The 63,751-nt window shown below is 35.7% G+C and overlaps 5 protein-coding genes across 5 annotated transcripts; all 5 read left to right on the top strand.

Moving 5' to 3' along the window:
- The first annotated feature begins 24,322 nt into the window (after positions 1-24,322).
- LOC11412606 (disease resistance protein CHL1-like) lies at positions 24,323-25,879 on the top strand. Its single transcript, XM_024781222.2, is given in 3 exon segments — positions 24,323-24,998; positions 25,219-25,474; positions 25,476-25,879. Coding segments are annotated over 3 exon segments (780 nt in total). The 5' UTR covers positions 24,323-24,846; the 3' UTR covers positions 25,848-25,879.
- Positions 25,868-32,231, top strand: LOC112416082 (disease resistance protein RPV1). Its single transcript, XM_024781220.2, has 6 exons — positions 25,868-26,273; positions 26,598-27,052; positions 27,949-29,044; positions 29,260-29,535; positions 30,362-31,153; positions 31,594-32,231. Exons 1-6 carry the CDS (start codon positions 26,019-26,021, stop codon positions 32,122-32,124), a joined length of 3,405 nt encoding a protein of 1,134 aa, XP_024636988.2. The 5' UTR covers positions 25,868-26,018; the 3' UTR covers positions 32,125-32,231.
- Positions 32,232-32,381: 150 nt separating this feature from the next.
- LOC25491558 (disease resistance protein RPV1) lies at positions 32,382-47,336 on the top strand. Its single transcript, XM_024781219.2, has 10 exons — positions 32,382-33,286; positions 34,193-35,224; positions 38,923-39,377; positions 40,191-41,295; positions 42,475-42,750; positions 43,578-44,345; positions 44,625-45,591; positions 45,718-45,894; positions 46,671-46,968; positions 47,107-47,336. Exons 2-7 carry the CDS (start codon positions 35,156-35,158, stop codon positions 45,543-45,545), a joined length of 3,594 nt encoding a protein of 1,197 aa, XP_024636987.2. The 5' UTR covers positions 32,382-33,286; positions 34,193-35,155; the 3' UTR covers positions 45,546-45,591; positions 45,718-45,894; positions 46,671-46,968; positions 47,107-47,336.
- On the top strand, positions 32,766-34,916 carry LOC112421079 (TMV resistance protein N-like). Its single transcript, XM_039832581.1, has 2 exons — positions 32,766-33,286; positions 34,193-34,916. Exons 1-2 carry the CDS (start codon positions 32,766-32,768, stop codon positions 34,914-34,916), a joined length of 1,245 nt encoding a protein of 414 aa, XP_039688515.1.
- Positions 47,337-52,065: 4,729 nt separating the features above from the next.
- On the top strand, positions 52,066-52,641 carry LOC11418194 (protein PHLOEM PROTEIN 2-LIKE A8). The gene has a single exon (XM_024781780.2). The coding sequence runs from the start codon at positions 52,066-52,068 to the stop codon at positions 52,639-52,641; it is 576 nt and encodes a 191-aa protein (XP_024637548.2).
- Positions 52,642-63,751: the final 11,110 nt, after the last annotated feature.

The raw sequence follows: 63,751 nt of genomic DNA, 5'->3' as shown, positions 1-63,751 counted from the left end.
TTCAAAGAAACTTTTTCAATTTTCAAAATGTTTGTTTCAAGCATTATCATTATCAAAATAGAAAGAAAATGTTTTGTATATAGCTTTGAAAGTAAAAAGAAAGCAGAGTTTCAAACAAAAGCACAAGCTCAAATTGATGTATAAGAGTGGTGGTCAGCCGAAGGCGTGACTCCACGGATTTACAAAGCTTGGAAAATGGTAATTTTATTGGTTGGTGGTACATTGAACACAGTAATCATCACATTTCCTAGAAACTTTGAATTTGCAAGCATAGGAGCTTTTGATGAAGATGGTCATTAACAGCTGCAGATGCCCCAAGGGGGACGGTGGTTAGCCAGATATAGTTACTTGCCTTTTGTTTCAATCTCATTTTTGCATGAACCGCCCTTCCGGGTTTTCGGCTCATCGAGACGCTCATTCTTGCCTGAGTTGTGTACAATCTCAGCGAGCTTTTCATATATATTTTTTTTTTGTCCCTTATTTTTGCCTGGACCGCCCTTTCGGGTTTTCGATCCACCGGGAAGCGCATTTTTGCCTAGGCCGCCCTTTCGGGTTTTCGACCTACCACGCTGTTCTTTTCATATTTCTAGGCAAAGTATTTCTTGACTATATCGGCATTCACTGGATTTGGAAGTTCCACACCATCCATGTGTGTAAGGATTAAAGCACCACCGGAGAAGGCCTTCTTGACAACATAAGGACCTTCATAGTTAGGCGTCCACTTGCCCCTTGGGTCGGGTTGCTGGCTTATCCTCCTTTTCAATACAAGTTCCCCTACCTTGAATTCTCGAGGATGGACTTTCTTGTCAAAAGCTGTCTTCATTCTTGCTTGATATGACTGTCCACGAGCCATGGCATCCATACGTTTTTCCTCAATCAAATTCAACTGATCATACCGGCTTTGGCACCATTCAGCCTCGGATAACTTTGCTTCCATGATCACACGGAGAGATGGGATCTCCACTTCCAAAGGAAGAACTGCTTCCATACCATATACAAGAGAGAAAGGGGTTGCCCCTGTTGAACTGCGCACAGTAGTACGGTAGCCATGCAGAGCATAGGGTAACATCTCATGCCAGTCCTTGTAAGTGGTTACCATCTTCTGGACAATTCTCTTGATATTCTTGTTGGCGGCCTCAACTGCACCATTCATCTGAGGTCTATAGGGAGAAGAGTTATGATGCTCAATTTTGAATTCTTCACAAAGAGCTTGCACCACATTGTTGTTCAGGTTGGTACCATTGTCAGTAATAATCTTGCTGGGAACACCATATCGACAGATGATGTTGTTCTTGATGAACTTAGCTACCACTTGCTTGGTCACATTGGTATAAGATGCTGCTTCAACCCATTTGGTGAAGTAGTCAATTGCCACTAAGATGAAACGATGACCATTTGAAGCCTTCGGTTCAATTCTTCCAATCATGTCGATGCCCCACATTGAGAACGGCCACGGGGATGAAATAACATTGAGAGCATGCGGAGGCACATGAATCTTATCAGCATAGATTTGACATTTGTGGCATTTTCTGGCGTACTGGTAGCAATCATGCTCCATGGCCATCCAGTAGTAACCTGCTCGTAACAACTTCCTTGACATAGTATGCCCTGTAGCATGGGTCCCGAAGGTACCGTCATGTACATCATGCATTAACTGCTCCGCCTCATGTTCATCAACACATCTTAACAATACCATGTCATAGTTCCTCTTGTACAGAATATCTCCATCTAACAGGAATCTACTGGCCAATCTTCTCAGGGTCTTCTTATCTTGTTTGGAAGCACCCGGCGGATACTCACGGCTCAGCAAGAACTGTTTGATGTCGTAGTACCAGGGTTTATAGTCAACCCCATTTTCACCAGCCTGATCGATCACGTCCCCAATAGCAAACACATGTGAAGGTCTTTCAAGGCGTTGCACTTTGATTATTGGCACATCATTCCAATGGTTTACTCGAAACATGGAGGATAGAGTAGCAAGAGCATCAGCCATTTGGTTCTCATCACGAGGAATATGGTGCAACTCAACCTTTGTAAAATATGTCAGAAGACGTCTCGCATAATCACGATAAGGAATCAACTTAGCATGGTGTGTCTCCCATTCACCCTTTATCTGATTGATGACGAGCGCAGAATCTCCATAGATGTCGAGGTGTTTGATTCTCATGTCAATTGCTTCCTCGATCCCAAAGATACATGCTTCATACTCAGCCATGTTGTTGGTACATTCGAACAGAATTCGGGCGGTAAAAGGAATGTGATGCCCTTGTGGGGATACAATGACTGCCCCAATCCCTTTACCATAAGCATTGACAGCACCATCAAAGATTAAACCCCACCTGCTATTGGGATCTGGACCTTCATCAATCAACGGTTCTTCGCAATCTTTTGATTTCAAATACATGATCTCTTCATCGGGGAAATCAAATTCAATTGGTTGATAATCATCAAGAGGTTGGTAAGCAAGATGATCGGCAAGAATGCTACCTTTGATTGCCTTTTGAGTTTTGAACACAATATCATATTCAGACAAAAGCATCTGCCAGCGTGCAATCTTTCCAGTAACAGCAGCTTTCTCAAAGATATACTTTATCGGATCCATTCTGGATATCAGCCAAGTTGTATGATTCACCAAATAATGACGCAGGCGTTTGGCAGCCCAAACTAAAGCACAACAAGTCTTCTCAAGCATTGTATACCGAGTTTCACAGTCGGTGAACTTCTTGCTTAGATAGTAGATAGCATGCTCTTTCTTTCCAGTTTCATCTTGTTGACCAAGTACACAACCCATGGATTCATCAAATACTGCCAAATACATAATCAAAGGCCTTCCTTCCACGGGTGGGACAAGGATAGGTGGTTCCAGCAGGTAATTCTTGATGCTATCAAAAGCTTCTTGGCATTCATCATTCCATACAATAGGCTGATTCTTTCTAAGTAGCTTGAAGATCGGCCCGCAGGTTGCGGTCATGTGAGATATGAATCGGGAGATGTAATTCAAACGCCCGAGGAAACCTCTGACTTGCTTCTCTGTCTGTGGAGCTGGCATTTCTCGGATGGCCCGGACTTTATTAGGATCGACTTCAATGCCCTTTTGGCTGACAATGAAGCCTAATAACTTCCCGGATCTGACGCCGAATGTACATTTGTTGGGATTCAATCGAAGCTTGTATTTTCTCAACCTTTCAAACATCTTCGTCAAATACTCAACATGTTGTTCCTCATCTGTTGACTTCACAATCATATCATCCACATATACTTCGACTTCTTTGTGGATCATGTCATGAAACAGGGTAGTCATCCCTCTTTGGTAGGTAGCACCAGCATTAATTAGACCGAATGGCATCACTTTGTAGCAGAAAGTACCCCATGGAGTGATAAAAGACGTCTTTTCTCTATCTTCAGGGGACATTTTGATCTGATTGTAACCGGAGAAACCGTCCATGAAGGAGAACACCTTAGACTGAGCAGTATTATCAACAAGCACATCAATATGAGGTAATGGAAAGTTGTCTTTTGGACTGGCTTTGTTCAGGTCTCTGAAGTCAACACACATCCGGACTTTACCATCCTTCTTTGGCACAGGTACAATATTGGCAACCCATTCAGGGTACTCAACTGTCATGAGGAAACCCGCATCAATCTGTTTTTGAACCTCGCTCTTAATTTTGAGAGCCATATCTGGATGAGTCCTTCTCAATTTCTGCCTGACGGGAGGACATTCAGGCTTGGTGGGGATCCGATGCTCCACAATCATAGGGTCTAGACCCGGCATATCTTCATACGACCATGCAAAAATATCCGGATATTCCCGGAGGAGTTGGATGATCCTCTTTTTAACCCCTTCCTCTAGAGCAGCACCGATCTTGATTTCTCGCTTGTTTTCCTCGGTACCTATGTTAATAAGCTCAATCTCTTCCTGGTGAGGCTGAATGGCTTTCTTTTCTTGCTCAAGTAACCGAGTGATCTCATATGGTATGTCATCACCTTCCCCATCTTCGGCTTCATACACAGGGAATTCAAAATTTGGAGGAACCGTAGGATTACTGTGTTCAACGGGTTTATTATGGTTCAACCTGCATATAATGATTGGATGATTTTAGAAAGAGTTTTTTTTTCATGCAGATTTTTGAAATTAATAAGAAAAAATACAGACGTTTTGGTTTTTTCTGGCATTACCATTGTTTCCAAGGGAAAAAGCACTAAAGAAAAGTAGTCGTGGAAGAAACGACAAAATTTTATTAATCAACGGCAATGCCGAAACAAACATGCCCTTACAGAAAATATCACTTTCGCTTTGGGCAGAGCGAGAGGATTGTTATTTTGAAAAAAACAAGACACTTAAGCAACAAGGTATATTACTCAGAAACATGCATGATTGAGGGAATGTCAATGGCATCCCAATCTCTCGCAACGCCTCCTGGTGTAACGAAAACAGGCCTGAGACCAGATCCAGTTGCTTCTTCAGTGATAGCATTAACAAACCCAGCACTGTGGAAGACTCCCGAGGAAACCCTTGATGACGGGGAGAACCCGAGACCTTCTTTACGCTTGTTCTCACAGAGCTGTATCACCTTGCCCCAACCGGCAGTCTGACCTTCCTGGATAACCTTCTGAGCATCTTTCAATGAAGCCATAGCAGCCCCAGCTTTCTTAGGCTCTGCACCTTCAATGGTCAAACCTTGGAAAGCAGTCCCTTCAGCAGACCCTGCTTCAATACAAGAGAAAGAAGTCAGCTGGCTGACTAAGTATGCTTCTTCTCCATGAACGGTAACAAGCTTTCCATTCCTTATGAACTTCAACTTCTGATGTAAGGTGGAGGTTACCGCACCCGCATCGTGTATCCACGGTCTTCCCAGCAGACAACTGTAGGATGCATTAATGTCCATCACTTGGAAGGTAATCAAGAAATTCTCAGGGCCAATGGTTATCGGCAAGTCTATCTCCCCCAGCACATTCTTTCGAGATCCGTCAAAAGCTTTGACCAAGAAAGTACTTCTCCTCAAAGGGGTCCCTCGGTAGCTCAACTGATCTAGAGTTGTCTTGGGCATTACATTGAGTGAGGAACCGGTATCCACCAACACATTTGATATCATGTCTGATTTACAATTCACCGAGATGTGCAAAGCCAGATTGTGACTCTTTCCCACTTCCGGCAGCTCTTCTTCACTAAACCAAAGGTTGTTACAAGCAGTGATATTTCCCACTATGCCACCGAAACGATCTACCGTAACTTCGTGGTCAACATAAGCCTGCTCCAACACTTTCAACAAGGTATTCCTGTGAGCCTCGGAACTCAAGAGTAATGACAAGACAGATATCTTCGAAGGAGTCTGCAGCAACTGATCAACGATCTTGTAGTCGCTCCTCTTTATTATCCTCAGAATCTCATCTAAATTCGAATCCTCTATAGATTTGCCTGGCTGGTTCACATCTGTAGCAATGGGTGAAACAACGGTTGGAGTTGCTTCTTCAACTGGTGGAATGGTCGGCGTAGCTACCTTCTTCTGAAATAACGGCGGACGGACTTTCCCTCTTCTTAGCGCTGCAGAAGTCCCTTCGGCAATATTGCTTACCGTGGCAAAGGAGGTTAGAGGCACCTCTACTCCATTTTCTATCATAGTAGCATTGTATTTGTATGGAACAGCCTTGTCTGAAACATAAGGAATTGGTCCCGGCAACCTTATCACCAAAGGCTCAGCACACTTCTTCAAAGGTACACTCTTGACAGGCGGATCGTGAAAAACTGGCACAATCACGCAAACATCACTGACAGTCAGAAGATTATCATTCATCAAGCTTTGGATGTCGTCTTGAACAGTATGGCAACCCAAAGGATTACGGAGGCATCCTAGACACTTGGCATAATCATGGCTGAACAGAGAAGCTTTGCACAGCTTGATGTGTAGAGGTACCAGAGGAGTTGCGACGTTGCGGACATCAAGTCTAGGAGCTTCCTCACACACTTCGATCATATTCACAGCGGCATGATTTGGGAGAGGATTGTCGAGGACGTGTGGGACATTATTCTCAAAAGTCAGCTTCCCTTGATCAATGAGCTTCTTCACGATATACTTCAAAGCATAACACCCCTCGACATCATGACCTAAAGCACCTTGATGAAAATCACATTTGAGATCAGACCTGAACCTTGGAGGCAACGGATCAGGTGGGGGCTTACCCTGTCTAGTTGTACAATGCCCTCTCTGGAGTAGAGTTGGAAGAAGTTCTGCATACAACATTGGTATCGGAGGGAAAGTAGGTCTAGCTTGCTGATTTTGTTGTTGCTGTTGAACTGGCATCTGTTGTTTCATCTGTTGGGCAATTGCATTAACGGGTACTTGAGGTTGACCCGGTGGCAGAGGGTACTGATGGTAAAATGGCGGAAAGAAAGGATGCTGAGAATACGGCATATATGGGTATGACGGAGGCATTTGAGTTGCATTGATAGGAGCAACAGTGGCCATTGATTGACCGGCTCCAGCTGACACCATCCCCACTTCCGTTTCTTTCTTCTTGTGGTGTCCATTACCATATCTCTTCGATGCATTCGCAGAGGATTCAGCTTTCTCAAACACAATGATTCCATCCCTGACGGCTTCCTCAAGACGGGTTCCCATGGTGACCATCTCCGAAAAGTTGTTCGGGGCAGCGATGATCATTCTCTCAACATAATCTTTCTTCAAGGTCTTTAAGAATGTCTGGGTCATTTCTTCTTCATCTAAAGCAGGAGTGATACGGGCAGCTGCTCCTCTCCACCTTTGCGCATATTCACGGAAACTTTCCTCCTTTTTCTGAGATAGGGACCTGAGAAACTCCCTATTCGGCTTCAGTCGAGTGTTAAACCCGTAATGACTCTTGAAAGCAGCGGCTAGCTCATCAAAAGTATGGACATCGTCTTTGCTCAGACTAGTATACCACTCTGCAGCATCTTCCATCAGACTGTCTTGGAAGTAATGGATCATAAGGGAATCATTGTCCTTGTAGTTGCCCATCTTCCGGACATATTTGACAATATGATTTTGAGGACAAGTCAGCCCGTTATACTTGTCGAACTCCGGGACTTTGAACTTTTTTGGAACATCTACCTTCGATACTAAGCAGAGGTCCTGGGTTTTAATGGAGTCTCCGCTTCCCCTGTTGGCCTTAATTTCCCGTCGGAGCTCTTTGGCAAGTTCTGCCATTCTCTCTTCCATAGTTCCGGTTGTGGCAATACTCCCGTGGTGCGCATTAACACGAACAAATTGAGGCACCGTATTCACAATGGGCTCGGTAACAGTTGTTGCGGCTTGAGTCAAGGCGGTACTAACAGGAGTTAAGTTTGCCCCTGAGATTGGGCCATTGTTGGTAGTACCAGAGGTCCCTGCCCCTGTATTAGCAGTATAGTACGGCGGAAGTCCGTAAGGATACCCGGATGGCATGACAAAGCGGGGATCAGTTGTCACGGTAGGAGTCACATTTGCAGCTGCAGAAACTATAGGAACTGGTTGTTCCTGAGCAGCCAACAGAGCAGTCATAGCATCATGAGCTTTGGCCAATTCCTCCTTTAAAGATGCCAATTCGGTACGAAGCTGCGTGTTCTCTTCTTCCATAGCCCTTTTCTTTCTTCTGTATTCTCTGGTTCGATCGGTTCTATCAGGTTCGTAGACCCTCTGAGCACGAGCCACTTTTCACACTGAGGCAGAGAAACCAGGAGATAGTGAGCACTTGGAAGCCTTTGTGACCAATGCATGATGCATATGATGCATGATATGCAAATGCAAATGCGAAAGACTTATTATTTTTTTTTCATCGAAGGATTTTTAAACAAATTAGAAATCTTGCAAATAATCAAAACTACATAGCATTTTCAAAAGGAAGACTTTGAAATTTCAACAAGATAAACAAACGAAGCCCTCAAGCATAGGAAGTAGTCGGAAGATCATCGGACTCGGAATCTGAATCACAGTATCTGGCAAAGAAGTCTCGTCGTCCTCTGGCTCTCTTGGAATCCCTCATAAGCAGCTCGTCTTTCTCTTCCAATTCCCTCCGGGCCTTAGCTAGTTCTTTCTTCAACATCAGATTCTCATGAGTCTTCTGCTCATCTCTACCATCCAAAGTCATGATTAGATTCTCAGCTTGATTGTACCGAGCTTTCCACACTTGCTTCTCACGACTCTCCATAGCTAGATGCTCCTGATACATATCCTGAGTCGCGGGGAGTAGAGGTAGAGGCATAGATGGAGTGGATGAAGACACGTATCTCATAGCTGGATAAGGCATACCAATCTCCTCAGCTCGATCTATCACCCACTGAGTATAGGCCTCATGAGCGACACCAGATCTCACACCTAGATGCTTCACACTCTTCCTCCGAACCTTGGACCAAGCATCCATGAAAGCTTTCCTTTGTCCGGTAGGAGCATTCGTGTAGAAGAAGAACTCTGGAGATGTAGCAAGATTGATGGGCTTCGACTTCATAGGAAAACCAAACTGTCTCATAGCAAGCTCGGGATTGTAGTTGATTCCTCCACGGGTACCAAGAAGAGGTACATTGAGAAAGTCTCCACAACCCATAATGATTTCCTTCACTTGAGCGGCAGGAGTGAGCCAGACGACCTCATTAGGAGCGAGAGCCATAATCCGTTGCGAGTAGGACCAGTTCTCCGAGTTATCATGGAAGGAACTCGGAAGGTGCGAAATAAACCACCTATACAAAAGAGATATGCAGCAAAGAATATACCCACGGCCCTTGAGAGTCCTGTCATGAATGGCGTGGTAGGTATCCGCTAGCAAAGTAGGAACCGGGTTCTTGGAATGGAAGACCTCGATAGCATTCATGTCCACGAAGTTGTCGAGGTTCGGAAAGAGAATGAGCCCGTAGATAAGCAAAGCAAGAATAGCCTCGAGTGTATCCTGACGAGTAGTACTGAGATTAGCCTGATCAAGAAGATACTTCGAAGTGAACCCCCGGATGTGAGACTTGGTAATAAGATGGTTGGAGACGTCGGAAGTCCTGAGGTAGAGATCCTTAGCAATAACCAGAGGAGTAAGAGAAGTCCCGGGACCGGTGAAAGGCGTCTTCTCGGCTATAGGTAAACCCACTAGATTGGAGTAAGCCTCGAGGGTAGGAACCAACTGGAAGTCCGGGAAAGTGAAGCAACGGAAGTTTGGATCATAAAATTGCACTAGAGTGTGCACTAGCTTCTCGTCCACATCGGTTCGGAGCAAAGTAAGCAATCCCCCATACCGGAGTCGGAACCCTGTTTGACTCTTGACCTTGAGTGCCAACTCTCTCAAACTAACCAAATCCACTTCCTTGAACTTGTAGCACTTAGTCTTCTTCATACCTGTGATTATTTACAAAAATTCCCATTTGTTTAAGCCCTTCGATGAATGCATGAAAAATGTTTATGCATGAATGCATGTATGCATGATTGTGTTGTTAAATAACAAAGTGGGTTGAGTTTCGAAGTAACGGGGCCACGGATGGACACGGCGTCCGGTGAACTAAGGCTTTGGATAGTAGTAACCAAGGTTCTAACACAGTTCCCAAACTGCAACCTCTCTCACATATATCATGGTAGTACAGGACGACACCCGTTCCATGATTATTTGTGAGAAGGTCTAGTTTGAGTGTAGTATCGCGTGACGACTAAAGTTTGAGACAACACTCAATTTAGCCACCGCACTACGTCCTAAAAAGGCTAGGATGGGTTTGGTAACTACGGTTCATAGCTTCGTCGAACAATTGAAAGTGAAGTGCCTAAGCATGACAACACACGCCGACAATATCACCTTCAAAATGCCTCGGCTATATGAGATTGATCGCATAATCCAATACACGAGGCAACCCCCGGATCGAATTGTCGATTATATCTCTACCTAAACATAAGTTCACTCAGCCCGGGTATAGGACTTTTGATATTCTCACCCCACACGTCAAATGAAAGTAAACAAATATTCACATATGTAAGCAATAAAACAAAGCATAAATATAAACTAAGGAAAACTAGGCGGGACCCGCTAAAAAGATTCCCCAGTGAAGTCGCCATTTCTGTTATCATGGTTTTTGGGTATCAAGCCATTAATCGGACTTGAACCTTTTGACCGTTGACATCTCTCTTTTTTTCTTGGGAAGGGTAAAAGGAGAAAAACCCTTGAGTTTCCGGATTCGGGGGTCGTTTTCGCTACGGGAAGGTGTTAGGCACCCGGAGCGATTATGGTATTCCATAAGAACCGTTCTCCTAAGTTTATTTCTACGCTTTAGTTTTATTGCTTATTTGTAAAAAAGGAAGGTATGATTAGTGAAGAATGGGGGTGAGAAGAAGTAGAATTTGATTTTTATTTCGGCTTGGAGGAGTTTTTGACTCATTGCCTACGTACCCTTTTAAGGGATCAAAACCGTTCGTAGTTCATTCTCAAAAAATGTTTTTTTGTTTTTGTTGGTTGATTTTAAGTTTGAAAAGAGATTTTGAAGAATAGAGATGAGAGGCCTCAAGGGCATGAGATTTGGAAAAAAGTGAGGTGGAGTTAGTTTTTTCAAAATGAAGTCCAAGTATAGTTAAAATTTGTTAGAAATTTTACTTAAGAAAATAAAAGGGAAAAGTTATTGGAGTTTTGACTCCATTTTTCATAAAAATATTTGAAGTGAATTTATTTGCATATTTTTTGGAAAAAATTGGATTTTCTCTAAGTTCGAAACTAAGCGTTCATCTAATCATGCAATCCTAGGCATACATCTATGCATACAATCCTAAGCATACATCTAGGGTGAGTGTGTGCGTGTCGGTGCGTCATAGTGTCCATAGTCCATATTACAAAAATCGCCTAAATACATTCTATGGCCCCTTTGCCAAGCTACAAACCAATGATAACAAATTACACCACTAAATGAATTAAAACTTGCAAAAATAAATGCTAAGCTAAAGAAAGTGGGGGAGGTAGTGAAATGCTATGAAATGTATGGCACGTGAGATGAAATAGTTAGTAAAATAAAGCATAGAGTAAAAGGAGTGCACAAAAAAATTATTAAGAGGAAAGACATAAAAGAAACTAGTAAAGTGACGAAATGTGCATGAGAATGGTCATAAGGCTCTAGCATAGATATGACCCATAATCCCTTCATCATGGCATTTTTAGAAGTCTTGTTTTGTGCCATAATGTGAAAAAAAATGGAACATATTTGATGCTAAAGTTTATAGCACACTTTCAAAATATTGTGGCACTTTATTTACTAGCAAAAATGCATACTAATTGCAAGCCAAGAAGGGAGATGAGATTGAGACATACAAGCAGCAAATCAAACATATAATCAGCAACAAATTTATCACAAGATTGCATTCCAAAAGTTCAAATCACATGTCAACAATTCATGAGGGATATGCTACTAAAAAATGCACAAGTTTATGTCTAAACACACTAATTAACCAAAAAATATCACATGCTTTTTTTTTTATCATTTTAAAACCATTGAGAAATATAAAAAAGTCATGAAAATACATCAAGAAACATGTGATAATTTTTGGAGATTTTTAGAGAAAATTTTAAGCATGCAGGGGTTCAAACAGCAAAGAAATATGGTGCAAATAGCAGGAAAATAAACAAAAACGTAAATGAACAAAGCCCAAACCAAAGGCCCAACACACAAAACTCAGATTGCACAGGAGACGTTGGATTGATCCAGGGTAAGAAACCCTAGATCCAACGGCCAGGAATGAAGGAGGTTGGACCGGTCCTGAACCGGTCCGGTTCACTGGCTTTATAAAGGGGGGAATCCGGTTTTTTTCTCATTCTCTTCCTCTCCTTCTCTCTCTTCTCTCATCCTAGTGAGAGAGGCTCCCACTTCTCTCTTCCCTCTCTCGCCGGAAACCTCAAGGAGGAAGATGAGTCTTCATCTTCTCCGGTGAAGCTTGTTCTTCCGGCGCGGTGGCCGGCCACCCAAGGGTGGCGGCGCCGCCGCCGGAGTTGAACAAACTTCTCCGTTTTCAAAAATTTTCACATTTTTAGATATCCTTTTTGGTCGCAAACACGAATCCGGCACTGGTTTTCTCACACGAGGTCTAAATCTCTGTAGATCTACACTTTTGTTCGCGGTTTTGAAAAGATTTTTCTTGATTCTTTTTAGTGTTTTATTGAATGAAAGTTGCAAATCTATGTTTGATTCGTGTTTGTTACCGTTTCTGAGAAAGAAAGATGAGTTTCACGTGTTTACCTGTGATTTTTGACTGGAGATTTTGAACAAGATCTTCGGAAAACTTGATTGTTGGTGCGGTTTGTTGATTCTCTGGCTTGGATCCGAAAATAAATCGGTTCTTCTCTCTTTCTCTTTGCTGGTCCGAATCGGTTCTTTCCCTCTTCTTCTCAAACTTTCGGATCCTTCGCGATCGTGCTTGGATTCGTTGCTATTGGTGACGGATCCGCACTAGAATTGTGAAGGATTCGGTTCGATGATGATGATTCTCCAATGAATCACTGAGAACTGTGATGAATTTCAATTTTGGAAAATTTTCTAGGGTTTTTGTTCTTGGTGATTTTCTATGATTTTTCTGTTTTGATTTGTAACTGAATGGAGAGAGAAAAGAAATCTGTTTGTGATGAATTTCTGACTTTTTTCTGACTGTGCATTGAATACGCCTTTTATAGGCTGCCACTTGTATTTGAGACCCAATGGGACACTGCCACCTGGAATTGGACTTTGCTGCAAAAAAGAAAAAATAAAGGACTAAACTGCAATTAACAAAAAGGACTTAAAAATGCAATTTTAAAAAGTATTGGACTAAATTGTGATTTAAAAATAAAATTGAACTAAAAAAAGTAATTTTGACAAACGTAAAGTGAAACAAAAAAATAAAATTGACAAAACGGACTAAAACGAATCAATGGCTTAAATGAGGTACTTCAAAGTAACCTCTCTATGCCGAAATTTTGTGCGAAATGACCAAAATGCCCCTAGGGCTAAAATTGACCTAAACAGATTCAAATTGACTTGACACTGACTCAGATGCAAGTTTGAAATAATTTTAACAAGGTTTACTGACGAAAGGTTAAAAAACAATCTGAAAAAGACTCAGAGACAGTCACAAGGATGAAAATGGGTCCCACTGCAGGAAATGACCAAAATACCCTTCTGTATGACTTTTTTGCAAATTTTGAAATAAACTGAGGTAAAAACAATGTGATGATTCAGAGACACTTTTGAATGACTTACAAGACAAGTAAAGACATTTCAAAAGGTTTTATGCAAGAAAAACATAGGTAAAATTGTGATTGAAAATACTGCGAGGCAGAGACAATTTGAACTGTGCAGTTGAAATTTGATAATTGACAAAGTTTGAAATGAAATTAGGCCCAGTATTTTTAGGTCCAAAAACAGGGTATAACATCAATCTTATGGGCGTGGATTCAATCCCTGCTACTAGCGTGATAATCTCTTTACAAGGGATCTCTAGGTAACTTTGTAAGTGTTGATTGAGTCATATGACATGTCTTGACCTTGATGTGTTCTCCAGAGTCTAACTCAACAAAATATTTTATAATAAAAAAAAACACAATTTTGTTTAAATTGTAAATTATAGATTCCGATAGTAGTCGTTGAAAAGCCTCAATCTTTTTATGAAAAATTAAAGTTTGTTCGGCGTATTCTAAATGATTTTTTTTTAAAGAAATAACAATAACAAACACAATATAAAAGGAGAATTGAATGATATCCAAAATTAAATTTTAGCTATAATTCATTCATTTTTCAAATTCAATTTTACAAATTTTCTACAATGTTAATCTTTATATTTTTTTAAATTATGTAATGTCTTTTAATAACAAATGCACATAAGTGTTTTAATACAAAAAAAAAACTATTTAATACATTTACGGCTAATTTTAAAAAAGAAAAATGTACACGAGATATCACTAATAATCATTGCATCATAATGATTCTTGGGGTATAACATTTCTGGTGAGAAAGGTTCATTTTTTCCAATGTAGGAAAGACCTTATACCATCCACATGGAGCACCTATTTTAGGTGCTTAAGTGGGTCATATATATATACACATCATCAATTTTATAATTTTTTTAATATTAAAACTGAATAAACACTCAATCTCGCCAACCGAACACCTCACAAAAAAATGACCAAATTAGTCCCACCAATAACTCTAAATAGTTAAATTTCAACAACTTTTTTTATACAATTTATTTAGGTAGGGCCTCAAAAAAAGTGAAGAGAGAGAGAGGGTGCTTCCATAGCCACATTTCTCTACAAGCATCATATTTATTTGCTCCATAATTGGGTGCTTATTTAGTATGGTGCTAAATAGATGAAGTACCCACCATTGTGGATAATCTTAGAGATAAAAGAGCACTAAAAAATATATTTACCTATCTCCAAGGATACTAAGAGAGCTCGAAACTCTGAATCTCCAAATTCAAAGTTTGTCCTTCTGCTGCTAAACCCTTAAGTTGGAAAATTGTTGTGAACTTGAAAATGGATTTTTATTTCAAATTAATCATGAAAAATGTAATATCCCTTATACTTAAACCATCTCTAATCTTGATTTTTTTTGCTAAAAGAATGTACTTGGTTTAATCATTCATGCTAATTGGGATTGCTCGGTCGAACATATTGTCCGAAAGTTGTTGGTAATTTTATGTTTTTTTAAGGAGTTAAAAAAATGACACCGCATAATGAAACCAAAATCTAAGTGTTTGTTTCAAGGTAAGAAATTAAATTCCTTGAAATGATATTTCTAGGAATAGCATTCCAACTCATGTGTTTGTTAAAAATTTAGATTTCCTGGAAATGTTTTAGAAATTATTTAGTTAAAAAGATAAAAATGAAAATAAATGTGAGTGGTAGTGGGAAGTTATGGCAAGTTGAGTTCTATTCTCATGGGAATGTTAGATTCTCATCCTTTAAGCATGGGAATAACAATAGAAGAAATTATGTGCAAATAACATTCCTGGGAATATAACATTCATGGGAACAAATTTTCAAAACTTGAAACAAACATGGGAATGTTGCATTTCCAATGTCACATTCCCGGGAATCATATTACAAACCTTGAAACAAACACACCCTTAGTCATCAGGTATATTGGTCATCTCACTTATATGTTGTTTAACATCTACTTTTGTATCCAATATGGAACTTTAACTCACATTTGATACATTAGCATCTCTCCCTTAACTGTGAGACTCTTTGGGACCCTGATATAGAGACATAACAATATAATGTTAGACGGATGCACGACATGCTAAAAAAGGTAGGTTGTTGGTGGTTTCATGCAAATGTTTTTTTTTCCCTTTCTTACATGAGAAACAAAGGATTAAGCAAATGAAATCAAAAAAACGAAGAAAACAGTTCATCATAATGTAACAACTTTCGCGGGAGCGTAAAATGAGTTGCATAATCACATTAGACAAATATCAACTACTCAAGCGAGATTAACATCACATCTTCATTCAAATCCTAAAGGCATTGTATTTATGAATCATCTCACTTATATGTTTGTCACTATATTCTCTTGCATCTTATTTGAAAGTTTAACTCATATAAGACATATTAACATCTTTTTAAGTGTGATACTCTCCCCTTCTGTGATTTGGTAACAAAGCCAAATAAAATTAGATGAAGACATATCATGGTAAAGAAAGTGGGTTGGTGGTGATTTAATGGAGGTAGGTTTATGTTCCTTTCTTTCATGAGAAGTTATAAAATAAATTAAAAAATGAGAGAAGATAAAAAAATAATTTGAACATGAGAGAAATGATAAGAAAAATAAGGAGTGTGTGCTTTTCTATGAGCGTGAAAGGAATATAGTGATTTGCCTATAATTTTACGGGTTTGATTAAGGAGTTAGAGATTTTTGAGTAAATATTTAACCAAAAAATTAGACTAACTAAAACAATGCCACGTTATTTTAAAATTTCTAATAAGCATTTATTTTTTAAATTCAATAACACACATATGCTTTTTTCCTTTGTCAAATTTCACCAAAGAATAAAAGTGAAGGAATTTGAAGTGGTTGAGGTTGAATAAAAAAATATAGCATGAAAGAGAATAACATCTAATAACTAAATTTTAAGATAAAAAAATTAACAATTGACAATCGAAAACTAACAAAATAAATTATCATAATGTTGGGATTTCTAGGTGATTTTTCACCGGGTTGGATGATCGTATTAGGTCAATAGCAACCATACAAATGAGATTGACACCACAGCTTCACATGAAACCTTAAGATATTAGATATTTTGGTCATCTGACTTATATGTTGCTCAAAATCTACTCTTCCATCTAATCTATAACGTTAACTCGCATTTGACACATTAACATATCTGTTATACCCTGATTTTGGACCTAAAAATACTCGTTCAAATTTCTTTTTCAACTCTGATATTTGTCAATTTACTGTTGTTTTACTCTGAATCTTTACTCTCTTTTCATCTGCATATATATTTTACTGTTTCCGTCTCGGACTATTTTCAATCATGATTTTGTCTTTGATTTTCTTGCATAAAACTATCCAAAGTGTCTTTCTTGCATTACAAGTCATTAAAAAGGTCTCTCTTAATCATTGCTTTGGTTTCTTGCATTTTAATTCAAATATTTGCAAAAAAATCATACAAGAAGGGTATTTTGGTCATTTCCTGCAGTGGAACCCATTTTAGTCCATGTGATTGTCTCTGAGTCTTTTTAACTTGTCTGTACAAATCATTGTTGAATCTTTGTTTAAAAAATCATTTCAAAAATCGCATTTGAGTCAGTGTAGTCCCTGAAACAGTTTCTAAAATTGCATTTTAGTCCAATACTTTTTAAAATTGCATTTTTAGTCCTTTTTCTTATTTTGCAGTCCAGTCCTTCAATTTTCTTATTTTGCAGAAAGGTCCCCAAGTCCAAATGGTACAAGGCCAAGTTTGTTATGTCCAAATTACAGGTGTCATCACTCCATTGGTCCAGAATCACACATGGCAGCCTATAAAAGGTGCATTCACTGCACAAGTCAGAGGGGGAGAAAAAGATCCACAGAATCAGTGCCACATCACAAACAGAATCACCATTCTCTCTCTCCATTCAGTTAGATCAAAAACTCAGAAAATCACCAAGAACGTGAAGAACAAAACTCAAACCCTAAATTTCCAGAATCACAATTCGATACCAAATTCAGTGAATCTTTCGCAATTCTCAGAGATTCATCACTGAATCTTCAAATCTTCATCATCGAATCGGTTTCCTTCGCAATTCAAGGTGCGAATTCGCCATTGGCAAACTCAAGCACCGATCACGAAGGAATCAGTGAAGACGAAGAAGATTGAACCAGCGAAGAAGAAGAAGAACCGATTTATTTTCGGATTCACGCAACAAATCATCAAACAGAATCAAGTTCAAGTGTTTCCGAAGATCTTCGCTCAAAATCTCCAATCAAATCACAGGTAAAACTCAAACTTCATCTTTCTTTCTCAAGTATCAACAAAGACGAATCAAATGTAGATCTGTGAAGTTCTAAAGCTTTCATTCGAAAAAACTAAAAAAAGAAGGACTAAAAAGATTTCGGAAACCGTAAAAAAAGAATTTCAGATCTACGTTGATTCGAGCTTTGCCTGAAAAATCTAGTGCCATATTCGTGTTCAGGACAAAAAAGGATATCTAAAAATGAAAAAAATTTCGAAATCGGAGAAGTTTGTTCAACTCCGGCGGCGGCGCCACCACCCTTGGGCGGCCGGCTACCACGCCGGAGGAACAAACTTCACCGGAGAAGATGAAGATCATCTTCTTTTCCAGAAATCCGGTGAGAGAGAAGAGGAGAGAAGTGAGAGCTTCTCTCACTAGAATGAGAGAAGAGAGAGAAAGGAGAGGAAGAAAGGAAATAAACCGATCCCCAAGCCTTTTTATAAACAATTGAACCGGTCCGGTTTATTTCTGGTTCTTTCCCTTCATTCTGAGCCTTTAGATCTAGGGTTTGGCTTCCTGGATCAATCCAACGCTCCCTGTGCATCCAGATCCATGGGTTTTGGGCTTGTTTTTTCAGTTTGTTTGTTTCCTGCACTTTCTTGATTTCCTTGCTATGCACACCCTGTTTCTTGCTATGTGAACCTCCTGTTTGTTCTAATTTTCTTGCAAAAATTCCTAAAAATTCCTATGTGTTTCTTGATGTATTTTTGATGCTTCTGTGATATTTTTTTTTACATGTTAAAAATGACAAAAGTATATGTGATATTTTCTTGATTAGATTGTTCTTTTTGGTCTAATTTTGTGAATTTCTTGCCATATTTTTCTTCATAAATTTTGGCACATGTTATGAACAATTAGTATGCAATTTTATGTTAAATGTGATGTTGATTTTATGATTGTGCTACTGTTTTGGTATGATTTGTGTGTTTCTTGCATTTTAAGCAACTTTTCTTCTCATTATGTTTTGGTTATTCTCATCATTTCTTTACCATTTCATTTCATATGCAATTGATTGCTTTTTCCTATCACTCATGTTATATTTTTCATCTTGTCTTGCTAACATTGTTGACTCATGTTTCACTCATCTCATAGCATCTTACCACATCATTCTCATTTCTATTAGATTAGGTTTTATTTCTTGCAATTTTTCTTTTTTTGTATTTCCAATGGTTATGTAATATTTTAGGCTAGTTTAAATTCATCTTTTAAATTCTTGCAAGACCATAGCATGTATTTAGGACTCGATGTAAAGGACTATGGACACTATAAGTGATGTACACCGACACAAGCACCGACACATGCACACACCCCACATGGATATTCTAGATGCATGATTAGGGGATGTATGTTTAGATGTATGCTTAGGTTTTATAACACTTAAACAAAAATCACTTTCCCAAAAAAATGTGAATAACCTCACTTGAAAACCTTTTTCCAAAATAGGAGTCAAAACTCCTCATTTTCCTTTCATTTTCTTAAGTAAAAAAATCTTAATGAATTTTAATCATACTTAGACTTTATTTTGCAAAATAGCTAATTCCACCTCACATTTTCCAAATCTCATGCCCTTGAGGCCTCTCATCTCCATTCTTCAAAATTCCTCTTTTTTTTTTTTTTTTTTTCTTTCTTTTTTTTCAAACTTAAAATCAACCAATAAAAACAAAAAAAACAATTTTTGAGAATGAACTACGTTTGGTTTTGATCCCTTAAAAGGGTACGTAGGCAAGGAGTCAAAACTCCTCCAAGTCAAATAACATAAAATCTCAATCATCTTCTTCCCCCCATTCTTCACTCAAATAAAAATTCTTTTTTCAATAAGTAGGCAATAAAAGTAAAGCGTAGAAATAAAACTAGGAAAAAGGTTCTATAATCATTGCGGGTGCCTAACACCTTCCCGTAGTGAAAACGACCCCCGAACTTAGACTCTAAGGGTTTTTTCTCAATTTTGCCCTTCCCAAGAAAAAATAGAGAATATCAAAGATTGAAAGGTTCAAGCCTAATTAATGACTTGACACCCGAAAATCATTATAACAATATCCTAATCAATTGAGAGTCTGTCTACGTCCGTAATTTCGTTACGTAATCAAATAAGGTCAAAATTAGACACAACATGTTCAAACAAGTTGATTAATGGTGATTTCATGAAGGAAGGTTTATTTTCCTTTCATCTATGAGAATAAAGAAAGGAAACTAGAAAGAAAAATAAAACAAATATGAAAAAAAAAATTAACATGAGAGAAAAATATGTACTGTGTGTTTTGTCCGTGAGAGTACATAAAATAGATTGAATTATCGGTAATTATGTGGTTTTGTTGAAGGAGTAGAAAATTTTTTTGGGTAATTATTACCAAAAAATTAGACTTAATTAAAAAAAACGTATCATTTTAAAATTTCTAATAAACATGTATTTTGTAAACTCATCATAGCACATGTGCAGTTTTCATTGTCACACCCCATCATAGACCATATGTGAAGGAGTTTGAAAAAATAGAGGTTGAATAGAAGAATAGAATAAAAGCGATTGACATCCACAAATGAAGTTTTACCGAAAAATATGGTTAATTAAGTAAATGTTTCCTATAAGTATAAAGATATTTTTTTAGTTTCTTGAAAAAAATTTGCATTTTTTTAATCGTTGTAACTTTTTTATTTGGCATTTTTAGGGACCAAAAAACACGGACTGAAAATTTTACAGGGACTCAGAATGTTGATAAAAAAACTTGACAAAAACCAAAATTGCTGACGAATTGTTTTACAATAACTAAAAAGTGCGATTTGTTTTTGTATAGACTAAAAATGAAATTCTGGATATTTATAGGGACCATTTACTTAATTAACTTTACAAAAAAAAAATGAAATCCAAACACCAGTAAATTAGTTTGTCATAATGTTGGGACTACGGAGGAAACCTACATTGGGTCGGAACATCATATTATGGTAAGAGCAATCACACAAGTGAGATTAACACCACATCTTCACTTGAAATGTCTAATAAGCATGTATTTTGCCAACTCATCATTACACATCTACATTTTTCCATTTTCAGATCACACCAAAGACCAAAAGTGAAGTAATTTAAAATAATAAAGGTTGACTAAAAAAATTGCGTCAAACCAAATGACATTGGAAAACTAAAATTTTAACATGATAAAAAATTAAACAAATGACATCTAAAACTAACAAAACAGTTCATCGTAATGTTGTGACTTCCAGGGGGAGCCTAATCTGAGTTGGATAATCACATTTGGGTAAAAGCACCCATAAAAGTGAAACTAACACCACATCCTCATCCAAATTTTAAGACATTAGTTATTTGTGTCATCTCACTTATATTTTTTTTGACCACCTACTCTTGCATCCAATATGAAACTTTAACTCACATACGACAAATTAACTTCTCTCTTAAAAAATGTGAGACTTTCTACATCTGTAATTTGGTGACACAACCAAATAAAGTAATATTGAGGCACAAAATGGTAGAAAAGATTGGTTGATGGGGGTTTCATGAAGAGATGGTTATATTCATTTATTTCATGAGTGTAGAGAAAATGAACCAGAAAAAGAAATAAATAAAAAAGGAATTTTAACATGAGAGAAATGATAAGGGAAAAATGAGTGTATGCTTTTACCATGAGAGTATATGGAATAATGTGAGTTGCTGGTAATTTTGTGGGATTGTTGAAGAATTAGGAGTTTTGGGGTAATTATTTTACGACAAATTAGACTCAATTAAAGAATCGCAACATCAATTTAAATTTTTTACAACAAATTTGTCAACTCATTAGAACACATATGCATTTTTCCATTGTTAGATTCTACCAAAGACCCAAAGTGAAGGAATTTGAAATAAGGGATGTTGAATAAAAAAAATAGCATGGAAGCGAATGACGTTCAATAATCAAAATTTAGGATAAATTTTTTAAATAAATGAGATATAAAAGCTAACAAAACAATTCATCATAACTTTGGGACTTCCAAGGGATCTTACACTGAGTTTTATCACCATATTAGACTAAGAGATACCATACAATTGAGATTGATATCACATATTCACACAAAACCTTAAGCCAGTAGTATGTATATGAGTCATCTCACTTATATGTTATTCAAAATCTACTCTTCCATCCACTATAGAATTTTAACTCACACTTGACACATTAACATCTCTTATTCAAGTTTGCAACTCTCTGTGTCCATAATTACGTGACATAGTCAAATAATATCAAATGAAGACACCATATATTTAAAAAGGTTAGTTAGTGATGGTTTAATTGAGGGAGGTTTATGTTTCTTTCTCACATGAGAAGAGAGAAAGGAAATTAGAAGTAAGAAAAAGGATACGAAAAAAAGATTTGAATATGAGAGAAGATAATTGGAAAAAAAACTAATCATTGTGTGTTTTGTTTGTGAATGTATAGAAAACAGTGTGAGTTGTATGATAAATCTATGAGTTTACTCAAGGAGTTGGAGATTCTTTGGACAACTATTTTACCAAAAAATTAGATTCAATTAAAAAAACACCACATATTTTTAAATATCTAATAAGCATATATTTATCAACCCAACATAACACATTGACAATTTTTCATTATCATTTGCCACACACGGCCAAAAGTAACTAAATTTGAAATAATTAAGGTTGAATGAAAAATTCACAAGAAAGAGAATGACATTCAAAAATAAAATTTTAAGATTGAAAAGTTAAAGACTTAATTGCAGATTTAGTCCCATATTTTCAGCAACTCATGAATTGGTCCGTTCATTTTAAAATCACTCACCTTCACTGCTAGGAAATGCAAAATTAGTGACGGAAAAAATAAAATCCCTCATAAATTTCTTGGTCGCAAAATTTAGTAACATAATTAGAGAGGGATTTCATGTTATCCCTCACTAATTTTTGTTTTTTTAGTAGTATTTTGGTCCCTTTATGCTATTTTTAGACTAGAAAACAATGATGTGAAATATTTTAGATGACCTTGCATTTAGTCTGATGATGTAGAATGATCAATACCCATGTAATTACATGAAAACTTCTTTAAAATTTTAATTTAAATATGACATATCACCATTTTTAAGTTCAAAAATCTGAAAGAGGCACCAAGACCGTGTAATTTTGAAATGGAAAGACAATTTTCGTGAGTGAGTGAAAATAGAAGAACCAAAACTGTAATTAAGCCAAAATTAAACAAATGACATCCAAAAACTAAAAAAATAGTTCATCATATTGTCGTGAGTTTCGGGGCATCCTACATTGAGTTTGATCATCGCATTAGATTAAAAGAAACCAAACACGTGATTAGACACCACATCTTCACCCTAAAGCTTAAAGTAGTAGGTATATGAGTCATATAACTTATATGTTGTTCAACATCTACTTCAATTTAATATTAAAATTAAATAAATGACATCCAAAAACTAAGAAAACAGTTCATCATAATGTTCAGAGTTCAGTAACAAAAAAAAAAAGTCCAGAGTTCTGATGGGTCTCTACAATGAGTTGGATCATCACATTATGTTAAGGTTAATCATACAATTGACAGCACACCATCATCCAAAATCTTAGTCTATTAGGTATATCGATCATCTCACTTATATGTTTCTTAACATTTACTTTTGCATCTAGGGACAGATCTAGACATTGGATACATGTGAGGCTAAAATAGTCCATCAATGTATTAAAATTTTAAATTGTCTCTGATTGTACACTTCATTAGTCAAAATAGTCTCTAACATTCAAATACTTCATTGATATTGTCTCATTAGTCCTTCAATATACTTATTTATTGTCACTTCAAGGCCTATTATGACTAACATAAACTAACAAAACAATTCATCATAATGTTCAGAGTTCAGTAACAAAAAAAAAGTCCAGAGTTCTGATGGGTCTCTACAATGAGTTGGATCATCACATTATGTTAAGGTTAATCATACAATTGACAACACATCATCATCCAAAATCTTAGTGTATTAGGTATATCGATCATCTCACTTATACGTTTTTTAACATTTACTTTTGCATCCAGGGACAGATCTAGACATTGGATACATGTGAGGCTAAAATAGTCCATCAATGTATTAAAGATTTAAATTGTCTCTGATTGTACACTTCATTAGTCAAAATAGTCCCTAACATTCAAATACTTCATTGATATTGTCACATTAGTCCTTCAATATACTTATTTATTGTCACTTCAAGGCCTATTATGACTAACAAAGTACAAAATCATGGATTATTTTAGAATTTTAATACACTGAGAGATTATTATGATTATTTATTACATATTCACGGACCAAAATAACTATTACAATTTTTATAATATATATAAAAAAAAATAGGGAAGGGCATGTGGGGCTTTAGCCCCACATAGCCCTAACATAGATCCGCCCATGTTTCATACAAAGTGAAATTTTTACAAACACTTGACACAATATCTGTGTTCCACCCACCAAGAACTTCTCCCCTGCAATGTTAAACATAAATAACATACCATCGTTGGACTTTCTGGAGGAGCCAGCACCGGTCGATCGACACATTTGAGAATGAACAACCACACAAGTGAGAATGATACTGCATCTTTATCCAAAAAAAATTATGCTTAAGTATTAGTTTTTTTCTTCCGCTTATTAGTTAATAAACCTCCGTTGTTTTATCTCATGTTTGAATTTAACTGACACTACATACATCATAATATTGTCTCCCTCGACTATGATGAAATTCTAGCGGGTGGTGTACATACTAGTTACTAATATAATGAAAGGATTCTTTCATGTTATTATTACTGTGTTCCATTATTATGTGTTATTATCATGGTATTATGAGAAATGTATAATATAAGTCTATATTAAGTAGACTGTTAGACTAGTAATATAGTTGATGAGACAACTGAGATATAAGGACTTTCTAATCAAAAAGAATTATGCCTCATCATCTTGAATTGAATTCTTCTTCTTGTGAAATTTCATATTCATTGATCGTTTTTTAGAAATTTTCATAAAAATCCGTCCATGTTTTCCTTCACCTTCTCCTCAAAAAGCGACCACAAATTTGAATTCTCGTCTACTAATCCAAAGAGGAAGAGGTTCAATGTGTACTTGAGTTTCTGCGCCAAAGATGCTGGTTCGTTTGCTATGAGTATCTATAAGACTCTTAGCATAAAAGCTGGATTTGTTGTTTTCTGGGAGGAAAAGAGGCTTGGTTATGGAGATCGGATAGTAACACCCTTGGAGCCAGTGCTGAATGTTATAGGAAAGTGCAAAATTGTTGTAATCATATTTTCAAGAAATTAGGCTAATACAAGACGATGTCTACAAGAATTGAAGAAAATAACTGAATGTTGCCGAACAACATCTGGTCTTACTGTTCTGCCTTTGTTCCATGATCATGTCTATCCCTCATGCGGAATTTTAAAGACATGTATGTTTGGAGATTCTTTTCATAATTTTGTGGATAGAATATTGATGCAGGAAACCTCCCATGAGGGGGACAAATTTATAAGTTGGGTTGCAACAATCAGTAAAGCTACTACATATTCAGGACCAATAGATCTTGTACAAATACCCCCAGACAGGTAATTTTGAAGCTGAAATTAGATTACACCTTCTTTATGTGGCCTTTTTAATTGTACATGTTTTGAATCATTTGATTATTATGAGTTTAGGAAATTTAATTTTATTTCAAATAGTTGACATTTTTTAATTTACACCTCTCACCATGTTTATTCCTTCTTTCTTTGGACCTATGGGAGAACTGTTATGCATATAATCGTCTCTTTTTCATATATTATACAGGAACAAAAGTGAATATATTGATAATCTGGTTGAACGTGTTACTCGTGTGATAAGCAATAAGAGAGGGTGGTTAAATTGTTTAAATACAATGAGCATAAATTCTCGTGTGCAAGATGTGATTCAACTATTGAAACAATCAAAATCTCCTCTACTTATAGGGATTTGGGGGATGGCAGGGATTGGTAAAACAACCATTGCCCAAGCCATTTATCATCAAATTGGTCCCTATTTTGCGGACAAGTGCTTTCTCAAAAAACGTCAAGGGAGCTTGGGAACAAGAAAGTGGTCAAGTTTTTTTACAACAGAAACTTATTTTTGACATTGACCAAGGAACTGAAATAAAGATACGTAAAATTGAATCAGGAAAACAAATTTTAAAATATAGATTTCGACACAAAAGGATACTTCTTGTTCTTGACAATGTTGATAAATTGGAGCAGCTAAATGCTTTGTGTGAAAATCCTGAATGGTTTGGTGTAGGAAGCAAAATAATCATCACATCTAGGAATAGACATCTCCTCAAGGAGCATGGATTTGACCATATATATAGAGTCAAAGAATTGGACGGAAGTGAATCGCTTGAGCTTTTTAATTACGGTGCATTCAGGCAAACAACACATCCTCAATAAGATTTTCTTGATCTTTCCAAACAGGTAGTTGCTTATTCTGGGGGATGGCCTCCTGCCCTTAAAGAAGTTGGGAATTTTTTGCATGGAAAGGAATTACATAAGTGGAAGGATGTGTTGAGGAGATACCAAACATTTGACCTTCCATCTCCAGAAATACTAGAAGATCTAGAAATGAGTTTTAATGATTTGAGTGATGAAGAGAAACATATATTCCTTGATATAGCATATTTCTGCATTGGGATGAACCAAAATGATGTACTCCAAACATTGAATAGGTCAACACAATGTGCAGCTCTTCAAATAAATCTCCTCGAAGACAAGAGCTTTTTAACTATTGATAAGAAAAACAACCTTGAAATGCAAGTCGTGCTACAAGCCATGGCAAAAGATATTATTAAGAGTGAAACAAGTCAAATGCATCGTCAGGTGAGTGGTAGTGTGTGTGTGTGTGTGTGTGTGTGTGCGCGCGCGCGCGCGCGCGTGTGCGTGTGTGTGTGTGTGATCACCAATGTATCGTTTTTTGGTTCCAAAATATATAACAGCAAAGTGAAAATTAATGAAATCAGTTTGTTATCATTAGGCTTAACCATCACAATAACATCAGAAGTTAATTAGTATGACTATGGATTGAAAATTATTAACAATAAATAATTGGTAACCTCAAAGTTTATGATGTATCAGTGGCTACAAGAATTACAGCAATCATATATCTAAGCTATATTTTTTCTTTTCTTTTCTTTGATGTTTCAGCCAAAGATGTACGACGTCTTCTTGAGTTTCCGAGGGGAAGATAGTCGTGCGAAATTCATTTCACATCTGCATTCCTCTCTTGAAAATGCAGGGATTCATGTTTTCAAAGACGATTTCAAGATTCAACGAGGAGATCAGATATCAATCTCACTGTTTCGAGCAATTGGACAGTCTAGAATTTGTATCGTTGTTTTGTCTAAAAATTATGCTAATTCTAGATGGTGTATGCTTGAGTTGGAGAACATCATGGAAATTGGTAGAAACAGGGGTCTGGTCGTTGTACCAGTGTTCTATGAGGTGGATCCCTCAGAAGTACGTCATCAAAAAGGTCATTTTGGGAAAGGTTTTGATGATCTTATATCAAAAACCTCAGTTGATGAATCAACAAAGAGTAATTGGAGAAGAGAGCTCTTTGATATTTGTGGCATATCAGGGTTTGTCCTCATAAATTCAAGGTTATTTATTTTATTTTCCTTTACAGTATTGTTGGTGATTCTTTAAAATTCTTAGGCCTTGGTGGTGTAATATTATCTGTGTCCATTTTAAAAATCTCTTTCTTTTCAAAATTATCACTTTATAAAAATTTCAATATGCTAATTTAAGTTTTCGAAAATAATTACAAAATTGGTAATTTGGCTGCAATTGATAGCAATTTCGGAACATGATTCTAATAAGTATGTTAAACCAGAAAAAAAAATGTTAAAAGTATTGTATTTGTGATCATATATGAACTGAATTTTAGATAATATAATTTTCTTTCATCTTATATCTAATTTTTCTCTATGATCGATCACTAGAAATTTCTATATGATCTATTTTTATCTTATATCCAGTTGGCATTTCTAGAATTGTTTCTTTTCTTAAAAGAATTTCTAGAATTGTTGATGAGTTGTTTTTGGAAGCGATGATTCTTTATCTCAAATTTGTCCACGCTTTTATTCTTCACTTTCTTCATTATAAAGATTTGCAGAGGAAATATGTTGGTGGTATATTATTGAGATATGGTGAGCTTATACTAGAGCAAGGGTTCTTATTTCACAACTGATTATATCAGAACATGCATATGAATTTATAAACTAACTAGAGATTCTTAAACTCAGCAATAGAGATTTACACTCAATCCTGCTAAACTTAAATGACTCTACTTCTAATAAATAACAATACATTACTGGTTTACCGATGCTTGGTTTTGTTTCATTTCCCATTCAATGCATTTTTTTCTTTTTAAATTATGATGAATACTTCATTATAACTCTCCCTTTTCTTTTGATAGAATGATATGTTGAAGAATGCTTATACACATAAAATTGATTGTCATTTGTCAATCTTATCATTGGTTCATATTTTATAGGAATGAAAGTGCTGATGTCAACAGTATTGTTAGTCATGTTACTCGTTTGCTAGATAGGACACAGTTATTTGTTGCCGAACATCCAGTGGGAGTAGAATCTCGTGTGCAAGCTGCAACCAAGCTATTAAAGATCCAAAAGTCAGAAGATGTTTTACTTTTAGGGATATGGGGAATGGGCAAAACAACCATAGCCAAATCCATTTATAATGAAATTGGTAGCAAGTTTGACGGAAAGAGCTTCCTTCTGAATATAAGGGAATTTTGGGAGACAGGTACTAATCAAGTTTCACTACAGCAACAAGTACTTTGTGATGTTTACAAAACAACTTCATTCAAGATACGTGACATTGAATCAGGGAAAAATACATTAAAGGAAAGACTCTCCGATAATAGAGTGCTTTTAGTGCTTGATGATGTAAATGAACTGGACCAAATAAAGGCATTGTGTGGAAGCCGCAAATGGTTTGGTCCCGGGAGCAGAATAATCATCACAACAAGAGATATGCGTCTTCTTAGATCGTGCAGAGTTGATCAAGTGTATGAAATAAAAGAAATGGATGAAATTGAATCTCTTGAGCTATTCAGTTGGCATGCATTCAAGCAACCAAGTCCAATAGAAGATTTTGCTACACATTTGACAGACATGGTTGCTTATTCTGGAAGATTTCCACTAGCACTTGAAGTCCTTGGCTCCTATTTGTCTGGCTGTAAAATAACAGAGTGGCAGAAAGTGTTGGAGAAACTCAAATGTATTCCCCATGATGAAGTACAAAAGAAGCTGAAAGTAAGCTTCGATGGTTTAAAAGATGTTACAGACAAACAAATATTCCTTGATATAGCTTGTTTCTTTATTGGGATGGACAAAAATGATGCAATACAAATATTAAATGGGTGTAGATTTTTTGCTGATATTGGAATTAAAGTCCTTGTAGAGCGAAGCCTTGTAACTGTTGACAATAGGAACAAGCTTAGAATGCATGATTTGTTGAGAGACATGGGAAGACAAATAATTTATGAGGAATCGCCATTTGATCCGGAGAACCGCAGTAGGTTGTGGCGCCGTGAGGATGCGCTTGATGTATTATCAAAGCATAAGGTAATTACTAATCTGAGAACTTCTTATATGGTTAATATATGTTACTGAAAGAAAGAGCTTGATATTTGAAAATAGTTCATTCATGATTGTGTTAGATTTTGCCAATTAATTACAAATTAGTTTCAAATGTCAAAATAATAGGTTGCATTACAAAAAAGTTAGCCAACAGATATCTAAGCTATTTCTTTTCCGTTTCTCTGATATTATAATTTCAGGGAACAAATGCTGTCAAGGGACTGGTTTTGGAATTTCCTATAAAAAATAAAGTTTGTCTGAATACCAAAGCATTTAAGAAGATGAATAAACTCAGATTGCTTCGACTTGGTGGGGTGAAGCTTAATGGAGATTTTAAATACCTTTCAGAAGAACTTAGGTGGCTTTGCTGGCATGGATTTCCATCAACTTACACTCCTGCAGAATTTCAACAGGGAAGTCTAGTTGTCGTCGAATTAAAATATAGCAATCTCAAACAGATATGGAAGAAGTGCAAGGTACGGATTCTCTCTAATATTTTTCTGTTTAATAGCAATCACTAATCACATTTCCCGCAAGCAATAAATTTTCATCGGACCATAAAAGAAGAACAAGCAGTAAATTTAAATTTATCGTCTGCTCTAGCTCTTTAATTTTTGTGAAGTGCGCTTTTTTGAAGAAGTTAGGCAATGCTTATAGGATTTGACAAATTGGTGAACTAGGATCTTTGTAGCACCAACACTTTTAATCGAAGGCGTGTCTGATGTCCAACACGTGTCAGTGTTCGATATCAACGCGTCAGTGTCCATGTCTGTGTTTGTGCTTCATAGATTAGGATGGCCAAATGTTGTACTTCCTGCATCACTTATTACAAGTATCATTTGACAATTTGAATGGCGAAATATTGAAAACTCTTCCTCCAAATTCTCTGTCGTTGCTACTCTTTGTCTGATTTTTGTGTTCAATAAAAGTGTAACAAATAGTAAGCATGTCATGTTAACTGCACATGTGTAACATCAATTGGCCTCTATTTCTATATATCATGTATAGCGTTACGTACATGTAAAATGCGTCAATTCTACTAGACCTCACAAACAGCGGTTAAATTTTTTACAAATGGCTAAATAATTTGTATATACAGATACTTCCAAAAATTATTATTATTAGCTCCTAATCTTAATATTCAAAGTGATAGCAATACTGGTATAACCATTAACTAACATTTAGGGATAACAAAAGCAACACTAAACAAATAAGTTAATGATGCATAACAATGTCTGATTTCAATCTATTTGTTTTTCTATGCTTCTCTTACTATTTTCTTGTGGTTTTATTCTCTTACAGATGCTAGAGAATCTAAAAATTCTTAATCTCAGTCATTCTTTGAATTTGACTGAAACCCCAGACTTTTCATATATGCCTAATCTTGAAAAGATAGTACTCAAAGGCTGTCCAAGTTTGTCTACAGTCTCCCATAGCATTGGATCTCTACATAAACTTCTTCTAATAAATTTGACAGACTGCACAGGTCTTCGAAAACTTCCGAAAAGCATCTATAAATTAAAATCTCTAGAAACTTTGATTCTTTCGGGATGTTCCAAGATTAACAAATTGGAGGAGGACTTGGAACAGATGGAATCGTTGAAAACCTTGATTGCGGATAAGACTGCTATAACAAAAGTGCCCTTTTCAATAGTTAGATTGAAAAGCATTGGATATATTTCTTTTCGTGGCTTTGAAGGATTTTCACGTGATGTATTCCCTTCTCTCATTCGGTCTTGGCTGTCACCATCAAATAATGTGATATCCTTAGTTCAAACATCTGAGTCCATGTCATCTCTTGGTACTTTCAAGGACCTTACAAAGCTTCGAAGTCTTTGTGTGGAGTGTGGCTCAGAACTACAACTAACTAAAGATGTAGCAAGAATTTTAGATGTACTAAAAGCTACAAATTGTCATAAATTGGAAGAAAGTGCCACTTCATCACAGATTTCTGATATGTATGCTTCTTCTTCTATTGATGATTGCCTTGGTCAAGTTTGCATTTCAGGGCCAAGGAATTACTTGAAATCTCTCTTAATTCAAATGGGAACTAAATGTCAAGTCCCCAATATCGCCGAAGACAACCTTTTACAGGTTTGCATTTATCTTCTACGTGTGTGTGTGTGTGTGTGTGTGTGTATATATATATATATTTTTAAAAGTAAATTGGGATTTTGTTCCTGATTATGTTTTTCTAACAAAGTATGCCGTCCTCAATTTGATCTATTTAATTCTTAAAGTTTTCAAACTCATTTTACATTAGTAGTATGTGAAATGAGTTTAAATAACTCCTGAATTAATTCACACATAGTTTTTGTCAAGAAATATATTACAAGCAAAGTACATTTTTAAGAAAAATAATACCATTTTACCTTTTTATCTAATTAAATTAGATGATCATGTACATGAAAAGATGATGTACCATTTTATATATCTTAAGTGGGAACTAGGAATGATAAAATAATTAACTTACATAAATATGATGAATTTATTTTTCTTTGATCCTCTAAATTTTTAATTTGTACATTGTACAGACTACAAATGAGATTTGGGATACATTTTTGCTCTATAATTCTGAGTGGTCAACCTTTAGTTGCCATGGATGCTCCATAAGATTTGATATCCCAACAATGAAGGGGCGTAACTTGAAGAGTATGATGTTGTCCGTCGTCTATTACTCTACTCCGGAGAACATAACAGCAGAAGGTTGCCATGGTGTGTTAATCATTAATCACACAAAGACAACCATTCAGGCCTATAAAAGAGATACACCAACTTCCTTTAAGGATGATGATTGGAAGAACATAACATCAAATCTAGAACCTGGTAACAAAGTGGAGGTTATGATTGTTTTTGGGGAGGGATTCATTGTAGAGAAGACAACAATATCTCTCTTATATGCTGAACCAATTGACAAAGAAATTGAACATTGCAATGCAAGAGATGATAATGTTACCACTTCTTGTCGAGATCAAAATGTGAGTGATAATAGAGTATATTTATTTACTTTTTCCTTATATAAAATCTTTCTTAATGCTATGAGGCAAGCTGGATTTAACAACTGAAGCTATTTGACAAATTGAATTGCTCCAACTCCTATAAGCCGGATTTAAGTGAAGCCCATTTGAATATACAATAATATATATTTTCCAGCCCTTTTTTGGGTTCATGAGTTGCTTTTTATTTTTGTTTATTAGATATTTTGTAGACTCTTCACCCAGCTTCCTTCACTTGTTTGTGCTGTTCTTGCCTCACGCCGTTTCTGGTTCAGTCTGGTTGCCATTTTGGTTTGGATCACTTGCAGCGGTTCTAAGAAGTGAACTAGCCGAAACCTCTTTAAGTGGTAAGAACTTATCTTTTTCTATGTCAAAAACCTGTGTGTTGATTGTAAAGAATCCATGTTATTGTTGAAGGGAGGGATTTTAATGGAAGGACCGAGTTCGGAGAGGTAAGGAGTGTCTCCAGTCCACTCTCTATCTATCTATCTATTCTATGCGTCGTGAAGCTTATCCTCAAAATTCATATTAACTTTTTGTGGCTGAAAATGTTTTTATTTATGTGACGACTTTAACTTGTAATATTTATACCCCACATGAGGCAAGTAGGAGTTGCTATTTTCAAAGATATTTCTACCTCATCATTTCATTTCAGTTGGTCATTTCTTCTTTTGCTATTTCACTTTAACCAATATTCATCAAATCCATCCATGTCTTCTACTACCAATCCAAAGAGAAAGAGCTACGACGTGTACTTGGGTTTCTGTGATGAAGATGCGGGTTCTTTTGCTTTGGAACTCTATACAGCTCTTAGTTCACAAGCTGAAATCATTGTTTTCTGGGACGATTACAGGATTGGATTTGGAGATCAAGAAGTACCAACCTCGGTGCTGAATGTGATTGCAGATTCCAAAGTTGTTGTAGTCATATTATCAAAGAATTATACGCATTCTAGATGGTGTCTTCAAGAATTGGAGAAAATAACCCAGTGTTACCGAACCAAAGATGGTCCCGTTGTTTTACCTGTGTTCTATGATGGTGTCCATTCCCCCAGTAGAATATTGCAGGAAGATATGTATGGAGAGGCTTTTCATGATTTTCTGGATAGAATTTCAATGAAGGAGAAAACCTCTTCCGAAGATGAAGACAAGTTCATGAGTTGGGTAGCAGAAATCAGCAATGAAGCTTCCAAATATGCTGCATTAGCTTTTTTACGATATGGACCAAATCAGTAATGAAATTAGATTACTAAATCTTTATGGCATTTTTAATACTAAATGTTTTGATTCATGTGACTATTATGAGTTTAGCAAATTAGTATTTTCACTTATGTACATGTTGGAGAATTGTCATTGTTGAAATTGACTTAAAATTGAAGTTCTGAAGGAGTGCGAAATCGGGGTCCGATTTGTATAAATCGGTGGCCGATTATGAGTGTGTTTCCAGCCTTTCCTTTCGACATTTTCGGGGCCCAATTTGGATAAATTGGTGGCCAATTTTGAGTATAAGGTTGGGTTTGTATTGTGTACGAAGGTGAAATCGGGGGCCGATTTTCTCAAATGTTGAACACTATTTAAGGCTTCATTCTTCATGTTTTGTGTGTGGCTTTGAGAGAGAAACCTAGGAATACAAAGGAGGTAACTTTAGGGTTGAGTGTCTTTGTAATGAGGTTCTCTTGGGTTGGGAAACATTGTAAACACCTTGGGTGAGTGAAAATTATTGAGTGTCTTGTTCATTGGGGAGATTGGGAAAAAATGGTAGAAATTAGGATTTGTTCTTTGTGAGCTTGTTGAAACTAATTTCTTGTTAGCCTTTTGTATCTCTTTGTAAGAACTCGTTGATAGTGGATTGGAGAGATCAATCTCTCCCCCAGGGTAGGTCAAGTTGGACCGAACTGGGTAAACATTTCTTGGTGTGTTTGTTTCTCTTATCTCTTTATCTTTTTCTTGTGATTTTGTGTTTTTCACTTTAATTCCTAGATTAGATCTAGGTTTTGTTATTGTTGTTGCTTGTGATTACTTTGATATTGGTTATTACTTTCCTTTGCTCCACACATCAAAGTATTATTGATGTGAGTTTTATGTCCGAATTCACAACAGTTCTACATATAATTGTCTCTTGTTTCTCTACTATACAGGAACAGAGGTGAACATATAACACATGTAGTTAAATGTGCTACTCTTATTGTAAGCAAGAAAAGAGCCTCGTTCCATATAGAGAGCATACACTCTCGTGCCCAAGATGTGATTCAACTATTGAAACAATCAAAATGTCCTCTTTTAGTAGGGATATGGGGGATGACAGGGATTGGCAAATCAACCATCGCCAATGTCATTTATCATAAATTTGGTCCCTTTTTTCAGGGGTTTTGCTTACTCAAAACAATCAGCGGAATTTGTAAAAAAAAAATTCACGGTCTAACTTCCTTGCAAGAGAGTCTTGCTGAATTTTATAGCAACAAACTTTCAATCGAGTCAGGAAAAAATATTATAAAAAGAAGCTTTCAGCATAAAAGAGTACTCATTGTACTTGACGATGTTGATAAGTTGGATCAGTTAAAAGTTTTGTGTGGAAGTCGATATTGGTTTGGTGCTGGGAGCAAAATAATCATCACCACACGAGATAGGCGTCTGCTTAAGCAGCATGGAGTTGACCATATATACAGCGTGAAAGAACTGAACGAACGTGAATCTCTTGCACTTTTGAATTGGGGTGGATACAGCCTACCAACAAATACTCAACAATATTTTGGTGAACCTTCTAGGGAATTAGTTACTAATTCTTGGGGATTGCCTCTTGCTCTGGAAGAACTTGGGTTGTTTTTGAATGGAAGGAAGCACTTCAGTGTAAGAATGTGTTGAAGAGTCTCGAAAGACTTTCCATTCCAGCTCCACGACTACAAGAAGCTCTAGAAAAGAGTTTTAGGGATTTGAGTGATGAAGAGAAACAAGTATTCCTTGATATAGCATGTTTCTTTGTTGGGAAGAAGCAAAATGATGTACAACAAATATTAAATAAATCAAAACAGTACGTGGCTCTTCAAATAAGTCTCCTTGAAGACAAGAGCCTTATAACCATTGATGAGGATAACAAGATTCAAATGCATGTTATGCTACAAGCCATGGCAAGAGGTATAATTAAGAGAGAATCAAGTCAAAAGACCGATCAGGTGAGTGGTATTATGTCTCTCTTTCTCTCCCTATATATTGTGTTTGTGTGATTATGAGTTGTATCACCAATGTTCGTTTTTCTTGGTTCCAAAATATATATAACGGCAACAGGAAGTAAAGTGATCATTAATGAAAAAAAAGTTTATTAGCGTTTGGTTTTATTATTTTTTTTTCGATAAATTTAGCGTTTGGTTTCATTTTTTCCCGATAAATAACCATCTCATTTCAATACAATCAGACATCCCATTAAACAATTGGAAACTAGATACAGATGTGGCTGCCCTATATGAGTAACCTCATTTACTTGTCTCCTAATAAACTCAACCTACAAGTTTTTGAAAAATGTCGAGAATGAATTTCTACACTCTCTAATAATAGCTCCAAGCTCCGATTCATCTCTGCGATTACTATGGAAGCTATTGACTACTCTCTTAGAGTCTAACTCAAAAGTCCCATTATTAATATGCAAATCCTTGAGCCGTCTTATAGCAAACACTAAGCCTAAGAGAAATGGTAGGAACACTCTCTTTCTATCACTCTCTCTAACACTCATTCTCCTATTGGGTGAAACTTATGTGGATCTCACCACTTTGTGTAGGATCCATTTCCAATGTATGATAACCACATTGATTTCACCCAATAAGAGAGTGGATGTTACAAAGAGTGTTAAAAAGAGAGTGTCCATAACACTCCTCCTAAGCCTAAAGCCTCTTCATAAATCAACTTTAAGAATGGGCGATATCCATTCACTTTTTGCCAAGACGAAGCTCCCTTGGTCGTCCCTATTACACATACTTATGCCCACAACATTGTTTATCTTTGAGAAAGCTGCATCGACGTTACATTTGTACCTCCTCCTTAAATCTGGTTTCTTCTATCTATGGTTAACAAAATGCTGCTGCTGTACCGTCGCGCTATTACGACATGTTTGCGCATTTTGCCAACTCATGAGGAGATTCCTGCCCCTCTCACCAACTTCTACCCGAGCAACAGTTTCATTCCTCCAAATTAGATCATTCCTTTGCTTACAGATTGACCACAGGGTACACACGAAAACAACTTGGACATACTGGCCTACGTTTTAAAAAAATTAAGAATCGTGAACTAACATTCTGTTCTAATAGCTTTTTTTTTTGAAAGGATATTCTGTTCTAATAGTTATGGGGGCTGAATCTTGCCCAAATATCTATGTGCTGCCAACAGAACTTGCTGTTAGAGCAGTGGAAAACTATAAGCATACTATCTTCCATTCCATTTTCACATAACACAAAATTATTCGGACAGTTAAAACCACGGTCATGTAGCCTTACCCTCGTTGGTAAACAGTTACGACAAATTCTTCATACAAGATTCTTCAATTTCAGTAGACCTTGGAGTTTCCATATTAAATCCCAATTACCTTCTCTCTGCAAAAAAAAAAAAAAAAAAAAAATCCCAATTACCTTCGACTCTGTGACTATTGGAATCTAAAAGTTACTGCAAGCTGATACGATATCCGCTCCTAACTGAGTATATTCCATTGGCTTCAAGATTCCAAATTTGTTTGGAATCTAAAAGTTACTGCAAGCTGATACGATATCCGCTCCTAACTGAGTATATTCCATTGGCTTCAAGATTCCAAATTTGTTTGTCATTGTGGACAGCCTCAAAGATAGGAGTTTGAAGAATACACTTCAAACCATCATTACTTGCCAAATTTTGAATAAATCCTACATTCCACACCCTAAATTTGGGTATCCGAATGTCTGCAACTGTGATACTAATCAGCTCATCTCTTCAGGGAATTCGGTCAGACAATTGCGCTACCATCATCTAGCCAATTCTGATCCCAAAACGTAATATTATGACTGCATTTCTCACAGTCGCACCCCATATACTATGCTAAACTTAACGGTTTACATTTTTGTAAAATATTTGGCTTCAAATAATCTAGTGACTACGTTGTTTGGATCAGTCATGAACTTCCATCCTTGTTTTCCTAACATAGTATTGTTAAAAGCAAGCAGATTTTTGAATCCTTCCTTAACCACCATCCTTCTTACCTTCTGTCCATCCTTTACCCGTATACACTCCACCTAGATTCCCCGAGCCTCCATCCCTTCCTCCATTCATAGCAACACCGCCTGCTCTATGCCATTTATAAGTCACCGAACCTCCTTCCATATTGTTATTCTCGACTTTCAGAAAATTTCCCCATTCTTTTTCTTTCTCCACATAATCAGGTTCATACTTTTTCATGCAAAAGTTTTCTTGTCCAGTAATACCACACACATGACACATAACACCTAACTTTTTATACTTAAACAGAACTGATACTACTTGCCCATCCTCCTTTTCAAACGACTAACCCTTGCTAATTGGTTCACTCACATTCAAGCGCAACCTCATCCTCATGAATTTTCACCATGGGCTCAAATCATTTCTTTCATCATACTTCAGCAGCTCGCCAATGTGACTCCCGATCAAAGCCCCTGCCTTCTCATTCATGAAACCATAAGGAACATGAGCTTCCTTATCAAAATGGTAAAAGTCCACTGATATAGGATCTTCACCAAAATCCAGCGTTTTGAATATCACCATTATGTCGTCGAACAACCGTGGGCTTCCTTGATAAATTATTTCCATATCACACAGGTGGTAAAATTGACACATGATCTTCTTGTCATCAATGGGTCTAATAGTGACTCTCTTTCTGGCTGCCAAAAGCTTGCAAGCCTAACTTTGAGTGCAGTTAAGTTCATAGATTTATTGACCAACACTTTCCATACAAGACAACGATCAAGAAGACTTTCAGGTGACAACTGAGATGAGTTCCTGTTTTGGCCATTCATGGTTTCATGGATATTGACGTTTTCCATTGGTGCACAAAGCATAAAGACACAAAGGAATATTGAGACAAGAAGATTACAGCTCTTTTGCATAGGATTCGATTTTTTAAAATGGTACTGGACCTCATATCTTACCACCTTATTTATACCAAATGACCTGAGTCAGATCCCTCATAATCCTCACAAGTTATGGGGCAGTCATTTACTATGATGATTCGCCAGATCAAAACATTGTAAAGACATATTCCTTTCACATAACGGTAATATTGAATCATTGATGTAAGAACCAGGCATACAATCCCTTCACTTAACACCCTGATTGAAGATCTGATTTCTAAACCGAAGACCAAGAAAAACCTTATGCATTGTTGACTATTTGTAGGCATCTTCACTTTGAAAGTGCATAATGTTGTGAATCCGACTTAAAAGAGTACAAAGATAATGCCTAAAACAAAAAACAACTGATCAGATCTCATCAATCTCGAGAAATATCTCAAGATTCTCTCACTTAGGTGTTGGACAACGACTGTAGAGACCCCCTAGGAGAGAACCTTAAGATGAACGTTATCCTTCTGAATTAGGATACTGCTACTTATGACCACAGAAAAATATATTATTTTCATTATTCACCTTAACAAATAACATGTGCAACTCAACCTCTTTCGTTTTCTATATTTTATTTTCTGAAGTGTGTTTCATAATCATCACAAAAAACATCACAAGTTAATTAATATGACTCTAAAGTAGAAGTTAACTACAACTTAAATTGTGGGTAAACTCATAGTAGATGATTTATAAGTGGCATCAAGAATCTCAACATCCTTATACCTAAGCTGTGTTTTTTTTTTGCTTTCTCGGTGATGTTTCAGCCAAAGATGTATGATGTGTTTTTGAGTTTTAGAGGGGACGACAGTCGTGTGAAATTCGTTTCACATTTGAATTCCTCTCTTCAAAATTCCGCGATTCATGTTTTCAAAGACGATGACGAGATCGAACGAGGAGATCAGATCTCAATATCACTGTTGCGAGCAATTGGACGGTCTAGAATTGCCCTCGTTGTTTTGTCTAAAAAATATGCTAATTCAAGATGGTGTATGCTAGAGTTGGAGAAGATCATGGAAATTGGCAGGGCCAGGGGTCTGGTGGTTGTGCCAGTGTTCTATGAGGTGGATCCCTCAGAAGTACGTCATCAGAAAGGTGGTTTTGGAAAAGCCTTTGAAGATCTTATATCAACAATCTCGGTGGATGAATCCACAAAGAGTAATTGGAGAAGAGACCTCATTGATATTGGTGGCATAGCAGGGTTTGTACTCAAAGATTCCAGGTTATTTATTTATATTCGTTAACTTTTTTTTTAAGAATATTGTTTGTGATATGTAAAATTCATAGGCCTAAATGTTGTAATAATTTCTCTATACATTTTAAAAATGCATGTTAATTTTTTTATCTTATCCCATTGCAATGCAATTTTTTTTTTGAAGGGGCCATTGCAATGCAATTAAAATGCTTGTGCTTGCAAGAATGCATGTTAATATAAAACTTACTGCAATTTTAAATTCTTAGTTTTTTAATTTTTTTTTAAAGGCACAAGTTAGCATGACCCTTTTTTATCTTATTTGTATTAATTTTTTTGATGGATCTCTAGAACTTTCCAAGAAAGGCATGTGTTCCTAAATCCTCCATTTGGAAGCCATGAATCTTTATCTCAAATTTCTCCTACTTTTTTATTCTTCACTTTTCTTTACCGTATGGAATTGCAGAACAAATACAACTAGGATATGGTGGGTTTTAACTGAATTATTCATGACGCTAGGATATGGTGGGTTTATAAATTATGCAAACTTGTATTTGAAGCTTAATTTAAAACTCTATTATAACACAACTTATTATATTAGAACATGTAAGCATGTTAATTTATAGACTTACTAGATATTCTTAAACTATGTCGAGTGACTTTTGGTAAACTTAATTAAATCGACTTCTAGTAAATGAGAACAGATTACTGGTTTACCAATGCTTGTGTTTATCTTTCCAATTGCAATGCAATTATTTCTTTTAAAAATATGCATATAATTCTCCCTCCTCTTTTGATACATACAATTGATTCTGCTCTTTATCATTGGTTCATATTTTATAGGAATGAAAGTGATGATATCAAGAATGTTGTTGAACATGTTACTCGTTTGCTAGATAGGAAAGAGTTATTTGTTGCTGAACATCCAGTGGGAATTGAATCTCGTGTGCAAGCTGCAACTAAGCTATTAAACATCCAAAACGCAGAAGATGTCTTACTTCTAGGGATATGGGGAATGGGGGGTATAGGCAAAACAACCATTGCCAAAGCCATTTATAATGAAATTGGTAGCAAGTTTGATGGAAAGAGCTTCCTTCTGAATATAAGGGAATTTTGGGAGACAGGTACTAATCAAGTTTCACTACAGCAACAAGTACTTTGTGATGTTTACAAAACAACTTCATTCAAGATACGTGACATTGAATCAGGGAAAAATATATTGAAGCAAAGACTTTCCCAGAAAAGGGTATTTTTTGTACTTGATGATGTTAATGAATTGGACCAACTAAAGGCTTTGTGTGGAAGCCGAGAATGGTTTGGTTCGGGGAGTAGAATAATCATCACAACAAGGGATATGCATCTTCTTAGATCATGCAGAGTTGATCAAGTGTATAAAATAGAAGAAATGGATGAAAGTGAAGCTCTTGCTCTTTTCAGTTGGCATGCATTCAAGAAACCAAGTCCGATAGAAGATTTTGCTACACATTCAACGGATGTGATTGCTTATTCTGGGAGATTGCCCCTAGCACTTGAAGTCCTTGGGTCCTATTTATCTGACTGTGAAATAACCGAGTGGCAGAAAGTTTTGGAGAAACTTAGATGTATCCCCCATGATCAAGTACAAAAGAAGCTAAGAATAAGTTTTGATGGTTTAAAAGATGTTACAGAGCAACAAATATTCCTTGATATAGCCTGTTTCTTGATTGGAATGGATAAAACTGATGCAATAAAAATATTAAATGGGTGTGGGTTTTTTGCTGATGTTGGAGTTAAAGTCCTGGTAGAGCGAAGCCTTGTTACTGTTGACAATAGAAACAAACTTAGAATGCATGATTTGTTGAGAGACATGGGAAGGCAGATAATTTATGAGGAATCACCATTGGATCCTGAGAACCGAAGTAGGTTGTGGCGTCGTGAGGAAGCGCTTGATATATTATCAATGCAGAAGGTAATTACTAATTAATAAATTTCTATTGTTTATGTAGGAAATAGATATGGAATATTTCAAAGTGGTAAATAGAGTACAAGGACTAATTCGTTTAAAGGGACTTATCTAAACCTAATAGTCCTAATTAATAGGCCGAATACATTTATTACTAATAATTACAAATACACAATATTTACAACACTCACTCTTAAGATGGTAAATGGATATCTATCATTTCCGAGTGTGTAAGTAAGTTGGTTGCAAACATTCTGTTGATAATCCATTTGTAAACATATATGCCAGTTGAAGCCCAAGGTTGTAGTTATTAATCCACTATATAACTTCTCTTTGATGAAATGTCGGATAATATGATTTGTTTTGTCATGATGAACAAGATTAGGAGTAATACTGATGGTTGGATTTTTTTCATCCACAATAGGTCACAAATTCCGTGTGTCTTAGCTCTAAGTTATGATTCATTGCTTATCGAGCTACTATACACTTTGCTTCTTACTCATCCAAGAAGTACAATAACTCGAATTAGAACTTCTATCATTCACTACACCTGCATAATCATCATCATTCTAAGCCTCCATGGTTAGGCTTCCACCTCTTTTAAACAAGACTCTTTGCCCTAGAGTGGATTTGAGTTATTGTAGAACACGGTCCTGCTAGTGTCTCATGGTCATATCATGCACAAGTCGACTCACCACAGTGATTGCATAAGCTGAATCCATCCTAGTATGTGCCAAGTAAATCAACTTTGCACAAGCTTTGATATGGACTTTGTCAACTTTGGTACTTTACTCTTTTAAACTAATCTTGTGATTTTGTTCAATGGGAACACTCATAGATTTGCATCCAAGCTTGTATGTTTCCTTCAAAAAAATCAATTATTTAATTTCTCGGAGAGATAAAAAGACCTTGCTTTGAGAAATTATTTACAACCGTTAATATATGTTATTGGAAAATACAACATTGAAGGAAGTGAACTAAATATTGATCAATCAATTATTAACATTTATTAGAATTACTAATTATCCCATTAAATATGAAATTAGTTTCATTCATGATTGTTGTAGTTTTTGCTACCTACATGGGTTTCTAATGTCAAAACTATAGACTGCATTACAAAACTTTTAGCTACCAGATCTCAAAGCTATTGGTATTCTGACATGTTACTCTGATTTTTACATTCAGGGAACAGAAGCTATCAAGGGTCTGGCTTTGAAGTTTCAGGGTGAAAAAACAGTTTGTCTGAATACTAACGCATTTAAGAAGATGAATAAGCTCAGATTGCTTCAACTTGCTGGTGTGCAACTGAATGGAGATTTTAAATGTCTTTCAAGAGATCTTAGATGGCTGTACTGGCATGGATTTCCATTAACTTACGTTCCTGCAGAATTTCAGCAAGGAAGTCTAGTTGCCATCGAATTAAAACATAGTAATCTCAAACAAATATGGAAGAAGAGCCAGGTACATATTCTGCATATTATTTTGCCCATGATATTTTTTAAAGATCATATTTTCCACAATCAATAAATTTAAATTTATGTTTCATCTAGCTCTTTAGTTTTTGTATAGTTTTCTTTTAGGAAGATGTTGAGCGGTTCTTTTACCATTTTTTATCAGTTATTTTTGTTCAAATGGGACTTATATGTTTCAATAGAGTACACAAGAAAGAAGTTAAGTGTACATACAACAAAAATATAGCACGCTTGTCATATTGATTTCTTTTACCAGAATTCATGTTATAAAGCATCATGTGTTAGAGTATCAATTTGAGTGGAGAAATAGTGAAAACTTCTCCTGCCTATTCTTTCTTGTTGCGCTACTCAGTGCCTGTAATTTTTGTTTAGTAGAATTATGTGTATTAAATAGTAGGCACCACATGACATGTTAACTGTAGATGTGTAATAAATAGTAGGCATATGGCATGACATGTTAATTGCACTTTTCTAACATTAATTGACCTCTATGTCTGCAAATGATGTAATATTTCTGTTAAGCACGTGTAACATGTGTTATGTCTATTACACCTCGCAAACAAATGTTAAAAATAGAAAAATTTGTATATACAAACACTGTTATATATTCACCCCTAGCTTTAATATTTAAAGTGAAATCAATACTGATATAACCATTAACCAGTCTTTAGGGATCAACAAAACCAACACTAAATAAATAAGTGATTGATACATTCAAGTGTCAAGGTTTAGTGGTTAGTAGTTATTCTTCTGAATTCTAATCTATTCTTTTCTAAGCTTGCCTTACTATTCTCTTGTGGTTTTATTTTCTTGCAGATGGTAGAGAGTCTAACAATTCTTAATCTTAGTCATTCTCTACATTTGACTGAAACCCCAAACTTTTCATATATGCCTAATCTTGAAAAGTTAGTACTCAAAGACTGTCCAAGTTTGTCTGCGGTCTCCCATAGCATTGGATCTCTCCAAAAACTTCTTCTGATAAATTTGACAGACTGCACAGGTCTTCAAAAAATTCCAAGAAGTATTTATAAATTAAAATCTCTAGAAACCTTGATTCTTTCAGGATGTTCCAAGATTAACAAATTGGAGGAGGACATAGAACAGATGGAATCGTTGACAACCTTGATTGCGGATAAGACTGCTATAGCAGAAGTCCCCTTTTCAATAGTAAGACCAAAAAACATTGAATATATTTCTATTTGCGGCTTTGAAGGATTTTCAAATGATGTATTTCCTTCTATCATTCGGTCTTGGATGTCACCATCAAACAATGTGAAGTCCCTAGTTCAAACATCTGTGTTCAAGGACCTTCCTAAGCTTCAAAGTCTTCTTGTGGAGTGTAACTCTAAAGCACAACTTAGTCGAAATGTAAAAAATATTTTGGATGTGTTAAAAGCCACAAATTGTCGTAAATTGGATGAAAGCGAAACTATATCACAAAACTCTGATATGTTTCCTTCTCTTTTAATTGATGACTACCTTGGAGAAGTTAGCACAGGGTCAAAGAATTACTTGAAATCTTTCTTAATTCAAATGGGAACGAAATACCAAGTCTCCAATATTGCCGAAGACGGTGTTCTGCAGGTCTGAATATCTCTTCCGAGTATATATTTAAAAAAAAATAAAAAAAAACTGGATTTAGATTTCTGAATTCAATTTTTTTTTGCAACTAAATTATGTTGTCTTTAATTTTAACTAAACACCATATTAATTCTTAAAGTTTTTAAACTCATTTTACATTAGTAATTTGTGAAACAGTCTTAGTAACTCCTCCATTAATTTACACGATAATTTAAGATTCAAAATTTTAAACTAGAGTTCATTTTGGTGGAAAATAAATTCAAACATTTTTTCTTTGTACAGACAACAGATGGGACTTGCGATTCATTTTTGCTCCCCTGTGACAATATATCTGATTGGTTAACCTTTAGTTGCAAAGGTTCTTCTATAATATTTGATGTCCCAACAATGAAGGGGAGTGACTTGAAGAGTATGATGTTGTTCGTCGTCTATTACTCTACTCCGGAGAACATAACAGCAGAAGGTTACCATGGTGTGTTAATCATTAATCACACAAAGACAACCATTCAGGCCTATAAAAGAGATACACTAACCTCCTTTGAGGATGAGGATTGGCAGAACATAAAATCAAATCTAGAACCTGGTAATGAAGTGGAGGTTGTGCTTGTTTTTGGAGAGGGATTCATTGTGGAGAAGACAACAATATATCTCTTATATGTTGAATCAACGAACAAAGAAATGGAACACTGCAATGCAGTAGCGGAGGAGGATGCTATTGTTTCTGGGCATGAAGATACGGATGTCGGTGTACCTGATGGCTATAACCTTGATGTGCCACTGAGCAACAATGTCACTGGTCTTGGTCAATCAACGAACAAAGAAATGGAACACTGCAATTCAGTAGAGGAGGAGGATGCTATTGTTTCTGGGCATGAAGATACGGATGTCGGTGTACTTGATGGCTATAACCTTGATGTGCCACTGGGCAACAATGTCACTGGTCTTGGTCAATCAACGAACAAAGAAATGGAACACTGCAATTCAGTAGAGGAGGAGGATGCTATTGTTTCTGCGCATGAAGATATGGATGTCGGTGTACCTGATGGCTATAAACTTGATGTGCCACTGGGAAACAATGTCACTGGTCTTGGTCAAGATGAAAATATAAGTGAAGATAAGAACTTGCATGCAATGGATAAGAGTTCTGGTGATGATGCCATGGCAACAAATAAGAAATGTGCATGCTGTTTCTGGTGGCGGTGACATTGCAGAAGGCAAGAATGGTACAGTTTCTAGTGAAGACGAAAATGTGAGTCATAATAATATAATAATTTTTCCTTAAATAAAAACTTTTTTCTTTTCATTTTGAGATGCAAGCAGGATTTAACAAATGAAGCTGTTGGACAAATTGAATTTCTCTGACTGTTACAAACAGGATTTAAGCTTCAAAAATGTGGGTTTATTAGAGATATGGTGGACTCTTCACCAGGCTTCCTTCCCTTGTTCGTGCTGTTATGATCTCGCGGACTTTCTGGTTCAGACTGGTTGACATTCTGATTTGGATCACTTGCCGCCATTTTAAGAAAGGAAGAAGCCCGAACCTTTTTACAAGGTAATAACATATAGACTTTGTTATGACATGTGTGTTTACTATTAAGAATCTATAGTTATTGTTGACGTTGAGGGGAGAAATTTTAATCTAAAAGATTGAGAGGGAAGAGGAAAGGAGTGGAGGGATTTGATAGGTATTTTTTTTGGTTGAGAGAAATGGACTCTAGTTCACAAGCTAAGGAGAAAGATTTGGAATGTGGAAACTTTTTTCTCCCTTCCAAGATTTTGAATCATATAAGAAAAGATTAAAGCAAATACCTTCCCCACTCTTTCCTTCATTTTGCTTCAAGATGTTCACTTTGAGGACACTCTATAGGCAAACAGGCAAACACTGGGCAGTGCCGCTGGTGGGCTTTGGTCGTTGGAACCCTTCTATCTATCATTTTTTTCTACTTAAAATGTTGATGTGTTAGTTTTCAGTAATTTAGTGAACACAAATGGCTATTTTGATAAAGGACTTATGTGTGAGAGAGTTGAGTACGAACATCTTTTTTGAGTGTGTAGCTTGTGAAACTGGAAACTCAAAACTTGTTTGAGAATTGAAATTTTGCAGGGAATTAGGATAAGCTCATATTACTCATTGGTATGACAGTATAATATTTTGAAAAATAAAAAAATAAAGCAATTATAATAAGTTTCATCATATGTTTTTGTAAAAATAAATTTAATATATGTTTATCAACTTTGCCTTTATGACTTCCTTTATCGTAATGTGATCAATCCTCTTATGTCTGTAAAACGAGTAGATAACTTTTCTGATACTATGATGAAATGTAGGCATACACGAAGAGGTAAATGGTTATTGTATTGCGCACAAAAGCTTATTACTTACAAGAAGGCCAACAGTATCAGCCAGAGTGTTAAGCTTGGGAGTAATTGTAGGCCAACATGTTATGAGTCCTAAAATGAGTAAATAATAAGACAGCTCGATGTGGTATTTAAGTCATGAAGCTTTCTCCCACCAAATGAACAAGTATTTTGGGGTTTTCCTCTTGGACTTAATTCATAAACAATTGGTCAGTTTCACTGGGAGTTGGGTCAGTGAAAGAGCTATGTATGTCCGGGTTTGATTAAGGTAGAGCACCAAATACTGATAAATGAGTGAAGCCGCTTAATTCTAAAATACTTACATAACACAAATTTGAAACAAAAATACTATAAAATATGCTTCTGTTTGATTTTTTTTTTTTGTGGTTTTACCATTGTGTGGCAGTGGCAGAGGCAGTGGTCCATGTACCTGTAGCGGAGGGTCCTGAGGTCGATTCAGGAGCATATCACGGACAAACGATGGCTTCCTGTAAGTCTCGAGGGGACATCTTTAAAATCCACATTAATAAGCCTCTTGATGTCACATTGTAACATTATTAACAATTATATATACGGCTTGTGTTTTTTACCAAACAATTTATTTATTTTTTTTTTACCAAACATATATGTAACTCTAATAAAATGCAAGTTAGTTATGAAAAAAATTAATGTGTAAAACTTAATAAAAAGCCAAAATAACCTTTTAATTCATGTGACTCTGGTAATTTATATTTGCACAATTTCTTCCATCAAGTCATGAAGTTTTATGGTTCTTCTACCTCTCTAAAGGAACTTTGCAAAGCACTTCTTCGTATGGTGGTACCTGCTCTACTTTGATGCTTCTGAAGACCTGTTATCTGTTATTGATTATGCGTGCTTCACGCCCGATGTAGAAGGCATATGGAATTGAAGATATGATATATATATATATAGAATATATCATATGAGAATGCATTATTTATATGAGAATGGCGAGAATAGTTATTAACCCTTAGATTAATTTTAGATGGCTGTGATTAAAAAACAATACATGGGCATCCCCTTATCCTGTTATCTGTTATTGCATTATTATACATTAAAACTAACTATTTTGATGTATATATGCATGTAGTTTTTCCAAATTCCAAAATTAATAGTTAGTTTTAATACTTAACTATTAATTGTTTGTTTTTAAGAAAAAAATAATATAAATTTTTAAGTTTGAGGGGCATTTTGCACATAAGTGCAAAACTTCAGGGGGTATTTGCAAAACGTCATGTTCACTAACAGAAAAATTTGACGGAAGGGATAAATTGATTAACGTTGTGAAATTTTAAGGGGGTAATTGAAATTTTGTTAATTTCAAAGGGATAATTGCCTATTTACTCATATATATATATATATATGGTTGTTGCTCTAGTCTAAGGATATGTGTCTCAATGTATATCATAGCTATCCTATCCGTTATTGCTTATGTTTCATGAGATAACTTTTTTTGGGTGAAATTGGGGTCCATGCATACAAATGGAGCTAAAAGGGGACCAATAGAGGCCACAATCTCCCTAAAAAGAAATTAAAAAATTATACAAGTATGCTATTATATTTTTCGTTCTCTATATTTATTTTTTGTAAACATTATATTATATTGTATAATTACCCTTTCTGTGGACTCAATATTTTTGACCTTAAACAACTAAGTTTATAAATTTAATTGCATTAATCCTAAATAGCAAAAAAGAAAGTTTGGTTCTACCTACAATTCATAGAAGAATGCTATTCCATAACTAGAATCTCAATTATGATTCATCATTGCAATTTCATTTAGAAATATTGAATTACTACCTGCGGTTTTGTTTGCACTCCCAACCTCTACCAACATTTTAGGGGTTGTGATTTCATTAAAAATTCATCCTCCTACATTTGCATTTTTGTTATATCTTTTTTTTTTCCTCTGTTATTCCAAACTCGATTTAGTCTTATCATTCTCTGGCAAGACTCAAGGTACTCAACTTTTTTGTATCCTTGAAATTTCTTGTAATTTTGGATATATATTAATTTTGAATATATCTTATAATTTCTTAAATATCTTGTATATGTTGTGCAAACGTAGGAGAATCTTTCTAGTTTTTCTTATCACCTTTGTGATAGTTATCCTTGGTACTTGGGTTTCCGTTTCTTTATCGACTCTTTGATTGCTTCCTACTGAAAACAATCGTTGGTGTCGTAGCCGGTGCACCTGTGGAATCTGCAGTATTTGGATATATCTGTCCATGACGTCTCCTTCAGGGGTGTAATGTTTTTGAATTCGACGTCCTTGAATTATATGCTCGCACAGTCCTGGAAGATTCTCTCTTGCGGAGTATTCAACGGAGTGTACTCAGAAAAATGAGTGTGGTACCCATTTCCTTTCTCGTCGTTATCATGACGCCTGCTATCAGTTCCTTTCTGAGGTTTGTTCTTGATGACTTCAGGGGACGACACAAATCTGCAAGGTCGATTTCTGTCGAAATTATTGTAGGAATATTCTCCTGGTTGTTGCTGAATCATATTCACGATGTTCATCAAAAGCTCGGTGGCATTAGGAACATCGGCAAAGGGAGAAGATGGAGGAGGATTCTGGCTCGGATTTTGTTCTTGATGTTCTGAGGGGACGAGCGGTGGCGGAACTGGTGGAGGAAGTGTTGTTGTTGAAAATGGAGCACTACGCTCCACCATTGAAGGAATCACGTTGTTCACAATTTTTGGAAAACCTCCGGTATCGTCTGTATCTGTAATCACCAAAGAAAGAATCGGTTGAAAACAATCCTGAAGAGTTTAGATTGCTGATCGAACCTCTGTTGCGGTGGCGGATTTGCTACTAGCATTTTTGCGTCGAGTTTCAGTCATGATTTTTAAGAGTGGTGATCGATAGGACACGAGTATATACAGAACATGGTAGACATATGTCTCATGTCTGAGTTTGTTGAGAGACGTCATAAAGAGACGGACAGTTTCCACCCACTGCCTGTGGAGATGAAGATCATGTTGTATGAATCATGGGTACCACATCTACCAAACACTGGTGCTTTCGTCTCATATCTCGTCATATCCAGAGATATTGTGTGAATAGAGTGTGACGTTTGTGAAAGTTTAACTCTATTTGGTGTCCTAACTACTTGTAGTAGGTATGCATGTTTGTGGCTGCCTTGCATACTTATACATGCATCTCAGTGTGCATTGCACGTTGGAAGTGGCATGATCATCATACTATCTGTTAACTATAACTAATAGACCCATTTAAAGTTACTTTTAGGTTGTATATTTATTTGCTTATAATTGTTGACTCATGAAATCAATGGAACCTATTAAGAAAAAGTAAGTGAGTCTTTAATGTGTTTTACACTTTAACGTTTTAGCACTTTTCAAAAATTGTTTTCCTCAACCTAACCTTTGCATATACTGAATACACACCTCAGGCTTGTTGTTATTCACATGTCAGTGGTATAAGTGATATGCTTCCTTTTCACACTACCTGGATTAAATGGCGAAATTGGATGTCAGGTGGATGCGTATGTTGATAATAGAATGTGGTGTCCATTTTTTGTCATCTCTTTTTCTCATGATACTAATAAGATGGGACAAAGAGAGGATCTTGTGTGACATATGCAAGAAAGTTCCTTGATGGATACATCACTTGCTTCCACCGGATTTCACACCTTGTATTATTTTCTGTTTCGGTATGTTGGGTACTTAGTAGTATCTTATATTGTTATTTGCAGGCACAGTTCGAGAGGAATACAGAGAGCTACTTCAGTTGAAGCATTGACCTCTTGGTTATAACTATACATGGATGGTATCAAAAGGCACCAAGGCACCAATATTTTTGTGAAAATTTGTTATGTGATGCTTCCTACTAAACAATTTCCAACATTTTATGATAATTAGTCCTCATGTTCGTCAAACAAAAGCTAGCCTCCATTGTCGGTGCTAGGACCTTGTGCGTGAGGCTCTTCAACCTCTGGTGCACGCACGTTGTCAACTGGATAATATTGCCTTTGATTGACGTCCAATAACCTATCTCAACTTGTGTCGGTTATGGTGTTCAATGCAAAATTTTCAATATAAAACACTTGAAGACCTTATTTATAAAATACTTCAAGACCCTTTTATTCATTCTTAACACTCTCAAAAAAGTTCATTATCTTTTTTTCAATTAAACCAACAAATTCTTCTTAACATGCTATATAATCTATATAAATTTAAATGAGTCTCGTTAAAGTTTGTTGAGAACTCATTCAAATCTAATTTTGAATGTAATTTTTTGAATTTCAATCACTTAGAAACTGTGTTGAGAAATGTGTTACAAATAATAATTTCAATTCCACATTGGCATTTATCAAATTTAAAATATATATTTATCCAATAAATACAACATAATTCAAATCTTAATTTCCATGCTTAATTCTTGAATACAAGAACTAATTCAGAGTTTTCAATAACCACCAAAAAATGCAGAAACTAAAGAGGAATGTATGAAGTGGTTTGCTTTTGATGTGACGCCAAGGACCACTGTTTTATATCAATAGAATGATCATATCTCTTGCTCTCTAATCTCTCTATTTGTTCTATGTTTAGGGCTTTTGTGAAAATTAGCAGGGTTTCAAAGTTGAGGATTTTGGGGTCAAGGGAGGAGTTTTTTTTGGATATTGTGGCAGTTGCTATATGAAATGAGGTTTCTATGCTAGTCTGTGAAAGAAAGAAAGAGTAATTTGGGTGATAAGATGCGGTTTTTTTTGTGATGGTAAGTTGAGTTTTTTATATATAAAATTTAATCTTTCATTTTGATTTGTGAAAAATATTTAGCTATGAATATGACGTTAATTAGTTGTTTATGTTAACATAACAATGTCATTATCAAACAAAGTTGAGCTTAACCAGAAGTCCATATGACATTTTGAAAGAGTTTGACATAGGACCACAGAATTTGTCCCATCTTAAAACTGAGTTTTGCAGGCCCATCCATGAGTAACTTTTTAACATATTAATTAATATGTCACCAAATTTGATGGAAGTTCTGAATTCACAATGAAATTAGGTATTCTATTCCCACTAATACTGATATAATAAAAGCCTCTCTCATTGTTATAATCGCTTTTTTTATTCTGCTTGAACTAAACAGCTAAATGATGAGTATGTCCAATCCAACTACATTGATGATATTATTGTAGTACTATAGATAGATAATATATATATATATATGTATATAGTTAGAATACCTTGAGTTATAAGAAAGGACTTGCGATTCAAGGGTTATGCCTCGTCATTTTCAATAGAACTCTTCTTCTTCTTCTTGTGGAATTTCAGACTCACTCCTCACTTTGAAGGTATTTTCATCACAAATCTATCCATGTCTGACTTCACTTCCTCCTTCTATAAAATCCGCAAATATAAATCGATATCTACCACTACTACCTATCAAAAGAAGATCTACAATGTGTACTTGAGTTTTTGCAACAAAGACGCGGGTTCTTTTGCTCTGCAACTCTACACGGCTCTTAGTTCAGAGGCTAGAGTTTCTGTTTTCTGGGACAATGCAAGGCTTGGAAGTGGAGATCGACAAATATCAACCTCAGCGGTAAATATAATTGGAAATTGTAGAGTAGCTGTCATTATATTTTCAATGAAATATTTTAACTCGATGTGGTGTCTTCAAGAATTCGAGAAAATAACCGAGTGTTGCCAAAGAGTCACAGATGGTCTTACTGTTCTTCCTGTGTTCTTTGATGGTGCTTATCCTTGTAATGGACGACTGCATAAAAATATGTTTGGAGATCCTTTCGATTATTATGTTGATAGAATCTTGATGGTGACAGAAACCAGTAAAGAGCAAGACATATTTATGAGTTGGGTGGCAGCGGTTAGTGATAAAGCTTTCAAATATTCAGCATCAAGATATTCATTACGCAAATCTGTATCCGGGTAATTTTAAAGTTGAAACTTACTTGATTTGAAATTTAATTACTCTATCATTATGGGTTTCGACTCAGATAAAATTTTAAATGTTAATACATAATAAGCACCTAATCCTCCGTTCCCTTGATAAAAAAGCATCTAATCATCCAAACCAATCCCTCAAACAAAAAAAAACTGTGTCTCACAATACCTTTATATCGTGAAATTTAAGAAAACTAAGATCATTAAGAATAACGAACAGTGTACTAAACGTGCTTATTTTGTGTATGAATTTGTTCAAATTTGACTTCTCATCTCTCAAAACACTAATTAATTAAGCTTATTTCATAAGAAAAAAAGAATTTTGTTCAAAAGGGGCTTACGTGTTTTGATTTGAATTCTTTTTAAATTAGTAGAGATCTTCTTTTGACCTATGCACATGTCTGATAATTAATATATATATAATCATATCTTGTTCATATATAATACAGGAATGAAGGTGAATATATCAAAGATGTAGTTGAACTTGTTACTTGTGTGATATTCCCTCCGTTTCAAAATATAAGCAAATTTTCATTCAATTAATGGTGAATATATCAAATATAAGTAAAATTTGCTTAAATTTTGAGATGGAGGGAGTACACAAGAAGAGACTCCGAGTGTAAAATCTGGTGCGCATGATGTGATTCAACTATTGAAACAATCAAAATCTCCTCTCGTAATAGGCATATGGGGGATGGTAGGGATTGGTAAATCAACCATTGCCAAGGCCATTTATGATCAAGTTGGTCCTTATTTTGAGTTAAGAGTTTCATTAATGCCAGGAATGCTCGGGGAAAAAAGAATGCTCAATTTCTTCAACAACTTCGTATGGATATCGGCATCACATCTGAAAAAAAAAACATACATAACAATGAATTACGGAAATTAGAACTTGAACTTTATTGTAAAAGGGCACTTCTTATATTTGACAATGTTGATAAAATGGAGCAGCTAGATACTTTATGTGAACGTCGCCAATAGTTTGGTCAAGGTAGCAAAATAATCATCACAACAAGAGATAGGTATGTACTTAAGAAACATGGAGTCGACCATATATATAGAGTGAAAGAACTAGGTGAAAATGAATCTCTTGCACTTTTGAATTGGGGTGCATTCCAAAAACAAAAAATTCACCAAAAGATTTTGGTCGGCTTTCTAGACATTTAGTCACTTATTCTGGGGGATTGCCTCTTGCTCTTGAAGAACTTGGGTCGTTTTTGCATGGAAAAGACATATATACTTGAGTGGAAAGGTGTGTTGAGGAGTCTCGAAAGATTTTCCATTCCAGTTCCACAACTTCTAGAAGCTATAGAGAAGAGTTTTAGTGATTTGAGTGTTAATGAGATGCAAATTTTCCTTGATATAGCATATTTTTTTATCGGGATGAACCAAAATGATGTACTCAAAACATTAAATATGTCAACACAATCCACAACTCTTCAAATAAATCTCCTTGAAGACAAGAGCCTTGTAACCATTGATGAGAATAACAGGCTTCAAATGCATGTTCTTCTACAAGCCATGGCAAGAGATATCATTACGAGGGAATCAAGTAATAAGACTAATCAGGTGAGTCGTAATATATAATATGATTTTCAGGTCAGTACGGCTTAATGTATCATCAATGTGCGGTTTTTTTATTCCAAAATATATGAAGGAAAGCGAAGCAAAGTAAATATTAACGAAATCAGTTTGTAGACATTTGGTTTCTTAGTCAAGTACCTCAAATGTATAAGCTATGATTTTGATTTTTACGTTTCATTGATGTTACAGTCAAAGATTTTACAGTCTTCTTGAGTTCTAGAGGGGAAGATAGTCGTGTTAAATTCATTTCTCATTTGTATTCATCTCTTCAAAATGCGGGGATTTATGTTTTGTGGTCTTGGGACAAAACAGTATCCCCTTGTATTTCAAACTTATCTTATTCTATTTTTGATTCAGTTATAAGTTTTTGAGCTTCATCCTGGTATTTCCTTATCCAACTCCAGAACTCAAACACCAAATTGAGTTTCACATTGCTTTCAATGGTGTCCGTTAAGAAGAGGATAGAGCACAAAAAAATATATGAGATTGATTTCTGCAACATGGTTCAAAACAAGAGCCTTTGATGATGATGACGATGATAAAGATAAAAAACTTGGGAGCAAAAAAATAAATTTTTGTCATAAGAACCAATTTGTTTGATTATTATAAATTTTAAGGGACATTTTGTACATAAGTGAGAAATTTCAAAAGGTATTTGCACATAACTGTAAAAAAAAAAAATCCAGATTTTTTTTTGAACAAAAAATTTGGGGAAAAAAATGTACCTTTGTGACGTGGCATGAAACATCAACACTTGACATTGTCACGTAGACAGTCAAATGTCACGTCATGTTGACTAACAGAAAAATTTGAAGGAATAGATAAATTGATTAATGTTGTGCAATTTCAAATGGTAATTAAAGATTTGGTAATGTTATGAGGTAATTGACGAAAGTTAGAATTTCAATAAATAATTGTCTACTTACTTGTGTAAGAAATTGAGAGCTCTAAGTGACAAGATTCTAACACGTTTCGATTCTAATTGGCTCTAAAATATAAGGACAAAGTAAAAACAGCTTTTCAGTGAAGATTCCAATACGTTTTGATTTTTAATTGGCCATTCAATATCTACATCTACGTCACTTACAAAAGGCATTCAATTTTTGAAATTGGTCACCGAAAATTAGAAGCCTTCTGAAAAAGAAAAAGAGAAATGATATTTGTACAATTAGTGATAACTTTTGTAACAACTTTCTCTCTCATACTCACATTATGTTTTTACTTTCTCTCTATTGTTTTGGTTTTCATGTCAACACCTATTTTTCTTTGAAATTTTATGGTTGTACCAAATATTGTCATACAAATGGTTGTTCAAATAACACACCTCTTTAAAAAATATCTTTCTTTCATGTACTTCCTCCGTCCCTTAATAAATGACAAAGTTGACTCAATTACGTATTTCAATGCATAATTTTGAGCTTAAATATCTTGAATAATATATTAGAAAAAATCATGAAAATTTGATATTTTGAAAATACTCATCGAGACAAATCTAATGATATCTTATATGATATTATTTATCTATGTATATTAGTAGAAAAATATAGTCAAAGTAAGCTAGGTCAAAATTGCAAATTTTCAAATAGGTCATTTATTGCGGGACGGATGGAGTAATTTAAAAAATAAAATATCATCAATGTTCGATCCAAGAATATAATCTTAACAATCTAAATTTGTGGAATTTTTTAGTAGTAAATCCAAAAATATCGATGATAAATCATTTATTTTTTTATTAAATATAAATTTTAAAAAAAAAAAGAACTCATGTGTGATTGTAAAATCTTATTAGTATACACTACCAAAAAAATCTTATTAGTATAAACAAAAATATACAATTTTATACCTGCTTATTCCCTTTCCTAACAATATTAAAATTTGTTGATTTCTTACTACAAATTTGTTTTTTTTATGATCGGAGTTCGAACCTCAAACCTTGCATATATTATGCATTGTCTTTACTAACTGAGTTAAGATCACGATGACACAAATTCACTTTTTAAAAAATTGAAAATATGTTGGATTTAAAATTTCGAATAAATAATTTGAAGTTTTTTTTACAAGTTAATCAAATTCAAATACCATTCATTAATATGTACGTAACATTAATAAGTCCAAAAATAAATATTTCTCTACTACTGCTGTTAAATTATATTGGTGTAAAAATTTGTTGTTCAATGTTTATTACCTACTATTACCCGTAATGGAGAGGTTGGGGGCGGATGTTGGAGGCAGGTCGCCATTGTTCTTCGTGGTGGAAGTCGGTATGTAGGATTCGAGAGGGGTTAGGTGAGGGTGTGAGAGGTGGTTTGATGATAACATTCGTAGTGTGGTTGGAAATGGTAGGAAGACTTTCTTTTGGCACGATAATTGGATAGGGGATATACCTCTTCGGTACAAATATCCCCGCCTTTTTGATTTGGCAGTGAGGAAGGAGTGTACAGTAGAGGAGGTGTCGAGGGGCGGATGGGAGGTTGGAGGTGGGGGTGGGAGTGGCGGCAGAGGTTATTGGCGTGGGAGGAGGAAATGTGAGGGAGTGTTCAGCGTTACTTCTTAATACTGTTTTGCAGGAAAACTCTTACGACAAATGGAGGTGGCTTTTAAATCCTTCTAATGGTTACAAGGTGCGGGAAGCTTACTGCTTTCTCACTTACAACGGTAGCCCGATGGACAAGTCGACGGTGGATGATGTTTGGCATAAGAGTATTCCTTCAAAGGTGTCTTTTTTCGCGTGGCGTCTATTCCGGAACAGATTGCCTACTAGAGACAATTTGGTGCGGAGACATGCTTTGTTGTTACCTGAATCGGTATGTGTGTCTGGTTGCAGTGTTTTTGAAACTGCGGGTTGTTGGAACAAAATGTGTTTAGTGATGGGATAAAACCGCAAGTGTACGGTTCTATCGAAGTAGTAAAATAAGAGTATCGTTCCGACAGGGAGTTATGAATTCAATTAACTTTTAATGATGATTAGACGAAAGAGTTTTAGATAAAAGTTTGGATTTTTAATTACAAGAAAATAAATAAGATAAAAGCCTTGGAATTATTGGTTCATCCTAATGACAAGTCCTTCACAAACCAAACTGTTAAACTTATAACCTTATGTTAGACCTAATTTCTCAAGACAGTTTCTCTTTTGTTCCTCTAGCAACCAAGCCTATTTCGCTGACTTGATTACTAATAGATTTTGGTTCCTCTAACAACCAAGCCTATTTCACTGACTTGATCATTATTAGTTCCCTTGAAGATCGAAACTATATGTCTCAAAGATTGCAAAAACTATTTCGCTGCATTTGCAATCCTTGTCTAAATTCACTTGTTCGAATATCAAAGCTCCACTTTCGTTTTATGAATTGATATTTGAGATGATGGATAAACAATTATCAAACCCTCCACTTTCGTTTCCACAGTTTGATAATGGTTGATCCATGTTAAAGGGGTGAATTTAGATAAGAAATTAGGGTTATATGAGATTAAGGTTTAAAGCTTGGTTTGATTAGGATTATGTCATTAGACTTATCCAACAATCCCAAGACAAGAGAAGTCTACTCACTAACGTTCATTGTAGACATAGAGAAGAAGAGAGAAAACATAAAAGTAAATAACAAGAAAGTAAAGGTGAACTTTTATTCAAAGAAACAATTGTCACTTATTATTTCAGAGAACAAAAGATGAATATTTGTGATGCCTAGCTACTTTATTTATAGCATACATTCGACTTAAAATCTAAGCAATTACATTACTAGAATGTTCCACAAGAAACTGCGGGCTAAAATAGAGTAGCTTAAAATCTAAGCAAAAGCAGCAAAAGCGATTCTGGAGGGTGGCACGGTCGTGCCAAGCTTCTGACTTTGGGGAAAACATATTTTGTCTCCAAATCTTCGTATTTTCGTACCGAATCAGCTCCAAATCCCTTTCTTTTGCTCCAAGACTCAATCCATCCAATATTCATTCCTGAAATATAATAAAATGCAATTTGTAGTAAACTATCTCAAAAAGGAAGTAATACTAATATAAAATAAACTTAAATCTAATTAAAACTAAACTAAATAACATATAAAAAAGGATAATAAATGACTCATCATTTAGCAATAACCCTTAAAAGTTTTGATGATAACAAAGTATTAAAAATTGTCAATTGGATATGCTAATATTTGTTCAAGTTTATAGGACTATAGACAAAAATTTGACATCTTAAAAAGGTCTTGGAAGAACAAATAAAGAGCAAATACATCAACAAAAAGGGAAGCTTAAAGCGTCTGAAGAAAAACTGCTCCTGAAGATAAAGCGCTCCTGAAGATATAGTGCTCTTGAAGTGATGACGTCATCAGAAGCAAGTTCATCAGAAGCTGAGAATCACCAGAAGTTGTAGTTCATCAGGAGATGCAACTTAAAGCTTCAAAAGTTATTTAAAGGATTCAAACTCGTCTAAAGATTGCAGAAGACTGGAAAAGTATAGCAACGACTATTTTGGAAGGATTGGAAAGCATGAGATGCTTATTCTTCAAAGAGCGTTGACATAGTACGTTTGTACGAAGTGTACAACCACTATCTCCACTACTCTGTTTTTGTCTCTGCTACAAGACAAGAAAAACAGCTCTGCCTGCAACAATGTTCCTTCCCAATGGGAATACATTTGAAATTGATCCTTCTTAGGGCAATAACCATATCAGGCAAATGATCATTGGTGATTGATCAAAAGCTTCAAACGACTCTATTTTGAATGTGCTGGCAATTCAACGTCTCTTTCACACCTTTATATAAAGAAGTGAAGACTCGGAGTTTCATAAGAACAATACTAAGAATTAACTAAGCCAAAACTCTGCTGAAATTGTTTTGCACTCAAAGTTCACTTAGAATTTATTATCAAAGCTCATATCTTAGGAATTCTAGAGTCTTTAGAGTCTATATCTGATTTGTATTGTGAACACCACTGATTGTATATCAAGTGTTCAACCTCAAACATTTTTCTTGTAATTCTGTTTGAATTAAGAAGTCTTTTGCAGTTATGCTTGAGCAATAGAAGTCTCTTGATTGTGTTTAGGAGCATAGGAAGTCTCTTGCAGTTGTGCTTGAGCATTTGAAGTCTCTTACTAAGTTTAGTAGTGAGCAATTTTAATCAGATATTACATAGTGAACTCTCCTTGGAAGTGCAAGGGGGACAGGATTGACTTCCGGTTTGTGGAAGGAACCTGTATAAATTGCTTGTGTCTTTCTTCTCTCTCTCTCTCTCTGTTTTTATCCGCTGCAAGTTATTTCTGAACATCTCTTCAGAAGTAGAACTCTATCTGCTTCTGATCTGTATTTTCAGTTAGGAGAAAAAGAATAAAAAGCCAACACAATTCAACCCCCCCCCCCCCCCCCTTCTTGTGTTTTTCTCACCTTCACGAGCCATTTATTATTTTGTTGCAGCTTCTTTAGTTTGACTTGGACTCATGTGTTGAATTGGTTGGGTATCTCTGCGGTGCTCCCATGTGATAGTCGACAACATTTACTAAAATTTACTAATATGGCTGGTTTACCTAGAGTCACATATCCTTTCATGAAAATAATTTGGTTTGCTACAGTTTGGGCCATTTGGAAGGAAAGAAACGGTAACGCCCCAACTTTATTTAATTATTTCTAGTTGATTTAAAGTCTTTTATATGATTTTTAAATCATTTATGTTGATTTTCATGGTGTGATGTATTTTATTAAATGATTATTTTTATTAATTAATAGAATTAGTGAGAATTAGAATTTATTTGAAGTTTTGGGGTTAAATAAGAATTAAGTGAATTAAGTGGTGTTATTTTATTTTTAATAGAATAATGTTATACCCTGTTTTTGGACCTAAAAATACTGGGCCCAATTTCATTTCAAACTTTGTCAATTATCAAATTTCAACTGCACAGTTCAAATTGTCTCTGCCTCGCAGTATTTTCAATCACAATTTTACCTATGTTTTTCTTGCATAAAACCTTTCGAAATGTCTCTACTTGTCTTGTAAGTCATTCAAAAGTGTCTCTGAATCATTGCATTGCTTTCTTCTACAGTTTATTTCAAAATTTTGCAAAAAAGTCGTACATAAGGGTATTTTGGTCATTTCCTGCAGTGGGACCCATTTTCATCCTTGCGACTGTCTCTGAGTCTTTTCAGATTGATTTTTAAAAATTTCATCAGTAAACCTTGTTAAAATTCATTTCAAACTTGCATCTGAGTCAGTGTCAAGCCAATTTGAATCTGTTTAGGTCATTTTTAGCCCTAGGGGCATTTTGGTCATTTCACACAAAATTTTGGCATAGAGAGGTTACTTTGAAGTACCTCATTTAGGCCATTGGTTCGTTTTAGTCCGTTTTGTCAATTTTATTTTTGTTTCGCTTTACGTTTTATCAAATTTGTTTTTTAGTCCAATTTTATTTTTAAAATTACATTTAAGTCCAAAAGTTTCTAAAAATTGCATTTCAGTCCTTTTATTATCATTTTTTTTTGCAGAAACGCCCCAAAGGGCATTTTGGTCCAAATTTTCGCACAAATTTTAGTCCAGTCCAGATGTCACTTTTTTATTGGTTCAGGTACACATGGCAGCATATAAAAGGGAAACAGTGTCAGATTTTTTTCAGGGGATTCCATTCACACAGTGCCACATCACAAACAGATCCAAACTTTCTCTCTCCATTCTGTTAGATCAAAAAACAGATTCACCAAGAGCACAAGAACCAAAACCGAAAATTCATCAGAAATTCTCAGAGATTCGTGTACGAATCTTCATCATCGAATCGATTCCACCGCAATACAAGGTGCGAATTCCTCACCGGAAGTGAAGAACTCAAGCACCGATCACGGTGGGAGAAGAAGAAGGCAAACCGAATCTGCACATAGGAAGGAGAAGAAGACAGAACCAAAGAAACAGCAAGCAATCGCGCACGCAAGCAACGCGCACGCAAGCAAGCAACACGCAAGCAAACGCGCACGCAAGCAACGCGCACGCAAGCAACGCGCACGCAAGCAAGCAGCGCGCACGCAAGCAAGCAACAAGAAAGCAAGGACGCGAGCAAACACGCGGAGCAACAAGAACGTGAAGAACGCGAAGAACACGAAGCAACAACGCCAAGCCAAGAGTCACCGCAATCGTGAGGTAACCGCCGTCGTTCTCCCTCTTTTCCTTTCCGTTTTCTTAAGTTTTTTCATCAAGGTTCAAGTTTAGATCTACTCCGATTCAAAGCTCTTTTGAAAAATCTAAACTCGGATTCGAGTAATACGTAAAAAAGGATGTTTAAAAACGTAAAAAAAAATTGAATCGGAGCAGTTTCGAACTCCGGCGCGGAGGCGCCACCGCCGTCCGCTGCGCCGGAAAAGCCATGCCAACCGGAGAAGATGACCGGAAAATTAGAGAGAAGGTGGAGCTTCTCTCTCTAAAAGAGAGAAGAAAGAGAAAGAGGAGTAACAAATGAGAAAAAACCGGATTTCACATATATATATAGAGATTTAAACCGGTCCGGTTTATTTTCGGTTTTACTCCCTCGTTCTCAGCCTTCAGATCAATCTAACGCTCCCTGATGCTCCAGATTTTCTTGTTATGGTTTGGGCCTTTCATTTTCGTTTTTGCTGCTTTTTTTGCTATCTACACCCTGTCTCTTTGCTACTGGAACCTTTGCATGCTTAAATTTTCTTAATAAAATCTCCAAAAATTATCACATATTTCTTGATGAATTTTCATGCCTTTTTGATACTTCTCAATGGTTTTAAAATGATAAAAAAGAGTATGTGATATTTCTTGGTTAATTAGAGTGCTTAGGCATATTTTTCTTGTGCATTTTAGTAGTATATTCCTCATGAAAACGTTGGCATGTGATATGAGTTCTTAAGATGCGATTTTTGTGATGAATTTATCACTGGTTATGGGTGCAAGTTGCTGCTTGTGTATAGTGTTTTTACTTCCCTCTTTGCTTTGCAATTAACATGCACTTTTACTAGTTAATGAAGTGCTAAAATATTGTGAAAGTGTGCTATAAATTCTAGCATAAAATGTGTCCTATTTTCCCTCATTTCGACACCAAACAAGACCTCTAAAATTTGTCATAATGAAGGAATTAGGGGGCATGCATGTACTAGAATTCTATAACCACTTTCATGCGTATTTTTGACACTTTATTAATTTCTTTTCATTTCCTCCCTTTTCAATATTATTTTGTCTTGTGCATTTCTTTTACTCTATGCTTTATTTTACTAACTATTTCATCTCATGTGCCATACATTTCATAGCATTTCACCACCTCCTCCACTCTCTTTAGCCTAGCATTTATTTTTGCAAGTTTTAATTCATTTAGAGGTGTAATTTGTTATCATTGGTTTGTAGCTTGGCAAAGGGGCCATAGAATGTATTTAGGCAATTTTTGTAATATGGACTATGGACACTATGACGCACCGACACGCACACACTCACCCTAGATGTATGCTTAGGATTGTATGCATAGATGTATGGCTAGGATTGCATGATTAGATGAACGCTTAGTTTCGAACACTTAGAGAAAATCCAATTTTTTTTTTCCCAAAAATATGCAAATAAATTCACTTCAAATATTTTTATAAAAAATGGAGTCAAAACTCCAATAACTTTTCCCTTTTATTTTCTTAAGTAAAATTTTCAATAAATCTTAATCCTCCTTGGACTTTACTTTTGCAAAATGACTAATTCCACCTCACACTTTCCAAATCTTATGCCCTTGAGGCCTCTCATCTCCTTTCTTCAAAATCTCTTTTCAAACTTAAAATCAACCAACAAAAAAAAACAAAAACCATTTTTGAGAATGAACTACGAACGGTTTTGATCCCTTAAAAGGGTACGTAGGCAATGAGTCAAAACTCCTCCAAGCCGAAATAAAATCAAATTCTACTTCTTCTCACCACCATTCTTCACTAATCACACTTTCATTTTTTACAAGTAGGCAATAAAAAATAAAGCGTAGAAATAAACTTAGGAGAACGGTTCTTATGGAATACCATAATCGCTCCGGGTGCCTAACACCTTCCCGTAGCGAAAACGACCCCCGAACTTAGAATCTAAGGGTTTTTTCTCAATTTTGCCCTTCCCAAGAAAAAAGAGAGATATCACCGGTCAAAAGGTTCAAGTCCAATTAATGGCTTGGCACCCAAAAACCACGATAACAGAAATGGCGACTTCACTGGGGAATTTTTTTAGCGGGTCGCGCCTAGTTTTCTTTAGTTTATATTTACGCTTTGTCTTATTGCTTACATATGTGAATACTTGTTTATTTTCATTTGACGTGTGGGGTGAGAATATCAAAAGTCCTATACCCGGGCTGAGTGAACTTATGTTTAGGTAGAGATATAATCGACAATTCGATCCGGGGGTTGCCTCGTGTATTGGATTATGCGATCAATCTCACATAGCTGAGGCATTTTGAAGGTGATATTGTCGGCGTGTGTTGTCATGCTTAGGCACTTCACTTTCAATTGTTCGACGAAGCTATGAACCGTAGTTACCAAACCCATCCTAGCCTTTTTAGGACGTAGTGCGG

The sequence above is a fragment of the Medicago truncatula genome, chromosome 4, assembly GCF_003473485.1.
Source record: "Medicago truncatula cultivar Jemalong A17 chromosome 4, MtrunA17r5.0-ANR, whole genome shotgun sequence".
NCBI lineage: Eukaryota > Viridiplantae > Streptophyta > Magnoliopsida > Fabales > Fabaceae > Medicago > Medicago truncatula.
Note: the sequence above shows the minus strand (reverse complement) of the source record. Positions and strands in the feature narration are given on the sequence as shown.

Excerpts from the sequence above, each read along its gene's own strand:
- LOC25491558 (XM_024781219.2), top strand. The coding sequence starts at position 35,156 with ATGCATGTTATGCTACAAGCCATGGCAAGAGGTATAATTAAGAGAGAA. Across the intron at positions 41,296-42,474 it reads ATATATTATCAATGCAGAAG|GGAACAGAAGCTATCAAGGG; the intron begins GTAATTACTAAT and ends TTTTACATTCAG. Across the intron at positions 44,346-44,624 it reads CCGAAGACGGTGTTCTGCAG|ACAACAGATGGGACTTGCGA; the intron begins GTCTGAATATCT and ends TTCTTTGTACAG.
- LOC112416082 (XM_024781220.2), top strand. The coding sequence starts at position 26,019 with ATGAGTTTTAATGATTTGAGTGATGAAGAGAAACATATATTCCTTGAT. Across the intron at positions 27,053-27,948 it reads TTTGTCCTCATAAATTCAAG|GAATGAAAGTGCTGATGTCA; the intron begins GTTATTTATTTT and ends CATATTTTATAG. Across the intron at positions 29,045-29,259 it reads ATGTATTATCAAAGCATAAG|GGAACAAATGCTGTCAAGGG; the intron begins GTAATTACTAAT and ends TTATAATTTCAG.
- LOC112421079 (XM_039832581.1), top strand. The coding sequence starts at position 32,766 with ATGTCTTCTACTACCAATCCAAAGAGAAAGAGCTACGACGTGTACTTG. Across the intron at positions 33,287-34,192 it reads TTACGATATGGACCAAATCA|GAACAGAGGTGAACATATAA; the intron begins GTAATGAAATTA and ends TCTACTATACAG.
- LOC11418194 (XM_024781780.2), top strand. The coding sequence starts at position 52,066 with ATGTCTGACTTCACTTCCTCCTTCTATAAAATCCGCAAATATAAATCG.